The sequence below is a fragment of the Porites lutea genome, chromosome 4 (genome assembly GCF_958299795.1).
Source record: "Porites lutea chromosome 4, jaPorLute2.1, whole genome shotgun sequence".
Taxonomy (NCBI): Eukaryota; Metazoa; Cnidaria; class Anthozoa; order Scleractinia; family Poritidae; genus Porites; species Porites lutea.
In genome coordinates, this window is record NC_133204.1 from 13,932,240 (window position 1) to 14,004,328 (window position 72,089).

General features: G+C 39.8%; 4 protein-coding genes and 1 pseudogene across 5 annotated transcripts; 3 read left to right on the plus strand and 2 right to left on the minus strand.

Annotated features, from left to right (window-relative positions):
• Nucleotides 1-16,373: 16,373 nt before the first annotated feature.
• LOC140934246 (uncharacterized) lies at nucleotides 16,374-17,780 on the minus strand. The gene has a single exon (XM_073383906.1). The coding sequence runs from the start codon at nucleotides 17,778-17,780 to the stop codon at nucleotides 16,374-16,376; it is 1,407 nt and encodes a 468-aa protein (XP_073240007.1).
• A 3,017-nt stretch (nucleotides 17,781-20,797) lies between these two features.
• Nucleotides 20,798-21,967, plus strand: LOC140934247 (adenosine receptor A3-like; annotated as a pseudogene).
• Nucleotides 21,968-30,129: 8,162 nt separating this feature from the next.
• LOC140935711 (adenosine receptor A3-like) lies at nucleotides 30,130-31,420 on the plus strand. Its single transcript, XM_073385284.1, has one exon. The coding sequence runs from the start codon at nucleotides 30,178-30,180 to the stop codon at nucleotides 31,138-31,140; it is 963 nt and encodes a 320-aa protein (XP_073241385.1). The 5' UTR covers nucleotides 30,130-30,177; the 3' UTR covers nucleotides 31,141-31,420.
• Nucleotides 31,421-55,382: 23,962 nt separating this feature from the next.
• On the plus strand, nucleotides 55,383-56,462 carry LOC140934249 (adenosine receptor A3-like). Its single transcript, XM_073383908.1, has one exon. The coding sequence runs from the start codon at nucleotides 55,383-55,385 to the stop codon at nucleotides 56,460-56,462; it is 1,080 nt and encodes a 359-aa protein (XP_073240009.1).
• A 4,566-nt stretch (nucleotides 56,463-61,028) lies between these two features.
• On the minus strand, nucleotides 61,029-67,720 carry LOC140936061 (uncharacterized). Of its 2 annotated transcripts, XM_073385643.1 has the most exons (4): nucleotides 67,534-67,720; nucleotides 65,171-65,450; nucleotides 64,252-64,334; nucleotides 61,029-62,508 (listed from the first exon to the last, which is right to left on the minus strand). In XM_073385643.1, the coding sequence occupies exons 1-4, from the start codon at nucleotides 67,555-67,557 to the stop codon at nucleotides 62,320-62,322; spliced, it is 576 nt and encodes a 191-aa protein (XP_073241744.1). In that variant the 5' UTR covers nucleotides 67,558-67,720; the 3' UTR covers nucleotides 61,029-62,319. The 2 variants fall into 2 exon arrangements, with proteins under 2 accessions (XP_073241744.1, XP_073241743.1); XM_073385642.1 differs by lacking the exon at nucleotides 67,534-67,720 and having other exon boundaries at nucleotides 65,171-65,893.
• Nucleotides 67,721-72,089: the final 4,369 nt, after the last annotated feature.

Consider the following 72,089-nt stretch of genomic DNA (forward strand, 5'->3'; position numbering starts at 1 on the left):
ACCGTGGGAAATAAGTTCAGCTTAAAGATGCTTTGTGAAGATCATGCACTTGTTTATTAGCGAATAGGCAAATTTTAAGTGATATGCGTTGAGTGAAAAACAGAATTGATTCTGAAAGGATTTGGCTGATTCAACATACATGTAGATCAGATGTCTCATATGACATTTGAACAGTATAGCTGCTAAATCCTAGAACAAATAGTTGTCGAGTTTCGGAACTTTGCTGTCGATCAGTGTCTGGAAACCTAACGCGTCCTTTATATACGAAAAAGAGGCGAATAAAACGAATGCAAATAGTAGGGGCTGAAGGGATCTATAAGGTCCCATTATTTCAAGCAATATTCCCTCATCACGTAGACTGTAAATTAATAGATGGAAAAGAAATGTAGTTGAATAGTCATAGTCTTATTAGCAAGAGGTAAAATTTGTTGCAGTATAACTGATTAATTTAGGCCTAGTGCAAAGGTCGGTCTTTTCATGTACCGAATTTAATTCCCTTTTTTAGACCCAGATAATATGACAAGTTCGACGGTTGATTCAGACGTCAAACTTGACTAGTCGGGCTCAATTCATTTTCACGATGTTCAATGGTTTAAAATGCTTACAAGTGAAAATAAATTTTAGTAATTTATGCATTAGTTGTTCTGCATATGAGAGGTTCGACGTTTTTTGCACTTTGAAAGGAAGTCACTCCACAGACGCCATGTTGGCCACTCAATCTTAATTCATGGGTTGACCCAAATTAGACATGTCGCACTTTAAGTTGATTCAAACTTCGATCTCTTCATCTACTTGATTGAAGAGATTAGGTTCAGTACATGAAAAGATCAACTTTTAAACTGGGCCTTAGAGTTATAAACATAACGAGGACAATGACAGGTGGTCTTTAATTGTTCGTCAGGCGAAACAGCTAGGATTAAGATACGTCTGACGGAAACAAAACATTTATTTTAAAATCATAGATACTTGTGGGTTTTGGCCATCTTAGCTTAAGAAGAAACAAAAAGCACACTGCTGTGATAAACATAAGGAAATATAAAAGCTTTTCTGGAAAGAAATAAAATCTGAACTTGACATTTCGTATGTTCCCTATGTTCCAACAAACATATTCCAATCAGGAGTATAAACCGTCGAAAAATTGTTTTATCATTCGATTTCCAAGTTTGTTTTTTAATGAATATATATCTTTGGGAAGCGAAGCTATCTGCCATTTTTCAAGCAAGGGCGATCGCAAGAAGGAGAAAAGCGTGGTTTCGTGTACGCATGAGCAGAATATTATTTGCAGCAGCTCCTTCAGCGGCGAAAAATGTCTGATTGGTCGACGCGCGACCACGTGACATTGCCAAATTCAAAATGGCGGCAATACCCCTATCGTTTGTTTATTCCAGTGGAAAGATTAATTGCGGCTTAATATGAGTTGCAAATGCATATACAGATATTTTTAGAATAGCCTAGACTTTTTATTATCCTTTTTCACCTATTCCTATGGGATTCGTTCCCTGCGATGCTCGCGTTTTGGCCGGTTTCCTGGATTCAACTTTGGACTCTTCACGATCACCGTCAAAGGACAACAATATTTTTGACGAAAGCCGGGTCACTAGAAAGAACGGCCTTTATTCACAGCTCAATGCAGCGGAGAAATAAGACACTATGGGTCCTTTGAAATTGTTTAGACACCTGGAAGTTATTTTATTTTTTTTTTACCGAAAAGATAAAGCAAAATTATGTTTTCTCCAGCAAGACTTTCTAATTTATAAAAATTTCTTCAACATGAGTTAAATGAACTGTAGTGTCTGCATTCATGTTCTTTTCATTGCAATTTTAATATCAATATGACCGAGCAGGATTTTTTTTCTTTTTTCTTTTCAATGGTTACTGTGGTTGATCTGAATAAGATAATGAAATTTTTAAAATTAGGGGAATATATATAAAAGAAGAGAACTTTGATTGCAAATATGTTAGTTGGAAAAAATAGTGATTATACTATATGATCTTTTTACTATATAGGTTAGAAAAGTGATGCGTGGTCAAAAGTGCTACAAAGGAGTAAAAACCCAGATCTTTCCATTAATAAATTTTATTGACACTATCAGGGACATATACTTTGCTTGAGTACATATTTGTTCGTCAAAAATCTTGTTTGTGAAGCTGCACTTTGTTTGATTCAGGATCAATCAATCTTTTCTGAAGAGAAATGAACAATAAAGTATGTTAACATGTCACTACTTCAACACTGCCTTAGCCAACATAACTAAGAAGAAACTCAACTTCATATAAAAAAAAAACAAACTGAAAAATACTTCACTGTGAAACAACAACCGTGTCTTCAAATATATATCCATTAAATTCATGCAAAATGTAGACCTGATGAGAAGTTTATAAGAAAAGAAACAAACGATAATTACAATGAAACTATAATGTTATAATATATAATTATCTATAATGAATGAGATCTGTATTTGAGTGTTCTCTCATAATTCTGACAGAAGATCAAAATTGGAAACTGCATATCCTAAACAACTGCATTTATCAACATGATCCAACTAAAATAAGACTCAAAGTTTACTCCAAACTTTAAACTCCTGTAAGGTTAATTTGTGAGGATTATTTTTTTTCTTGGGAAGAACTTCTGAATACTTAATAGCATGTTAACTCTATCATTCATTTATAACTTTGCGCCAAAAAAAATTAAGCCGAAAACGATGGACAGAAAAACAAAAGCATCCACAGGAATATTATCCTGTTCATTTCCTTCCAGGATCCAATTTTCAAGCAAAGAAGCACCCCCACAGAAAGCCTTGCGTGCAACAATTTAGTACTAAAAAATTGTACACGGAAGAAATCATGTCCGAAAGTGCGGTTCCTAACGAAGTAACTCGTTGTGTGGATAATCCCAAGCCAAATTTATGAGCAAAATAATCTAAAATCGATCCTTCAATTATAAAATTGCAAGCCTAAATGTACAGCAGCTGTGCACATTGTAAACAGAATTTTTTTTCACAAATCAGAATCTGTAGCTCCAAGACGGTCTAAGTGTTTTAATGAAAACACTCTCACATTTTCTCATTCGACAGTTCGCATAAAACTCAAATTTCTATGTGGTAACATACAAAGCTGTAATAACGTCGACAACATTTTTTATGAAATTTGCATCGATCGACAAAATCACGTTTCGAACTACGCACTTTAGAAAACTGCCGCAACCCGGCCGCTTTCGATCCACTAGCCACAAGACAATTTACACAGCAAGACAATCGCTAAGAATATTTCTTTACCTCCTTTATAATTTCTTTTTGTACCGAGTGACACGAGATTAATTTGAACCAAGCGTAAGCGTATTTTTGTGTCATAACAGTGTAAACATGCGGAGATTAAGCATCTAAATATAGTTTTTCCAGCAACAAAGTACACGCTAAGTCATATTAACAAAACAAAGCCCAAAAATGTCTGTCCCTCTACATTTTTTTGTTGAATCCATGATAAGAAACTTGATATAAACAACAAAAACATTTTGGATAGCATTGTACTACGCTCTTCGATCAACAGTCGAATGTTATCGACTGTTAGATTCACAATCAAAGTCGAATTTTGACACAAAAACGGGATACACATTTAACAAAACTGTCGCTTCCGTGCAGCTCGGTACAAGCTAATTTATATACCAAAACAAAGCCCAATAATTTTTCTTCCACTACCTTATAATTTCTTTTTGTACCGAGTTGCACGGAACATGCAGTAAACAAAAAGAGCAAAAATTACCCACCTTTTCGGCATGTCTTCCACATGCAAACCAGCGATCTCAACGTCAATAACACTGAATCAGACCATGCCAATGCGATTTTTCGCCAGTTTCAGGACGCTATATTCTCTTGAAAACACACTTACGTCAAAACTTTGACCAAAATAATTTTTGATCTATTACAGTGGCAAGAAATTGCAACGCTGTCACTGCCAGAAACAGCTGCCATCGCTCCTTTCATCTCAACAACATTTCCCGGGCATTTTTCGCTCGGAGCCAATGACATTGCCCGAAGTAGATCACGTGTCATTTTTAGTACAGCATGCGCAGACATTTTTCGCCGGTGAAAGCGGCTCCTATTGCAGCCAAAGACAATTGGACGATGACATTGCGCATGAGCAGACCATTATTTATAGGCAGTTATTTGCAGGTTACGTGGTGGGCTTTGGGCTATGAAAAGAAAGAAAAATTTGTATCAAATGGTAAAAGCAGAAATTTAAACGTAGTATAAGTAACTAATTAATGAAACAATAAATGACACATATAGAAAAGAAATATTGAAAAGAATAAAAATGTTATAGAAAGAAACAATTTAGATGACATACAAATTTCCTACCATATGTCATGTAATATCTCTTTAATTAGTTACTTATTCTACATTTAAATTTCTGTTATTATTCAACGGTTTATACTTCTGAAGATGTATGTTGGAACAATGATACGAAACCGCGTCAAGTTCAAGTTTTATTTCTTTTCAGAGATGCATTTAATCTACCTTTAATATTATCACTTAATTTCGCGAGTATTAAATTTTGCGAGTTTCGCGTTTTGGGAAGAATCGCGAAATTTGATTCTTGCGAAATCTAAAAATGCCTAAACATTCACTAAAAATCCCTATAAATCCCTAAAAATACCGAAATTAAATACTCGCCAAATATGTATGGCTCATGATTTTTCGCAAGATTTAATACTCGCGAAATTAAGTGAGAATAACTGGTATAATCTCCTTTGTTTATCAGGGCAGTGTGCTTTTTGTTTCTTTCTAAAATCATTCTCAGGAAAACGTAGGTGCGATAGAAAAATAAAATAAAGGAAACAGCTGTCATTGCATGTGTTACTAGTGACTGCAACAGGCCTGCAGTTTCTGATAGGCTCCTGGTGAGAGAGTTTGGGATATCATTACATTTTGCAGTGCTGTCTTGTGTACAGGAGGGTGTTTCTGTTTTATTCAACCAATCCGCATCGTTTTACTTTTACAACGCAAACATTGGATACCATGCTCTGCTCGACGCCGAAAATTAGGGGCGATCTATCCAATATAATGTCCTCATTGGTAAAACTTTTTAGAAATATGATGGCTGTTCAGTTCAGTGCTCTTCATATCTCTATTGCGGTATTAATTGGGTCTAGGCAAAGACTGTCAACGCTAGAAAGGAATCCCATAATTGAAATTAACAAGTCTCCGATTAAACACGTTTCGTGTCATATTAACGAAACCTCTAAGAAGATTGCTTCTGGCATAAGTGCGATTAAGCGTATTAGGTATTTTCTCCCTTTTGAGATTCACTGGTACAGCCACAGTTTGATTACTGTAATGTAGTATGGGGAAACTGTTCTAAGAACCTATCTTCTAAATTGCAGAAATTGCAGAATCGCGCCGCTCGCGTTCGGACTTTCTCTAATTATGACTGCAGTACTAGTGAATTATTTCAAAATTTAAAGTGGTCGAAACTTTGCCATCAGCGCGCAGTTAATAAAGCGATAATGATGCATAGCATTGTAAATAACACTGCTCCAGAATATCTGACTTCGCGTTTTGTTCGTCGCTGCGATTTAACTAGTTATAACCTAAGAGAGAATGAATACAAGCTCGCTGTTCCGCAACCCCGTACTGAATTTTATAAAAGAAGTGTTTCTTACAGCGGAAGTGTGTTATGGAACGGCTTGCCTCTGGAGGTGCGGCAATTGACATCTCCCAGTATATTTAAGGGAAAATTAACAGACATAAATTTCGATTGACAAATAATTTAATTAGCGATATTCTGTTTTTACACACGGCCTCCTTGAAAAGCAGGTGTTTTCTTTTCATCTTTATTATTTTAGTTTTTATCTTAGATTTTAGATTAGTTATGAAGTTAGTTTTTCTATACTTCAATGTAAATGTGTACCTGAAGGAAATACCGGGTTTAAATAAAGTTACCTTACCTTACCTTACCTTACCTTACTCGTGACAAATTTACAAGAACGCTGCCAAGAAGAGCTTAGCGGTGAATACAGCGAGCCAGGGTTTTTGCTTACTAAAGCCTTCTCCGTACCGCTGTTGTATGTTAGCTGTGCTTTGAACCCGTTTCTCTACGCTTGGAGAATACCACAGTACAGGCAAGTTTTACGTTTAATTGGGGGATGGATTTGTCAGAGATTTCGCCTTAGGAGCCACACTGTTAACACATAAGCGTTAAATATTCCGTCGGTACTAGCATCTGCCAGTTTAGTCGAACTAAACACTCCAGCTGTTGGCTATCTTGACAAAAGACCATCAGAATTCGCGAAGAGATGGTAAACGGCGATTGTGACTTGAGAAATTTAAACTTCACGATCAGTAATTCATGATGTGCAAACTGACGCAACAACCCCCAACATTGTTGCGCCAACAATGTTGGGAGTTGTTGCGTGCGTGTTGGCAGTGTTGTGCAAACGGATGCAACAACTCCGAACAATGTTGGGACCTGCAGTGCATCTTGGGAAGGATACAACCCATAAGTCGTTGTAAACCATGCGTAATGAGCGTGCGTTGCCCCAACAATGTTGGAAGAGCTGTGCAAACGGATCTAACATTGTTGCCCTACGCTTCGGCGATCACGGAACAAAAGAAATGTTGGTAGTTGTTGGCTGAAAAGTTTGACCGGTTTCAAACTTTGTGCAACAACACGCAAACGACATCCAACAACATGCAACAGGATGTGCAAACGGACGCAACATGTAACATCCAACAATGTTTGGAGTTGTTGGTCAACAATGTTGCGTCCGTTTGCACGCAGCCTAAGCTAGGATAAAAACAAAATTGGCTAACGTGCCCCATGCTGCGAGTCAACTCAAAACATCCTTTAAATATTTACTATGACTGCTTTTATTTTAAAGCTAGGCTGCGATCATTGGCGAACATTTTTTCCGTAAATCAGAAAAAAAGGAATACAGCCCTTGATCGCAGGCTATCTAACTTAGGCTGCGTGCAAACGGACGCAACAACTCCCAACATTGTTACGTCCGTTTGCACGGGGCTTTAGCGCCATAAATATCATCAGGTTAAATAACTGAGCATTGAACGTAGTGACCAATCATGATCTATTACTTTACTCACTGCAAGGCATGAAAACTGTTAGCTTTATTTAAAAGCCTGGTCTTCACTGGTGACGCAAGCATTGCATGCGTTAAGGAGGATCACCCCCGATAAGCAGCGATAAGTTTCAACACAAGAATATCAAAACTTTGCGTTCTTCGTACTCCTATGCTTATTTAGTATATACACACTCAGTGATCTTGGTAATTCATGCAATCTGATTGGTTAGCTATCTCGGACTATGACGTTATATTCACCGCGCTTGGAAAGCAGTACAAAATCGCTGTCGTGAAATGGGTGTTTTTCCCAAAGTTTCGTCGTAAAGCCTTTTTGAAAATACGCGAGTATTCAAGTTCTGATTACTTTCAAGGCAAGAAAAGACTTCCTGGTGTTTGGACAGCGTGATTTATTGTGAAGCCGTTTACTGTAGCTGTCTTTTTGTACGCTCGAAGCTATGTTTACCACGACAGAGGAAAACGAGGTCGCTTTGTCACTGTTTTGTGATTTCGGGATTTTCTCGCAAGACCAATTTTGCCTACAAATAGAGGTTAATTTATGGAGAAAAGAGGAAGGCAAATATTTTGGAAAATTGTACGTACCAGCAAGTTAACAAAGCAAAGAACATTGGAGATAAACAACGCTCACCTTGATCGTAGCCGCTGTTGACAGCATTTGCAAGAAGCGACAAAGAAAACTTTCTCATTCACGGAGAGTTGACCGAAACAAATAAAGCTCTACTTTTCTTCTCGAATTGGGTAGTAATTTAGATTTTCGGCGTTTTCTTTTAAACCGATGATGCTAAAGTTTACAAAACTCGATACAAAAAGATTAAAACTATCATTTGCCATGTTTGAAGATACTGTAAAGATCTAACTTTCGCGCATCCACTGTTTACGGCTTCGTGTTCACGCATAAATTCAACCGTCAATCAAACTAGTCGTTTTTTAATGGTTTCTTTCTGATTCGGTTGAAATTACTTCGTGTGAATATACTAAAACAATTATTCACCTCAGGCTCAGTTAATATTGACGAATAATCCCCTCGACTTCGTCTCGGGGATTATTCTACAATATTAACTTCGCCTTCGGCGAATAATTGTTAAATATATCACGGCGTTTTTCACCTAGCTTCGCATAAAGCTTGTTATGCTCATGCTTACACAGTCGAACCCCGTGTTACGGACACTCGCTTAATACGGAGAGACACCTCTTTATTACGGAACGTATTCCTTGTCCCTCCCTGGTGAAAGTAAGCCCTCACATTTTCTCTAAATTCAACCCGCTTTATACGGACACTTTCTTTGGCCTTCTCAGTGTCCATTAGGATCAGCTTAAGCAACGACGACGGCGACGGCAACGAGAACGGCAAAAAAGCAATAGGTTTAGATTAGCAAAACAACAACTTTGCGCGTGCATCACGTTTTATTTGTAAATTTCTTAGCCGTCGTTACGGGAACACAAAACAACAACTTTATTTTTCTTTTCCTGAACTTTGATCCAGTCCTTTAGAATTCAACTCCAAAAACATTTGCCAACATTTGACGAAGTAAACGAGATGTAGTGAGCGCGATAAAGTTTGAAGCAGCGCGAATTCACTTTTTAAGTGACGTTTTCGTACTCGTCGCCGTCCTTGTTGCCTTAAGCTCCTTATTGACTGGCTTAAACTGTACTGTACGCAAATGTTGGTCCATAGTCGGACCTAATTCAATTAGGTTCGGTACATGAGTGGAGCGGCGTCTGAACCGGGCCTTAATTATGTTTGAATTATGCTTATGCTTAAGCTTGTGCTTCTGTCGTTAGTGAGGAGCTGGTTTTAGACGTTGATAAAATTAAAGGGGCACCCAACGACTGTTTTCTGTAAAACAGCTGTTCGGAGAAGCAACTATTGCCTAAAATTTTCTTTTGTCACGGGACGACTTAAAATTTCCCAGTAGAGGAACGTTCCATTCAAGTACAATTTACGAAGCTTATCAGTCTAATAAATTCCCTACGATTTTCTGCAGTTTAATTTTTCATATTTTACCACCCAGGTTACACTATCGTCGAAAAGGGAAACCTAAAATTTTCGGATTCTAAAATGTGATAGAGAGATGGATCAGTGTCTGGAAACCTAACGCGTCCTTTATATACGAAAAAGAGGCTAATAAAAAGAATGCAAATAGTAGGGATTGAAGGGATCTATAAGGTTCCATTATTTCAAGCAATATTCCTTCATCACGTAGACTGTAAATTAATAGATGGAAAAGAAATATATTTGAAGTTAAATAGTCATCATTAGTAGTCTTATTAGCAAGTGGTAAAATTTGTTGCAGTATAGCTGATTAATTAAGGCCCAGTGCAAAGGTCGATCTTTTCATGTACCGAATGTAATTACCCTTTTTAGACCTAAATAACACAAGTTGGACGGTTGATTCAGACTTCAAACTTGACTAGTCGGGCTCAATTCATTTTCACGATGTTCAATGGTTTAAAATGCTTACAAGTGAAAATAAATTTTAGTAAGTTATGCATTAGGTTCGGCACATGAGAAGTTCGACGTTTTTTCACTTTGAAACGAAGTCGCTCACGAAATCCCGTGTTGGCCACGCGATCTTAATTCATTGGTCGACCCAGCCTAGTCCCTAGGCGTTCTCGGCTTGGTCAATCCTGGACTCTACCATGAGCTGTGACGTCACCGAGAGATACGGACAACGAGGCAAGAGAGAACGCCTAGGGACTAGGCTTGGGTCGACCCAAATTAGACATGTCGCACTTTATTGATTCAAACTCCGATCTCTTCATCTACTTCACTGAAGAGACTAGGTCCAGTACATGAAAATATCAACTTTTGAACTGGACGTTAGAGTTATAAACATAACGAGGACAATGACAGGTGGTCTTTAATTGTTCCGAGGCGAAACAGCTAGGATTAGGATACGTCTGACGTAAACAAACCATTTTAAAATCATAGATACATTTGGTTTTTGGCCATCTCAGCTTAAGAAGAAACAAAAAGCACACTGTGGTGATAAACATAACGAAATATAAACGCTTTTCTGGAAAGAAATAGAACTTTAAGCTACTTTAACTTTGCCTCTCCAAGGAAGCTTGCAGAGTATCTGCAGTATCTTTCGGGCATCGACACCGCATACGTAGAATATTTTTGTTGAAAGAAACAGTATCAACGCATTCGAACCCAGTGTGCTTGTGAATTTTGCAAACAACTTTATAACCAAAACCTTTATACACCGTCGAGAGTATACACAAACATGACAAAATTCTGGAATAGAAAGCAGTGTAAAAATCGTATGCACTAGTCACTTTCCCCTTTGGCACGGTTCGGATACTGTGCTAGATATTAACTTCTTCGAGAAGTTTTTAGGCCATATTTGTTACCGGAAATGAATGGTTCTCAACAATAGCCAAAGTTCGATCTGTTAGACTAAAATTCTAACATGACTCTGAGGCTTTATTAGTCTCCCACGAGCTCCCCTAAGAAGGCCTGCGTGGGAGGCTAAGGCTTTAGGGACAAAATTGCAAATTTTTTACGACGGCATTGTCAAACCAAACCAACTATAGAAATATTACCAGAGAGCCTTGGAGACATGTTAGAATTTTAATATACCGAACGTGGGCTATTTCGTAACACATTTTGGCGAACACCTCTTCGGCCAAGAACACTAGATATTTTATTAAGCACCATATCTCCTCTATTTAGTCCCTGGCTGCCGATTCTTCGTTCACAAGGACCGTTCAATATTTTCGCTTTGTTCACACGAAACAGAGAAACCAAATAAATATTATCTTTTGTCAGTGGTTTTAATATCTGTCTTTGCGCAGTGCGCTCACTAAGCAAATTCTTGACCACGCCTTTGCTGTACAATAATTTAGACTGTTATGGTGTTCACACCACGCCGGTCAAATTGTTGACCGTATTAAACAGTTGAATTAAATTGAATTGAATTAACGTAAAAACTAAAAGTTTGACCTCTATTTTGGCGTTCATATTCTTTTGAACGGCTGAGGCGTCTAAATTTTCGTTCGTTTAAGGTGGTTCCGTGTGGACCGAACACCTAAATTTTCAACTAGTCGACAATTCGTCTAGTGCGGTGTGAACGTTGCTTTAGTTCAACCTTCAGAACTTTATCCCCAGGGGCCTTTATCCAAAAGACACAAGTCCTGCAATGGAAATGCCATCACGCAAGACGTAATTACGTAATACTGAGGGACTGTAGGATGTTTTTTTGTAACAAAACTAACACAGCTAGCGTTCGAATCACTTTACTAAAACTAGCATAACAGTTACAGGTCACCTAAACTGCGCATGTCCGACCCAACTCGGGCTCAGGCCCCACGCTACACTACCCCCTCCCACATAAGGTCCGAAGTACAAGAGAGAATTTTTTACTTAAGCATGCAAATGTTCCTACAAAGTTCAAGGGCCTGGTTGGGTAAACAACAACTGTTCTAACATAGTCTCGTAGCCAGACAGGCTCCCTTCGCTCACGTCTCGGCCTCGCAGCATGACACGGTTCACGACGCGGTTCATCACTCACTTGAGAAACCTCAGACTGACACGGCAGGTCAGCAGTTCGAGGGGATGTACTTAATGTACCACTAGATTCACCACTAGATTCACCCTCCTGGAAGGGATGAGAAACCTCTGTGACTGTAGCAACTGGATTTTCCAGCCATTCCAATTCGACATCTCCAGAGTCCACTAAGGTTCCTCGAGACGGTTGCTGCCCGTCCCTCGGGTTCTCCGCTTGTGGCGTATCTTCCGCATGGCTGGAAGAGGTTAACTGTGAGGGCTTCTCGTGGATTTCCGGTGGTGAAAAGCATGGCTTCAGATAATTGAAGTGGACCACCTTCCTCTGACGACGTTTTCCCGGTTTCCGCCTCTCCTCTTCAATGCGATAGGTAACATCAGATAGAGCTTTCACCACCTTCCAAGGACCACACCAGGGTTTGAGGAATTTCTTCCTTCTCGTCCTGGTTCGGTTTCTATACCAAACCCGGTCTCCTACACGGAACCGCTGACCATGGCACTTGGTGTCATAATAAGCTTTCTGGGACCTCTGCGCTCGCTTGAGGTTCTCTCTCACTATCTGCTCCGTCTCTTCCAATTGCTGCTTCTGCTCAACAACATAATCGGGGTATGTCCGTGCCGACCCTTGGGAAGGTGTTGTCTCGAGCCTAAGGAGAGCATCCAATGGCAGGATAGCTTCCCTGCCGAACATTAAGCGGTAAGGGGTAAATCCCGTCGACTCATGCACACTAGTGTTGTAAGCAAGAACTGCTTTCGGCACAAAGTCCGCCCAGTCCCGGCGATGGTCAGAAATCAGCTTACTAAGGATCTTCACCAGAGATTTGTTCAGTCTCTCTACCTGCCCATCCCCTTGGGGATGGTAGGGCGTTGTCCTTGTTTTCGCTGCGTCAATTAAATCGCACAGACCTTTGAATACAGCTCCATCCACATTGGCTCCCTGATCAGAATGCAAACCCTCGAAACACCCGAAACGGCATATGTATTCATCCATCACCTTCTTCGCCAGCGTGACTGCTGAGGTGTTTCTCACTGGGAAGGCTTGAGCAAACTTAGTAAAATGATCGGAGACCACCAGCAACCACTCATGGCCAGAGGTAGATCTTGGTGTGGGACCTACGATGTCTATTGCAACCCTTTGTAGGGGGTGCCCTGCCTTAATGTTTATAAGGGGTGCCTTTGGAAGCTTGCAAGGGTCGTTGACTTCAGCACATGGGACACACCTTCTCACGTGCATCTCGACAACTTCCCGCATGCCATGCCAATAAAATCTGCTCCGCACTTTTTCTAGAGTCTTCGAGACGCCAAGGTGGCCTGCTGAAGGATTGTTGTGCAAGGCGCACAACACTTGTGACACGACGCTCTCGGGCAAGCAGATTTGATGATAAATTTCTTCGCCTGTCACTTCGTATTCCCAACGTCTAAACACCAGACCGTCCCTGAGAAACAGCCTTCCCCATTGTGACCAGTATGACAAAAGTTTTCGCCCCCCTCCTTCCACATCGCCTCTAGCGGGTCTGACACCAGTTTTAAGCCACCTCATAACTTGCGACAGAACAGGATCTTGGTTTTGGGCTGCACGTATACTTTCTCTCGACAAGGGTTCCATATTCACAGACTGAATCAGGGTGGCGTCCCTCTCTACCTTAACCGATGCACTTAACCTGAAGATAAATTGAACGCGTTTAACCTATTATTCAACAATGTATTAGACGAACATGCACCCATCAAAACAGTCAAAATTCGTGGACGTCCCAACCCTTTTGTAACATGCGAAATTCGGGACCTTATGAGACTTAGAGATCATTGGAAGAAGGTAGCCCAAAAAAACAAAGATCCACATGCTTGGTCTGAATACAAAAACCTTTGTCGCGAAGTCAAACATGAAATAAGGACGGCTGAGAAAATATTCATCGCGGAGCAAGTTGTAAACAACAAAAACAACTCTAATTGCCTCTGGAGAGCAATCCGCTTGTGCATACCCAAGAAGTCCGCTTCTCAAAGGAATTATTCCAAAGATGACAAAATTGTTGCTGATGAATTTAATAATTTCTTTTCCTCTGTAGGAAAGAGTACCATCAATAGAATTACTAAATTGGCAGAGGAATCGAATTATACTCTTAATCAATGTTCATTTATTCCGAGAATCTACCCATTGTCAGAGCAGTTCACCTTCAACGCAGTGAAGTGCGAACAGGTACAAAAAATTGTCACATCAATGGCCAGTGGTAAGGCCCCTGGGATTGATAAAATCCCAATCCATGTGATCAAAGATTGTTTGCCTGCTATCTTGCCATCGTTAACGTCTATTATTAATGCTACCTTTGAGTTTGACACCTTCCCTTTGGCCTGGAAAACAGCTGAAGTGACACCGATACTCAAGGCTGGAGACCACGATATTCCAAACAATAATAGACCAATTTCATTACTCCCTGTCCTTTCTAAAGTCTGTGAACGTGTCGCTCACAATCAACTTACGTCATATCTACTTTCGAGAGGCCGTTTATCATCCAAACAAAGCGGAAATAAACAGTGGCATTCAACGGAAACATCTATCATTCAAACAACTGACGAAATCCTAAATGCCATTGACAAAAAGAAACTGACTGCAGTTGTCCTCCTTGATCTAAGCAAAGCTTTCGACAGTATTGACCATCAAATACTCCTCGCTAAGTTACAGGACATTGGTGCGTCCAGACCTGCGATAAAATGGCTCGGAAGCTATTTAACCTCGCGATACCAATTTGTGCGAATAAATACAACTCTGTCGACCAAACTACCTGTTAGTTCTGGCGTTCCACAAGGGAGCATCCTTGGCCCATTACTCTTTAACATCTACGTTAATGATCTCCCTTCTGTGCCAGAAAATTGTACATCGCAGTGTTACGTCGACGATACCAAACTTCTCATGTCATTTCAACTCCGCGATCAGCACGAAACGATAGAAAAAATGAACAAGGACTTGTTAGGCATTAGGAATTGGTGCTTTGATAATCAGCTTTTACTCAACCCAGATAAAACAAAACTAGTGATATTCGGCAGCCGGCAAATGACTGCTAAGGTTAGCGACTTTAGGCTATTTCTATTGGGGAAGGAACTCGAGCCCGTTAAGGCTGCAAGAGACCTTGGTGTCACACTGGACTCTAACTTAACATATAATGAGCATATTGTTTCTACTGTATCCTCATGCATGTCACGTTTGGGTCAAATTAACCGCGTTAAGCATATTTTTAATAAACACGCGCTAATTATTATTATAAATGCCTTAGTTTTTAGTAAATTATTCTATTGCTCTTCTGTTTGGAGCAATACTACTCAAACTAATCTGGACAAGCTCCAAGCAGTACAGAATTTCGCTTGTCGTATTTTGAGCGGCGCTAAAAAATTCGATCACATAACTCCTTTGCTAAAAGACTTGCGCTGGCTACCAATCAGGCAACAACTTTATTTTCGTTTTGCTGTTCTGGTTTTTAAGTGCATGACGAGTTGTGCTCCGGAGTATTTGACATCAAAGCTCGTTGGAAGATCCGCCGTCTCGACAAGGAATACGAGAAATTCTCAACTTTTGAACATACCACTCTTCCGCACTGCCAGCGGCCAAAGGACCTTTCAATATAGAGCAACCTCTCTCTGGAATGAGTTGCAGCATGCGCTCAAACTTAGCCCATCCGTGACGGAATTCAAGTGTTTACTCAGGCAAAAGCTTCTTAATGACTGCTTTATTTAATTAATTTAATTAATTTTATTGACCTTTGTCTTCTTTTATCATTGTTATATTCTTATTGTCATGTACTTGGTTTATAATTTTGTAATGTAAAATTGACTCTGAAAAGCCCCGTGGGGACGAGCCAATAAAGTATGTATGTATGTATGTATGTATGCACCCTCGTCCCAGGGAAGGCGGGACAGTCCATCCGCATTGCCGTGCAACTGACCCGGACGATGTTCCACCTCGAAATCAAAGTCACTAAGCCTTTCAAGCCACCAAGCCACCTGGCCTCTAGGGTTTTTAAAGTTCCGTAGCCACTGCAGAGCACTATGGTCAGTCCTGACCAGAAAACGTCGCCCTTAAAGGAATGTCTCGAAGTGCTCCGTTCCCCACACGAGGGCCAACAGTTCCTTCCGGGTGGTACTATAGTTTCTTTCAGCCTTTGATAGAGCACGCGCTGCGTATGCTATTACACGTTCTTTCCCACATTGAACCTGCGACAACACCGCCCCCAGCCCACTGTCACTGGCATCACTGTCCAGGATGAACGGTACGTCTAGCTGGGGAAAAGCCAGGATGGGAGCACTCGACAATCTGTGCTTGATGTCCTGGAAAGCTTTCTTGCACTCAACTGTCCATCTGAAACGGTCCCCCTTTTGACAAGCGCGGTGCAAAGGGGATGCAATTTGGGCGTAGTTTGGCACAAATTGTCTATAGTAACCAGCCGTCCCCAAGAACGCTCTCAGCTGACTCATCAGCTGGCTCCGGCCACTCCTTTATGACTCTTATTTTCTCTGGATCAGTAGATATGCCCTCCCGTGACACGACGTGACCTAACACAACCACCTGTTCACACAAAAGCTTGCATTTCTTGGGGTTAATCTTCAAGCCTGCTTCTGTCAAGCGTGACAACACAAGTGACAGTCTCTCCCTATGCTCCTGTAGTGTTCGACCAAAGACAATGATATCATCTAGATACACTAGACAGTCTGACCAGCATAAACCCTTCAAGATAAGGTGCATAGCCCTCATAAAACATGCAGGTGCATTCGTAAGGCCAAAACTTAGTTTGCGGAATTGGTAAAGACCATCCGGAGTTGCGAACGCTGTCTTTTCCCGATCTTCCTCTGCCACATCAATTTGCCAATATCCCCTAAGGAGGTCGAGATGAGAAAACCACTGTGCCCCCGATAAACTCTCCAATATGTCATCACACCGAGGAAGCGGTACAAGTCTCGCTTGGTTACCGAGTTAAGAGCGCGGTAGTCCACACAGAAACGTTGACTGCCATCAGGTTTCGCTACTAAAACCACCGGAGAGGACCAAGGGGAATCGGACAGTTCTATAATCTCTGCTTCGAGCATTTCATCCACTTGGTTGCGCATTTCTTGCCTTTTGTGAAAGGGAACTCTTCGTAGCGGTACCTGGATTGGCTTGGAAGAGCCTGTGTCGATGGTATGTTGTACGCCCTTTGCAGTACCTAAATCACACGGCCCCTTTGAAAGGTAGTCAGCGTAAGTGGACAACACCTCATAATGCCTAAGTTTTTCCTCTTCCGGGACCAAATCGCTGCTGATCGGGAACATCTCTTCTACCAATGAACTGTGAACGTCAGCGTCCCTCACAAAAACCGCACCACATTGTTTAGCTTCCAATCCAACCTCAACATCTTCCTTTGAGGCCGTAGGGGGTACCACCTTGTAGCCCACACCCACATTGGTTTCCTCCTGTGATTCCTCCTCGTCAGCTAATGGGTAGAGGTCCCCCATACTGCTACACCTGTAAATCTTGAGGGGCTTGGTAAGGTAATTGAACACACGAACTGGGATTCGACCTCCTTTCACAGTCACGGCCGTCCGAAAGGCCCCAGCTGAATATCTTTCTGAAAACTTGTCCGCCGGTTCCAGTACACCCATACATTCGTCTAAGTCATCTACCCCTTGGACCTCACAAGGTATGTCTGCGACCATATTTGGAGATAATGTGACGGTTTCGGCCACAGTGATCCTGTAAACTCTATCAAGGCATCCAAAAACCATTCTGTTGGGTCCCTCCTTACTATAGACAGTGTTAGTGTCAAAGTTAATGATACATTTGTGAGCTGTTAGAAAATCTATACCAATCAACACTTGCTGTGCCAAGCCTCGGCACACCAGCACTTTATGCTTAGCCCTGATTGCGCCCAGCTGAATTGTTACTTCTGTTTCTCCAACCACATCAAGGGGTATATTGTTGGCCCCCAGGACAGGCTTCAGTGCGGCCTCAAGTTTGTTTATATGTGTCTTAGAGCGACTGTATAAATCTTCACTGATAATTGTTGCTTCTGCACCTGTGTCTAATAAGGCTTGGGACTTAACACCATTGACATCACAAGGCAAAAATGCTCCCTTTGGATTCTCGGGCGGGGTCACTTTCGGCTGCGCCCCGCCCATCTCCCGTTTCCCTGGTCGGGACGGACTTGATGTGGACATTCACGAATAAAATGAGACAGGCTACCGCACTTAAAACATGCTCTGGGGCCTTGTCCAGGTTCTACGCCTTCATTCCTACCTTGCCTCCCTTGAGGAATATTCTTTAGCTTCTCTAAGATTTCAGCTTGCTGCTGAAAAAGCTCCTTAGCCCACGCTGGGGGTTCTTGGGTGCCCTGTTGGGAGCCAAACTTTTCCAGCTCCTCAGATGTTGAAGACAGTACTCGTGCACTTCCCTTGTTTAGCACTTTTTGATTTGATTCATATCGCTGAGCTGCCGCTAGGGCCTCATCCAAAGTATTGGGCCCCAAATCCAACACCTTCTCTCGCAATATAATAGGGATCAAAGCACCCACGAAAAAAATCTCCGGCCGTGCGATTGAGTTTATCCGGGGGGTCATCCGGAGAGGCCAGCTCCACAAGACAAGAAATGTCGCACCTCAGTTGATGTAGATCTTCGTCAGGACGTCTTAATTTGGCTCGTAGAGCGGAAATGTGTACCTGACGAGATTCCTTGGGATGAAATCGATCTGTCAGAGCGCGTTCAACGGCTGTCCACGTAGCTGTTTGTTCGGCAGTCAGGCTGTAATAAGTCTGTTCGGCAAGGCCTTTCAGGTACGCGGGTAATATTTGACATTGAAGTTCAGGACTCCACTTGTTAAGGGCTGCAATACTTTTAAATTTCCGTATCCAAACCACCCAGCTTTCGCTGGACGTCGCAGAGAAGCTCTCCGGTTTGATGCGAAGCGGGTTTTCTTGCGACGTGGTCGGTGAACTGCCGCTTGCACCAGCCTTACTTTCACTTTTCTTTCCAAGTTTCGCCTCGAGGAGCGCTACTTTCTCTTCTAAAGCTTTCACAGTATCTTCCATGGCAAGAATCCCACCGCTGCCACCAAATGTAACAAAACTAACACAGCTAGCGTTCGAATCACTTTACTAAAACTAGCATAACAGTTACACGAGTCGTAGGTCTCCTAAACTGCGCATGTCCGACCCAACTCTGGCTCAGGCCCCACGCTACATTTTCACCCGTGTTTCCACCACATGCACGCATATTGAAGAGTTTTCAACTCAAATGCAGTGTGTAGACTACGAGCAGTCTCTCCTTCGTAGTCTGTGGAGCGAAACACGCGAGACACGAAAGTGCCTTTATCCGCCCTGTTGACCACAGAGCACGTTCGCCGCTCGGCGCTCTGGTGCGAGTGCACGCTCCTCACTAAAACTGAAGAAAAAGGGAGGCTGCCCGCAGTCTATGCACAGTGTGTTTTACGATTTTCCTCCGAAAATAAATTCTTATGATTCATATTAGCGATGAAATAACGTTGCTGATCCACTTGTGGAAACAAACTGAAAAATCCCGTGCGGGCAAGAGAGACCCATCCTGACCGCTCGGTAGCCAATCAGAACAGGGCAGGATTCGCTTCATCTTTGCCGCTTGTGGAATGATTTATTTGTTCGGTTTTCGATACTCTTTCTGATGACAGTGATCAGAAACAATTTTACTATCTCAGCTCTTTGCATGCGTAGTTTTATCGTACTTCTCTTTTAATTAATGCCTCTTATGATAACCCTACTCATATGTCAGCTGTAGTTAGCTACAATAATAGCGAAACAGCTGTCTATGGCTACAATCCCGCTCTGTTTTGAGTTCTTTCGGTGTCGTGTTGATGTCTCTGCATTAATATAATTTGCACGTAGTACGATTAGCATTACAGTATTCTGCTTGCAGAATTTAAAATGTCTATCAGAAATGATGATTACTTACTGCTATACAGTCGCTTACCAAAAAGTCATTAACAATTCTCCAGTTTACGAAAATTCAATCAAGCGTCACGCTGCTTAATCATTATTGGTTGCGATAGATTAGGATACCAGAACTTTTTCCTCATTTTACGAGTAGGTCTCGAAAGTCTCCGGCTTACAGCATAAATTTTTAGAATTTGCCAGATAAAGGGTGTTTTGGATAGGTAACTCTTTACTTGTAATGTCAAAGCGCTCGATGTAACAGTTTCCGTGACTTTGTGAACCGATAGTTGCTTATTCTTTTTAGCAACAAACGAAGAAACTGACATTAACACTGGTGCTTAATTAATGCTCTAATTTAAAGCAGTTCCTTTTTAGATGTTTTAATCGCTGCATTGGTGATGAAACTTCAAACAAAACTCGGCGCTTGTTAAATTTCTCTTCAAAATAAGAAATCATCAGGAGAAATGCTCTCTTAATTTGCATCAAAACTGCCTCTGAAGTGGCCACTGTAGCAGTACAATAAGAGTTTCTAAAATTGCAGAGAATATTGTCTGTCAGTCAGAATATCCAGACGATCTATGAGTATTTATTGGTCACAGCTGTGTCAGATGGTATTAAATCACAGGAAGGTGAAAATGATATATGGTCAAATATTTGTTAAGGCAGTATTGTTAATGAATAGAGTCGGCGAAAACTCGTTGACAATTTTCATGCACATTTTCTTATTTGATTCCCAATCTCATTTCTAGTCTTAATCCTACTTAAAACTTTGTCATATTTTTAAAAGCTCCGGATTTTATTTTTCCGACATGAAGGCCTGTTTATTGACCTTTTTAATCCATTAGTTACGAGTTAAGTGGTACAGAGCTTTTTCATTTTATACAGAAATATTTCTTAAGTATCTTATTTCATCACATCATACCCTAAAACAAAAGAGATTCTCTCGTTTTGTTGCGTCGATTTTAAGCGTTAGTTTGCTCTTCAACCATCGAAGATTAACAATGATAACTGCAAACAAGAATACATGGTTTCCGCTGAAATATTCAAATTTCTTACACTGCACCGATGTTGCTGTATCAAATCCTATGTTTTGAACAAACAAAAACAAATTTTCTTTGTTGTTTAACGATTCGTCTGCTTGTTAATTTCGTGGCGGTAGAGTTTGATTATTTCTCTGTCACGTGGACGTAACTTTTGTCATTAAGACATAAGTACTGCAAAATAACAACTTTCATCATCAGCGTTATTTTCCCCTAGTACTCATTAACTATTCATGCATCCAAGGCAATTCAATAGTCTTAAGCAGTAATCTGTGAGTTAAACAGTGTCTCCGGTAAGCATAGAGTGCTTCACTTTGTTATAATTATGAGCGAAGAAGTCGATGAACATGGCCATGTTGAGGGTTTACCGACTGCGAAATTTGCACTGGTAGCAGGAATTTGTAGCTCACTATTTGGTTTATTTGCAGCCTTAACAAACGGCCTTCTTCTATTTACAGTATTCAAAGATCCGTACAATTATTTTCGAGCGCGTGCGACAACGTACTTTATCCTTAGTCTTTCTTTAAGCGATCTTCTAGGAGGCTGTCTTGTGCAGTCAATGTATGCTGCGTCTATGTTTACCATCTCTACCGGAGGCCAACCGCAGAAACTCTATAAAATCACTCTTATTTTCAGCCATGTAACCACAAAGATATCAATTTTTACAGTAGTTGCGCTATCGCTGGATAGATTTTTAGCTGTCAAGCTTTCAGTGAGGTATAAAAGACTTATAACAGTGCGAAAAGTAATTGTTTGTAACGCTTTCATCTGGATTTTCTGCATTACCTTTGAAACTTCTCACTCTTTGGATGAAAATAAGGAAGTATTCCACGTAATTGATCTTCATCTTCAGACGACTATTCCATTGACTATCATGTGTGCCCTATACACCGCGACTTACATCGAATTTCGCCGTTATTCAAGAAACGTTGTTTTTGTGCGAGCAAACACGGGTGGACGGTCACGCTTTTTCTTCGAAACATTAGGTTGGAGAAAAAGATTGTTTCTACTGTTGTTTTAATCATCATTGTGCTCTTCATATCTCTATTACCGTATCTAATTGTGACAAATTTACAAGAACGCTGCCAAGAAGGACTTAGCGGTGAATGCAGCGAGCCAGGGTTTTTGCTTACTCAAGCCCTCTCCGTACCGCTGTTGTGTGTTAGCTGTGCTTTGAATCCGTTTCTCTACGCTTGGAGAATACCACAGTACAGGCAAGTTTTACGTTTAATTGGGGGATGGATTTGTCAGAGATTTCGCCTTAGGAGCCACACTGTTAACACATTAGCGTTAAATATTCTAGCATCTGCCAGTTTAGTCGAACAAAGAATCCCAGCAGTTGGCCATCTTGAGAGAAGACGATCAGAAGAGATTGTAAACGGCGATTGTGACTTGAGAAATTAAATTACAACTTCACGATCATTAATCCAAAGTTGTGGCAACAATCAAAGTCACAATTTAAGAATTTTGCTTCTCTCTGTTTTTTTTTTTAACAGTGGTTACACTACTTTTCACCTCTAAGGTAGGATGAAAGCAAAATTGGCTAACGTGCCCCATGCTGCGAGTCAACTCAAAACATCCTTTTTAAATATTTACCATGACTGCTTTTATTTTAAAGCTAGACTGCGATCATCGGCGAAAATTTTTTTCTGTAAATCAGAAAAATAGGAATACAGCCCTTGATCGCAGGTTATTTAACTTAGCGCCATGAATATCATTAAGTTAAAAAACTGAGTACTGAACGTAGTGAGCAATCATGATCTACACTTTTTTTTTATAAGAATGTTGTTTTTCCGGCCCAGGCTGAATATTCTTATTTTTCTGCCGATTTTAGACTGAAAATATTCTTCTTCATCGAACTGTCATTAGCGTTGAACAATTTTGCTATAGCTAGCGCAGGTTTTTTCGTTTTGTTGGCTAGTTTCGCCGTTCAGAGAAAGGAATAATTTTATACGGTTAAGTTAAAAACATAAAATTGTATTGTATTTACAAATGTTTCAACACACAAAATTATATCTATCCTTTTCAAAATCTCAGCCTCGGCTTTATTCTTAAAATATTCTTAAAATTTCGCAAGTTTCAGCCTCGATATTCTTATAAAGTATATTCTTATAAAAAAAAGAGTGCATTACTTTACTCACTGAAGGCATGAAAACTTTTAGCTTTATTTAAAAGCCTGGTCTTCACTGAGACGCAAGCATTGCATGCGTTATTAAGGAGGATGGACTTGATATAAGCACTGATAAGTTTCAACACAGGAATATAAAAACCTTGCGTTCTTCCTACTCTTATGCTTATATATATCACGGCCTTTATTCTCACCTCGCTCTGCATAAAGCTTGTTATGCTCATGCTTATATAGTCGAACCTCGTGTTACGGACACCCGCTCAATACGGAGAGACAACACGTTATTACGAACCGTATTCCTTGTCCCTGGTGAAAGTAAGGCCTCAAATTTTCTCTAAATTTAACCCGGTTTATACGGACACTTTCTTTGGCCCTCTCAGGGAGCTTAAGCAACGAGGACGGCAAAAAAGCAATAGGTTTAGATTAGCAAAACAACAACTTTGCGCATCCATCACGTTTTTTTTGTACATTTCTTAGCCGTTGTTGCACGACTGCAACGTGAAAGTGCCTAAATTCACGGTTTGTCGAGGACGGGAACACAAGGCAACAACTTTGTTTTTCTTTTCCTGAACTTTGATACAGTCCTCTAGAATTCAACTCCAAAAACATTTGCCAATATTTGACGAAGTAAACGAGATGTAGTAAGCGCGATAAAGTTTGAAGCAACGCGAATTCACTTTTGAAGTGACGTTTTTGTAGCCGTCGCCGTGGTTGTTGCTTAAGCTCCCTATTAACGGGCTTAAACTTTACTGTGCGCCAATGTTGCTCCAAAGTCGGACCTGATTCAATTTAGGTTCGGTACATGAGTGGAGCGGCGTCTGAACCGGGCCTAACTTATGTTTGGATTATGCTTTTGCTTAAGCTTGTGCTTTCTTCCTTAGTGAGGAGGTGGTTTTAGACGTTGATACAATTAAAGGGGCGCGCAACGACTGTTTTCTGTAAAACAGCTATTTGGAGAAACAAATATTGTCTAGAATTTTCTTTTGCTCCCGGACGGCTAAAAATTTCTAGATGAACGTTCGATTCATGTACAATTTTCGAAGCTTATCAGTCTAATAAATTCCCTACGATTTACTGCAGTAAAATTTTTTATATTTTAATACCCAGGTCACACTATCTTAGAAAAGGGAAACCTAAAATTTTCGGATTCTAAAATGTGATAGAAGGAGGAATCAGAAAAATTTTCACTTTCGTAAAATGTTGAATTGCACCTAAAATTTCCGGCAAAATATCACTGAAGTCCTTGTAATTTCGAAAAGACTTAAGTTCCCCTGGGATGACCGAACAGAGATCTAAAAGTACTTTGGATAGCCTAAAAAGTGTTTTCAAAGTATTTTGGAAGAAACCGCCGTTGGGTGCCCCTGAAATTAGTATACTAAGAGATGTTGGGAGAATTAGACTGATTGCAGAAGTCGTTTTATCTCCTAAACTAGGTAATCTTTAAGAAATTATGCTGTTGTTTTTACCGTGGGAAATAAGTTCAGCTTAAAGATGCTTTGTGAAAATCATGCACTTGTTTATTAGCGAATAGGCAAATTTTAAGTGACATGCGTTGAGTGAAAAACAGAATTGATTCTGAAAGGATTTGGCTGATTCAACATACATGTAGATCAGATGTCTCATATGACATTTGAACAGTATAGCTGCTAAATCCTAGAGCAAATGGTTCGCGAGTTTCGGAACTTTGCTGTCGATCAGTGTCTGGAAACCTAACGAGTCCTTTATATACGAAAAAGAGGCGAATAAAACGAATGCAAATAGTAGGGGCTGAAGGGATCTATAAGGTCCCATCATTATTTCAAGCAATATTCCCTCATCACGTAGACTGTAAATTAATAGATGGAAAAGAAATGTAGTTGAATAGTTATAGTCTTATTAGCAAGTGGTAAAATTGTTGAGGTAGTACTGATTAATTTAGGCCCAGTGCAAAGGTCGGTCTTTTCATGTACCGAATTTAATTCCCTTTTTTAGACCAAAATAACATGACAAGTTCGACGGTTCATTCACACGTCAAAGTTCACTAGTCGGGCTCAATTCATTTTCATGATGTTCAATGATTTAAAATGCTTACAAGGGAAAATAAATTTTAGTAATTTATGCATTAGTTGTTCGGCGTATGATAGGTTCGACGTTTTTTGCACTTTGAAACGTAGTCGCTCCACAGACGCCGTGTTGGCTACTCGATGTTAATTCATGGGTCGACCCAAATTAGACATGTCGCACTTTTGTATTGATTCAAACTTCGATCTCTTCATCTACTTGATTGAAGAGATTAGGTTCAGTACATGAAAGATCAACTTTTGAACTGGGCCTTAGAGTTATAAACATAACGAGGACAATGACAGCTGGTCTTTAATTGTTCGTTAGGCGAAACAGCTGGGATACGTCTGACGGAAACAAAACATTTTAAAATCATGGACACTTTTAGTTTTTGGCCATCTTAGCTTAAGAAGAAACAAAAAGCACACTGCTGTGATAAACATAAGGAAATATAAACGCTTTTCTGTAAAGAAATAAAACTTTAACTTGACCTTTCGTATGTTCCCTATGTTCCAAGAAACATCTTCCAATCAGAAGTACAAACCGTCGAATAATTGTTCTATCATTCGATCTCCAAGTTTGTTTTTTAATGAATAAATATCTGTGGGAAGCGAAGCAATCGGTTATTTTTCAAGCAAGAGCGATCGCAAGAAGGAGAAAAGCGTGGTTTCGTGTACGCATGAGCAGAATAATATTTGCAGCGGCTCCTATTGCAGCCAAACACAGTTGAACGACGACATTGCGCATGAGCAGACCATTATTTATAGGCAGTTATTTGCAGGTCACGTGGTGGGCGTTGGCCTATGAAAAAAAAGAAAAATTTGCATCGAATGATAAAAGCAGAAATTTAAACGTAGTCTAAGTAACTAATTAATGAAACAATAAATGACATATAGAAAAGAAATATTGAAAAGAATAAAAATGTTATAGAAAGAAACAATTTAGATGACATACAAATTTCCTACCATTTGTCATATATTGTTTCTTTAATTAGTTACTTATTCTACATTTAAATTTCTTTTATTAGTCAACGGTTCATTCTTCTGAAGATGTATGTTGGAACAATCACACGAAACCGCGTCAAGTTCAAGTTTTATTTCTTTTCAGCGATGCGTTTAATCTACCTTATTCTCACTTAATTTCGCGAGTATTAAATTTTGCGAGTTTCGCGATTTGGAACGAATCGCGAAATTTGATTCTCGCGAAATCTAAAAATCCCCCAAAATTTACTAAAAACGCATTATAAATCCCTAAAAATCCCGAAATTAAATACTCGCTTTATATGGCTCATGATTTTTCGCAAGATTTAATACTCGCGAAATTAAGTGAGAATAACTGGTAAAATCTTTTTAGTTTATCAGGGCAGTGTGTTTTTTGTTTCTTTCTAAAATAATTCTCTGGAAAACGTAGGTGCGATAAAAAATAAAATAAGGGAAACAGGTGTCATTGCATGTGTCATTAGTGACTACAGGAGCCCTGCAGTTTTTGATAGGCTCCTGGTGACTGCTAGAGTTTGGGATATCATTACATTTTGTAAAATAGAGTTTGCAGTGCCGTCTTGTGTACTGGAGGGTTTTTCTGTTTTATTCAACAAATCCGCAACGTTTTATTTTTACAACGCAAACATTGGATACCATGCTCTGCTTGACGCCGAAAATTAGGGGCGATCTATCCAATATAATACCTTCATTGGTAAAACTTTGTAGAAATATGATGGCAGTTCAGTTCAGTGCTCTTCATACCTCTATTGCGGTATTTAATTTCTATTTCCGTATTTTAATGTCTAGTTCAATGAGTTCTTTAATCTTTTCTTCCAACTTTGATCTTATGCTGGACGGAGTCCTCCGCATCGGCTGTGCTACTGGCGTCACATTGGGGTCGATGTGGAGTTGTACTGCTCGGTCTTTCAACTTTCCAACGCCGCTGAAGACATTTGGGTACTTCTGTTGTAGCATCCCACCAATGGTCTTTGGGTCTGCACTTACTGCAGCGATGCCAATCCCTATTTTCAGTACGCCTGGACTAGTTGCAGTGTCCTTTCCCAGAAGGGGGTCTGCTTCACCATTGATCACACAAAACTTGGCACTAGCAGTGTTGCGTCCTGCAGAGACTTCACAGGAGAGAGTTCCTATCACATCAAGTGGTGTCTGGGATGCGTAGGCATAGAGTTTCCTACTCGAGCGAGCTGATTCACACTTCACTTTGTTTTTCTTCAACCACTCCCCTGTCTCTTTGTCAATGATGTTAGTGCTTGCTCTAGAATCTATGATCACTTCAATTTTTTCCTCATTCCTTCCTCCTACCGTATAGTAAAAGCATACACTGGTTCCTCTTCTTTGTCGTGGCAACCAACCATATTTGCAGCACCTCCCTTGAGGTTCCTGTGGCCTTTGGTTTGTTTTTGCTTTTCTCCACCTTTCTGCTTTGTCCTGCACTGCTCTTGAAAATGTCCTTCCAGCCCACATCGATGACAGAATTGACATCTTGCTGGACAGTTGGAATCTCGACCGAAATTTCCGGTTCTACCACATCGGTGACAAGTTTTCTCACGGCCGGTTTTGGTACCTCGTGACTGATTTCTCTTGCCATGGCCTGTCTTTGTTCCCTCTATGCGGTTTACACTGGCTGAATTCTCTCCCGTTTCTTCTATGGTCAATGTAGCAAGCTGTGCGTCGACTTTTTCGCAGTTCTCGGCGATTTCAAGCGGTCTAGATAAAGTGAGGCCTTGATGTTCTTCCAGGAGTTTTCGTTTTATGTACGTGCTGGTGCACTTGCCGAGGATTTCATCACTAATTTGGTTGTCTGTATCTTCGCCATAGTCACAATCTTTCGATGCTCGTCTGAGTCTGGTTGCAAACTGTCGGATTGTTTCCCCTGGTACTTGAGCTAGCTGTCTGAAACAGTGTCTAGCATACGTACTGTCCACTATGGGAGCAAAGTATGCGTTTAGTGCATCGACTGCTTTCCGGTAATCTTTCACACCTCCCGTCTTCGGTAGGGTAAGAAAAAGATCTTGAACATCGGGTCGGTTCGGTTCAGTTTAGTTTGCAAGCTACCCGTCCTTTAAAAGATTACCCGCGTAAGACTCTGGAGGGTTCTAAGTTTTGATTTAACAATTGTGATTTTTCCCGCTTGTTTCACACTGAGAGGTCATGACACGCATATTGATTTTCTGTGGGTTTTGTTTCTGGTCTGCAGGATTGGCCCTCTGATCCAAAATTACCGCTCTTTGTTGCTGCTAAATAAGTTTTTAGGTTTTTTAATTTTCTCCAAAGTGCCTCCTGGATTGAATAACTAAAAGCGATTTTCTTTTGTCCGCGAATGTGATGATTTCCTGCAATGTTTTGACACGCTGGGCCCACAACCTCGAATGTCAAATGAACTTGACGGGTTTTGTTTGTGTCCTCTACCACTGAAGAAACAAGTTTTAGATACAATGTTCTACGCGTCGAATATTTCTTCGATTAGGCATTAGCTTTCGATTGGTTTCCAAATTTTTCATGACTTATTGTTAGAGCTGTTCTGATACGAAGTTCTTACACGTGGGACGAAGTTTACTTTCTAGTTCGGCTTTTTTTGTGAGCACCTGTGCTGCTTTCCAGTTTTGATTTCTGCCGTGATTTGCTTGCATTTTAGCGTTTTCGTTCGAATTGCGCGTCGACGTCGCTTCACTGGAATTGACCTTTGGCTGCTTGGATTGTTTTGTGCGACGATTATTCGCACTCCTCTATTTGCCTTTTGCTGTTGTTTCTCTCTTCCTGCCGAGGTTCCAGTACCGAAATTGAAATTTCATAGGATCGCTGTCCGCGGACTTCAATTCCTCCTAATAAACTGATATATCATCTAGAAAATCAGTCATTTCCGACGATATCGTGGAACGTAGCTCCCAATCGGGACAACCTTCCAAGAAAAAACCATTTCCTTTGTTTACACCTCCACGCGGGACGCCACTATTTCTTGACAGCGCTGAATACAAGTTTGCAGACCTCTCAGGAAACCAATTTCCGATTGATTCAAGCGTTTAATTAGTCTAAAAATAACTTTGGTAAAATTCACATATCCCAAGGGCTAGACTGGGCGTTTCCGTCTCTGTCCCATTAAATGGCTCTTCCCATTATGGCTCCTGATAGAAAACTCTTTCCTTGTAATGTCAAAGCGCTCGATGTAACAGTTTCCGTGACTTTGTGAACCGATAGTTGCTTAACTCTTTTTAGCAATAAACGAAGAAACTGAAATTAACAGTAGTGCTTATTTAATGCTCTAATTTAAAGCAATTCCTTTTAAGATGTTTTAATCACTGCATTGGTGATGAAACTTCAAACAAAACCCGGCGCTTGTTAAATTTCTCTTCAAAATAAGAAATCATCAGGAGAAATGCTCTCTTAATTTGCATCAAAACTGCCTCTGAAGTGGCCACTGTAGTAGTACAATAAGAGTTTCTAAGATTGCAAAGAATATTGTCTGTCAATCAAAATATCCAGACGATCTATCAGTATTTATTGGTCACAGCTGTGTCGGATGTTAATGTAATCACAGGAAGGTGAAAATGATATATGGTCAAATATTTGTTAAGGCAGTATTGTTAATGAAAAGAGTCGGCGAAAACTCACCGACAATCTTTATGCACATTTTCTTATTTGATTTCCAATCTCATTTCTAGTCTTAACCTGATATAAAACTTTGTCATATTTTTAAAAGCTCCGGATTTTATTTTTCCGACATGAAGGCCTATTTAACGACCTTTTTAATCCATTAGTTACGAGTTAAGTGGCAAAGAGCTTTTTCATTTTATACAGAAATATTTCGTAAGTATCACATTTCATCACCCCAAAGCAAAAGAGATTCTCTCGTTTTGTTGCGTCGATTTTAAGCGTTAGTTTGCTCTTCAACCATCGAAGATTAACAATGATAACTACAAACAAGAATACATGGTTTCTGCTGAAATATTCAAATTTCTCACACTGCACCCGGTGTTGCTTTGCAAATCCTATGTTTTGAACAAACAAAAGCCAATTTTCTTTGTTGTTTAACGATTCATCTGCTTTCGAATTAGTGAACATTTTCTAATCAATCTTTTCGGAGTAGTATTTCTGAGTCTTCAGTAATAACGTCATTAACCGTTTGCGAGATGGCCAAATGATTAGAGCAATTTTAAACTGAAATTTTGTTATGAAATTTTTGCCTTGACAAGTCAGTTTATTGACATTATCTGACAATGCTTGTTATTTTCGTGGCGGTAGAGTTTGATTATTTCTCTGTCACGTGGACGCAACTTTTGTCATTAAGACACAAGTACTGCAAAATAACAGCTTCCATCATAGGCGTTATTTTCCCCTAGGACGAATTAACTATTCATGCATCCAAGGCGATTCATTAGTCTTAAGCAGTAACGTGTGAGTTAAAGAGTGTCTCCGGTAAGCAAAGAGTGCTTCACTTTGTTATAATTATGAACGAAGATGACGATGAACAAGACCATGTTGAAGGTTTACCGACTGCGACATTTGCAATGGTAGCAGGAATTTGTAGCTCACTATTTGGTTTATTTGCAGCCTTAACAAACGGCCTTCTTCTATTTACAGTATTCAAAGATCCGTACAATTATTTTCGAGCTCGCGCGACCACGTACTTTATCCTTAGTCTTTCTTTAAGTGATCTTCTAGGAGGCTGTCTTGTGCAGCCAATGTATGCTGCGTCTATGTTCACCGTCTCTACCGGAGGCCAACCGCAGAAACTTTATGAAATCGTTCTTATTTTCAGCCATGTAACCACAAAGATATCAATTCTTACAGTAGTTGCGCTATCGATGGATAGATTTTTAGCTGTCAAGCTGCCATTGAGGTATAAAAGACTTATAACAGTGCGAAAAGTAATTGTTTGTAACGCTTTCATCTGGATTTTCTGCATTATGTTTGAAACTTCTCATTCTTTGGATAAATATGAGGAAGTATTCCACGTAATTGATCTTCATCTTCAAACAACTATTCCATTGACTATCATGTGTGCCCTATACACCGCGACTTACATCGAATTTCGCCGTTATTCAAGAAACGTTGTTTTTGTGCGAGAAAACACAGGCAGACGGTCACGCATTTTTCTTCGAAACATTAGGTTGGAGAAAAAGATTGTTTCTACTGTTGTTTCAATTATCATTGTGCTCTTCATATCTCTATTGCCGTATTTAATCGTGACAAATTTACAAGAACGCTGCCAAGAAGAGCTTGGTGGTGAATGCAGCGAGCCAGGGTTTTTGCTTACTAAAGCCCTCTCCGTACCGCTGTTGTGTGTTAGCTGTGCTTTGAACCCGCTGCTCTACCCTTGGAGAATACCACAGTACAGGCAAGTTTTACGTTTAATTGGGGGATGGATTTGTCAGAGATTTCGCCTTAGGAGCCACACTTTTAACACATAAGCGTTAAATATTCCGTCGGTACTAACATCTGCCAGTTTAGTCGAACAAAACACTCCAGCTGTTGGCCATCTTGAGAAAAGACGATCAGAAGAGATTGTAAACGGCGATTGTAACTTGAGAAATTGAAACTTCACGATCATTAATTCAAAGGTGTGGCAACAATCAAAGTTACAATTTAAGAATTTTTTTCTCTCTATTTTTTTTTAAACCGTGGTTACATTATTTTTCACCTGTAAGGTAGGATGAAAGCAAAATTGGCTAACGTGCCCCATGCTGCGAGTCAACTCAAAACATCCTTTAAATATTTACCATGATTGCTTTCATTTTAAAGGTAGGCTGCGATCATCTGAAACATTTCTTTCTGTAAATCAGAAAAATAGGAATGCAGCCCTTGATCGCAGGTTATTTAACTTAGCGCCATGAATATCATTAGGTTAAAAAACTGAGTATTGAACGTATAGTGACCAATCATGATCTATCACTTTACTCACTGCAAGGCATCAAAACTTTTAGCTTTATATAAAAGTCTGGTCTTCACTGGCGACGCAAGCATTGCATTCGATATTAAGGAGGATGGCCTTGATATAAGCACTGATAAGTTTCAACACAAGAATATCAAAACCTTGCGTTATGCTTACTGTTATGCTTATATATATCACAGCCTTTCTCACCTAGCTTAAAGCTTGTTATGCCAATACTTATATAGTCGAACCCTGTTTTAGGGACACCCGCTTAATACGGAGAGGCACCTCTTTATTACGGACCGTATTCCTTGTCCATGGTGAAAGTAAGCCCTCACATTTTCTCTAAATTCAACCCGCTTAATACGGACACTTTCTTTAGCCCCCTCAGTGTCCATTAGGGAGCTTAAGCAACGACGACGGCGACGGCAACGAGGACGGCAAAAAAGCAATAAGTTTAGATTAGCAAAACAACAACTTTGCGCGTACATCACGTTTTCTTAGCCGTCGTTGCACGACTACAACGTGAAAGCGCCTAAATTCACGGTTTGCCGAGGACGGGAACACAAGGCAACAACTTTGTTTTTCTTTTCCTGAACTTTGATACAGTCCTTTAGAATTCAACTCCAAAAACATTTGCCAACATTTGACGAAGTAAACGAGATGTAGTAAGCGCGATAAAGTTTGAAGCAGCGCGAATTCACTTTTTAAGTGACGTTTTCGTAGACGTCGCCGTCGTTGTTGCTTAAGCTCTCTATTAACGGGCTCAGACTTTACTGTGCGCCAATGTTGCTCCAAAGTCGGACCTGATTCAATATAGGTTCGGTACATGAGTGGAGCGGCGTCTGAACCGGGCCTAACTTATGTTTGGATTAGGCTTTTGCTTAAGCTTGTGCTTTAGTCGTTAGTGAGGAGCTGGTTTTAGACGTTGATAAAATTAAAGGGGCACGCAACGACGGTTTTCTGTAAAACAGCTGTTTGGAGAAACAAATATTGTCTAGAATTTTCTTTTACTCCCGGACGGCTAAAAATTTCTAGATGAACGTTCGATTTATGTACAATTTTTGAAGCTTAATCTAATTAATTCCCTACGATTTTCTGCAGTTAAATTTTTCATATTTTAATACCCAGGTCACACTATCTTAGAAAAGGGAAACCTAAAATTTTCGGATTCTAAAATGTGAGAGAGGAATCAGAAAAATTTTCACTTTCTTAAAATGTTAAATTGTACCTAAAATTTCCGGAAAAATAACACTGAAGTCCTTGTGATTTCGAAAAGACTTACGTTCCTCTAGGATGACCGAACAGAGATCTAAAATTACTCTGGATAGCCTAAAAAGTGTTTTCAACGTATTTTGGAAGAAACCGCCGTTGGGTGTCCCTAAAATTAGTATACTAAGAGATGTTGGGAGAATTAGACTGATTGCAGAAGTCGTTTTATCTCCTAAACTAGGTAATCTTTAAGAAATTATGCTAGCTGTTGTTTTTACCGTGGGAAATAAGTTCAGCTTAAAGTTGCTTTGTGAAAATCATGCACTTGTTTATTAGCGAATAGGCAAATTTTAAGTGACATGCGTTGAGTGAAAAACAGAATTGATTCTGAAAGGATTTGGCTGATTCAACATGCATGTAGATCAGATGTCTCATATGACATTTGAACAGTATAGCTGCTAAATCCTAGAGCAAATAGTTCTCGAGTTTCCGAACTTTGCTGTCGATCAGTGTCTGGAAACCTAATGCATCCTTTATATACGAAAAAGAGGCGAATAAAAAGAAATGCAAATAGTAGGGATTGAAGGGATCTATAAGTTCCTATTATTTCAAGCAATATTCCCTCATCACGTAGACTGTAAATTAATAGATGGAAAAGAAATATATTTGAAGTTAAATAGTCATCATTAGTAGTCTTATTAGCAAGTGGTAAAATTTGTTGCAGTATAGTTGATTAATTTAGGCCCAGTGCAAAAGTCGATTTTTTCATGTACCGAATGTAATTACCCTTTTTAGACCCAAATAACATCAGACGTCAAACTTGACTAGTCAGGCTCAATTAATTTTCACGATGTTCAATGTTTTAAAATGCTTACAAGTGAAAATAAATTTTGGTAATTTATGCATTAGGTTCGTCACATGAGAAGTTCGAGGTTTTTTCACTTTGAAACGAAGTCGCTCACGAAATCCCGTGTTGGCCACTCGATCTTAATTCGTGGGTCGACCCAAATTAGACACGTCGCACTTTATTGATTCAAACGTCGATCTCTTCATCTACTTGATTGAAGAGATTAGGTTTAGTACATGAAAAGATCAACTTTTGAACTGGGCCGTAGAGTTATAAAAATTAAAGAGGACAATGACAGGTGGTCTTTAATTGTTTGTTAGGCGAAACAGCTAGGATTAAGATACGTCTGACGGAAACAAAACATTTTAAAATTATGGATACTTTTGGTTTTGACCATCTTAGCTTAAGAAAGAACAAAAAGCACACTGCGGCAAGAGCCATAATAGGACAGAGAGGGACACTCCCAGTCACGCCTTTGGGATATGTTAATCCCAAAAAAGTTATTTTTAGAACTATGCGGACCATGCGGAAACAGTTTCCGGTAAACTGGTTGACTTCCGGAAGATTCAGCGGGCCAAAGCGAGGCGGGGTCAATAAATGAAAAAAATGGCTGCTAAAGTGGAGGGACAATGTGGAGGGTGTGTACTTGATAAATTGTCCTTCTTCAACGAAGAACCTACTATAGAAAATAGTTAAAACTTCTACACAAACGGATCCTTTACAAGAAACGGTAGAAATACAATTAAAGCGACCGCGTGGACCATCGTTTTTGTTGGAACAGCTGGAAAGAGGACAAGTAGCATTGCGTTTTACACAAAATGCGCGGGTCCTACAAAGACGACCGTACAAGCGACCGTGTGGACGTATTTTCTGTTGAAAGAGGAAGGAAAAAACGTATAAAGGCTTCCAGTATTTTTCTCAAGGACATGACCAGGAATCATGTGGAAAACACCTTTCCCTGCTTTGACTGATATTTTTTACCGTACTTCACTTGGGACAATTAACAATTATTCTTGAACACGAGGTGAATAGAAGCGGAATATTCGCGGCGAGGTTAATATTCCTAAAGCCACTATTCAGCAAGATTAAAAATCAGTAAGGAGACCATTTAAGTTCAATGTGATTGACGGTTTTGACGGATCAATTCATGTGTGAAAATCGGTATGTGCAAAAGTTTGATCTTTACAGAATTTTCAAACATTGCAAATCAAATCGCAGTTAAAAATCCTTCCGCAAACAATGGCCTAATAATGGGTTATATGGAATAGCCAGAACTTTAAATTCTGCTTCCCAGCCTGTGAAGAAAAGAAGAGCTTTGTTTTCATCTGTCGACTCGCCAAGTTAGGGAAAAAGGGTTCTTGTGCAGCAAATTTGTGTTGTTCTTTAATAAGTGCAGACAATGGTGGCCCGGTTGCTCGAGGTAAGGCGCCGTTTCTCTGTAGTTTTCTTGACATTGAAATCTCGAAATTTCGGAAAGATTTGCTTTTAATTTTTTCTGTCACAAGTTGAATTTGATTTCTGGGGAAAATTCGCCTTTGAAGGAAATGTTGAGTTTACACAGAAACCACCTCTTCTATTCAATTTGTAATTGTCAACATTCCATCGAGCGAAAAATACTGCTCAGTAAAGGTAATCGGAAAACGTTCTTGAATACTTTGAAGTCTTCCTTACCTTCAAAAAAATGGACCCTAGCGAATTCTGAAAGGTTCTTACTCTAAAAAAGATTGGCAAAACACCGAGCTATCTCATTTTTTACTCGAGAGGCTAAAACACCACAAAGATCACTGAATTCTGAAAACGATTTTTGCTTGTAAAAGCTTTATTTGTGTAAGGCAGAAGCATATAACCCCGAAGCGTATAACTCTGTCGCAATGCTTCTGTGTAAGGTTATTTGTGTTTTTTCATGTTGAAATAAATACTACAGTATGATAATCTCATGTGGCGTTTATTTGCTTTATGTGGTTTTACCAAGCCTAATATTTTCCTCATACACCTGTAATAATGAACTTTTACAGATCCTGCACCACAATGTGTAGGTAAGATTTCCATACAACCCCAAGCATTCATTATGTGTGTTAAATAATGTAAGCTTGCTGTATGTATAATAAATGTAGGGGTTTGAATGCAAATCGTACCACAGCATAATTCAAACTTCAGGCATTCGTGGATGCACAGGACCTTTTGATGTTGTGTTTGCCACTTAGTGATCCAGCAAGTTTTCTCTATTTTAGTAAGCACTCATGTTTTTAGGTGTCAGCTGCTGAATGTAGTCTTTTCTTTTTTTCATTATAGAAAGCACTCAAAAGTATTAAGAATAAAAACTACTGCAATAAGTTCAAGCTGTTTATAGCTTCTTACTGAGTTGTGTCTTATTTTTTTTTACCCCCTCCCACACAGAAAAAAATACAAACTTATAATAGTGTATGGCAAAACCTGTATATTTAAGCGGACCCCATATTAAAAGTTACATCCTATGTTAAGCAGATGAATAGCTCAGTATGTTTGAAAAGTTTCTAACCATATTTTCAGAAAAAACAATGTTTTCAAAAATAAATGTATCCATACCCATTTTAAGGGGTATTTTCTTTGTGTTAAAAGGTTTCAACCAATCATTAGAGCTGCAAACATTATAGCCAACTGAAGAAAACTTTACATTAATTTTATGTTCCAGACATGCATGGGATATCTGTTTTATTCAGACTCATAAGATTTTGTTATAAGGATTCATATACATGCTGCTTTGCAAATTTTTCTTGAATTTTGCTGCCTATAAACCAGTCAGAAGTATAATACAGACAATAGTAAAGTGAGCACCTTTTTGCATTTCAACATGTTGAAACATTGACTTTATTGATATTAATGTTGCATTTCTGATGCTCTTAAAGCCGAGTCTGCAGGCAGAGCAAGTTTGTGTGATCTTTTGCTTTTAAGGCATCCACCATGACAACCCAATCTTTCCCTTTAAATAATCTAATAAATTCACATGTTGCTGGCCTGCACATTATGATTGATCAGGCCTCATGCAACCATTAAGACACCACAGGAAAGTTAAGCTGATCAGTATTTGAGAATATGACCTTCATTGAGGAAGGGTTTAAGTTAAAAATGGCAGTATCACATTAAAATAAAACCTTTGGTCACACCTTGACCTCTTAATTAAGTCAACTGAGTTTCTTTCATTGGTGAGACAATCAATTTATGCACTTGCATGCCAGGGTTGCATTGAGAGAAACATTCTGGAGCAATAAAACATAGTGTGTGACTGAATCAATTGCATCTATTCATGCCATGGCTTGAAAGAGGCAATGTAGGGGAAAGCATCTAGAAGGAGACAAATTAATAGTAATGTAGTGTGTACAATAACATGTGTAGGTTGAGTTTGATCATCCGGGTGAACGTAGTCCTGAATAGGACTGTTGTTGTTGACAGTGACTACGTTCACCCGGACGATCAAACTCAACGTACTTTTGAAATGACTCCTGGGTTCAAACCTTTCACAATAATGTGTGTGTCACTCAGTAATGGTCACACTCTTCCCAGTATTCCTCAAATTTCAAATCCCAAATGCATTGGCAGCCATATAGTTTAACAGAAGTATAAAAAATAATAAATAAATAAATAAGTGCTCCCTTGCCCCAAAATATAGAACTTGCACTGTTTGTCAAACTTGTACATTATTTTCCCCAGTACCAATTCCGTGGCGAGGTCATGCAGAGATCTTAAAAGAGAATTCATGATTGCTAGTATTATTGTTCCTTCAATTCAACCTGTCAGAAAACAACAGAAAAGTTTGCAGACACTGAAAGACATATAGACTGCAAGCAGTCTCTCTTTTGCTTGAAAATGTGTAAGCAAGAGTATTTTGAGCAGCGTATTCGAATTTGCGCCCTCGCAACTCACACAACTTCACTGCTCAAATACTCTTGCTTACAGATTTTCAAGCTGAAGAGAGACTGCTCACAGTCTAAAAGACACACAACATAAAATGATGTACCAGTTTTATGAAACCTTTACATATCGTATTTTATATTATATCTTCAGGGAGGGAGCCAGCCTGGCATAAGGACTCAGTTGTTCTCTCTTTGCACCCTCACTCATCCTTCTTTTTACCACCTATTTTTATGCATACAAGGTTGTTATAAATAAAAAAAAACCCTGTATAATTTTTAGAATTAGGGGGACATCCACACAAACTTTGCTGCTTTCTGCTTATTAGAGATATCCACTAAATACTGGTTTGTTTTTCTTAAATTGTGGAAAGAAACGTTTTGCCACATTTTGAGCTATTCGACTGCTGAATACAGGGTGTCTGCTTAATATGGAGTCTGCATACCATACAATGTAGAAGATGAGTTAATTAGGCTTTCACTGAGGAGGAGAGGTACAAGAAATAAGACATAATTATAAACAAGAAGCTATACACAGCTTGAACTTATTGCAGTAGTTTATATTCTTATCACTTTTGAGTGCTTTCTATAGAGAAAAAAAGAAAAGACTACATTCAGCAGCCGACACCTAACACCACGAGTGCTTACTAAAGTAGACAAAACTTGCTGCATCCAAACCCCTATATTTATTTTGCATGCAGCAAGCTTATATTATTTAACACACATAACAAATGTTTGGGGTTGTATGGAAATCTTACCTATACATTGTGGTGCAGGATCTGTAAAGGTTAATTATTACAGGTGTATGAGGAAAATATGAGGCTTGGTAAAACAAACTCCAGATGAGATTATCATACTGTCGTATTTATTTCAACACCGTTTGCAACATGAAAAACACAAATTACCTTACACAAATAAAGTTTTTACAAGCAAAAATCGGTTTCAGGATACACACTCAGTGATAGTGTTTTAACCTCGCGAGTAAATAATTCGTGAGCTCGTTGTTTTGCTAATTTTTTTAGAGTAAGAACCTTTCAGAATTCGGCAAAATCCTAGGGTCCACTCTTTTGAAGGTATGAAAATACTTCAAAGTTTCAATATTTTTTGCTCGATGGAATGTTGACAATTACAGTTTAATCGAGTAGAAGGGGTGGGTGAACTCAACATTTCCGTTAAAGACAAATTTTCCCCCGAAATCAAATTCAACTGACTTATGAGAAAAAAAACTGAAAGCAAATGTTAACGAAAGCTCGAGATTTCAATTAAACAGGGCAGAGAAAACTACAGAGAAACGGCTCCTTACCTCAAGCAACCGGGCCACCATTGTCTGCACTTACAAAGAACAGCACAAAGTAGCTGCACAAAAAACCTTTTTCCTCTAACTTGGCGCGTCGACAGATGAAAACAAAGCTCTACTTTTCTTCTTAGGTTTGGAAGTACAATTTACACTTCTGGCGATTCCATATAAACCATATTGGCTATTGTTTCCGATTTGATTTGCAATGTTTGAAAATTCTGTAAAGATGAAACCTATTGTTTACCGATTTTCACGCATGATTTGATCCGTCAATCAAATTGAGCTTTTTGGTTTCTTTACTGATTTAGGAACATTAACCTCCGCTTCTATTAACCTCGTGTTCAATAAAGAATTGCTAATTGTCCAATGTGAAGTGCAGAACAAAACATCAGTCAAGCAGGAAAAGGTGTGTTCCACAAGATTCCCAGTCATGTCCGTGACAAAAATACTGGAAACCTTTATACGTTCTTTTCCTTCCTCTTTCAATAGAAAATACGTCCACATGGTTGCTTGTACGGTCGTCTTTGTAGGACCCGCGCATTTTGTCTTCAACGCTTATCCGGGTCGCAGTGCTACTTGTCCTCTTTCCAGCTGTTCAAACAAAAACGATGGTCACGCGGTCGCTTTTACCGATTTCTACCGTTGCTTGTAAAGGACCCTTTTGTGAGGAAGTTTTAAGCAGTTTCTATGGTAGGTTCTTTGTTGAAGAAGGCCAATTTATCAACTTCACATGGTCCCTCCACTTGTGCCGCCATTTTTTTTATTTGTTGACGACGCCTCGCTTTGGCGCCCTGAAATCGTGAAAGCGAGTCTTCCGGAAGTCAACCAGTTTACCGGAAACTGTTTTCGCATGGTCCGCATAGTTCTAAAAATAACTTTTTTGGGATTAAGATATCCCGGCCAACGCCCTGAGTGTCCCTCTCTGTCCTATTATGGCTCTTGACTGCGGTGATAAACATAAGGGAATATAAACGCTTTTCTGGAAGGAAATAAAACTTTAACTTTTGCCTCTCCAAGGAAGCTTGCAGAGTATCTGCAGTAGGGAGCCTTAGCAACGACGACGGCGACGGCAACCACGACGTCAAAAAAGCAATAGGTTTATTATGCAAAACAACAACTTTGCACGTGCATCACGCATTTTTGTACATTTCTTTACCGTCCTTGCGCGACTACGACGTGAAAATACCTAATTGCAAGTTTAATGGAGGACGTAAACAAGCGACGACGAATCTCTTTTTCTCCCTCTAAACTTGAGAGCGGTCCTCAAGAAGTCAACTCCAGGGAAATTCGTCTACACTTGCAATTTTCAGCAGATTGGAATTAACGCGACAAAGATTGAAAAAACACGAATTCATTTTAAAAGTGACGTTTTCGCTGCCGTTGGCGTCGTCGATGCTAAAGCTCCCTAGTATCTTGCGGGCAACGACACCGCATACGAAGAATATTTTTGTTGGAAGAAACAGTATCAACGCATTCGAACCCGGTGTGCTTGTGAATTGTGCAAACAACTTCATAACCGAAGCCTTTATACACCAACGAGAGTATACACAAACATGACAAAATTCTGGAATAGAAAGCAGTGTAAAAATCGTATGCACCAGTTACTTTCCCGTTTGGCACGGTTCGGATACGGTGCTAGATATTAAATTCTTTGAGAAGTTTTTTGGCCGTATTTGTTATCGGAAATGAATTGTTCTGAACAATAGCCAAAGTTCGATCTGTTAGACTAAAATTCTAATATGACTCTGAGGCTTTAGTAGCCTCCCACGAGCTCCCCCAAAAACGCCTGCGTGGGACGCGGTACATGTACGATGCTGTGCGTGGGGATTTTGCATTATCAGCAAGTTTTGTGTTAGAGTGTTTTGATGGCAGCGAGGTGACGACAAGAGAAGGTAATGAGCTAGTTTTACAGAAGGAAAATTGTGTTGTGGAGGAAATAAAAGAAGTTGAATTGAGATCTCGTAGTGGGAAATTAATTTATAACAAAACTTACAGCTCCACTGGTTTAAATCAGGTTAGTCATTTCTCTCAACGCAGTCATGCACCTAGCAGACTACCGACGAACAAATTAAAATCTTTGTTACAGAAAACAGGGAAAGTGACACTTTCTGTATGGAAGAGTATTCGGAAAAATACATCATTGTCGTCTGCAATTCATTGTTACGTTAAAAATAGAAAAGATTTGCACTTAAACAGGTACAGAAGTAACTGTAACAGTGTGAGATTTTTACTTAAAGGGCAACTCCAAAACTAGTTCGTAAACGAGGAAAGGTGTATCTGTCGTTTAAGCATCAAAGCAAAGGCGATTGAGGTGGAATGAGATATCCAAATAGGCTTTTAAGTAAGAATTTGCCCCTCTGTACATGCAATTATCCAATTTATAGTTCTTACAACAGTTTGAATCACCGGGTTAATTTTGGCCAATTTAAGCTTTGTACTGATATCGAGAAGAATTCAGGACCTTGAGTTTATGTAGATGCTACAAATAAAACAATTCATGCTCCATACTGTCAAGGAAACGTTACAGTATTTGGGGAAACTGCTGGACAACAATGTGTCGCAATGAGTCTGTGCGCTTTAATTTATAGTAAGATAACAAAGATGACTTCAGTTGATGATATGACTCAAATAATGATTGTTGGTTTTCAATTATATTCTAGTCTGTCACTGCCTGCAAGACGATCTATGTTCATGTTAATAGAATTGCCAGGAATTGTTACAGTGTTTGAGCAATTTTTCCACCTTGAATACAGTGACAGTTATACTTGTAACATCCATGGTGATCCCAGAACTGAGGGGTGTCACTACTGTATATGCCACTCACAGGGTGCAGCATTTGAAACACAGTCTTGGCACTGAACTACAACTCATTCATTTTAACGGTGGCAATTATCGGTGTTGGTATCTACAGCATTGAGGCTGGGGGATATATCATGCTAGAGATATGTATCATAACAGTCATAGTGAAGGGACGTGTATTGTTGGAAATACCATCCATGCATAAATTAGTACAATATTTTCAGACTCTGCATAGGAATGAGGATATATATGAACTTAAAGGTGTACATATTGCCACCTTTGAACCTCATCTTTTCTCAAGCAATGTTGAACATTGTAGTATATCAAATGTTAATAGTTACCAATGTTCCTGTAAACAGTGCTGCCCTATAGCAGTTTATGCAATGTGTTATATTACTCTCTTATTTAAATCCTTGTGGATACCGGACTTAACTGTCATAGTCTTAGAAAGTGTTCCAGGGGCGAAAAGTTGTGGTCAACCGATTTGGCTGAAACTTGGCACAGAAGTTGGGTGTGATGAGATATTTCAAAAGCCACTTTGGCTCACTTCGCTGACTTTTAGTTTTGGAGTTACAATGGGGTCTCATATTTTGCCCTTTGAGCATCAAAAATCCAGCCTTCCAGCGGGCATTTTGAAAGTGTGATAAGACCCCACCGGTATATTGTGCTGCCAGATAAATTTGACCATGAACTCTACTATAATAGAGCTTTCACTTCATGCATGTAGCTTTGTCCTCAAGGTATTGCACAGAGAGGAACCTGGGGCCAGAGTTTGGTTAAAATTAATGTTAGAATTACAACCCAAAATAGCCAATTTTCAAAATTTCACTATATTCACCTGCCTTCTTGCGTAACGTCCATACCTATACCACTGTTTACTTTAGTCACCCAATTATCAAAATCAGTTGAGAAAAATTTGGCTTATTATGGTTTATTGAATTTTTGGAACAAACACTTCATGCCCCTCTAAGGCGATGCAAAATGAAATTTTGAGGATAATTCAGGCCATAAACAAACCAAATTGTTGACAAGAAGCCCTTATTATGTATTCGGTAAGTGAAAATGAATTGTCAAAGCCAAATCAGTTTCTTTGTTTAGAAATACACTAATTCTTACCTGTAGATTGATCTAAAACGGGCCTCTGATTAGCACAAAAAACACATGATTTTGCAAAACAAAGGTGAGTTTATTGTTTGAAAACCTAGTAACTGTTGTAACCGATCTAGTCGGCAAATAACGAAGGATTACAACGGATTCTACCTTAGAAGATGGCTTTATTACGGCTACACGACTCGTGGTCCTTAATTCTATAGTCAGGCGTTCCAATGCCCTACTGAGGGGGAGTCTGGGTCCAATACACAACATCCCTCCCCATTTAGATAGAAAACAATAACATTTAGCAGAAGTAGAAACAAAATAATAATTGGTCCAATAAACATAAACATGGACTAGCAACAATGTCAACAATGTCTCTGAGATTTCAGTGTCTCTAAAGTCTAAGTACAATAGTCTTTGAGATAACTTAGGGCCACTCTGTGTCTCTGGGACCTCCTAAGTGGAACCTCAGACTCAACAACATTTGGTTCCGGTATCACCACACTCTGCTGCGGGGTCGGTTTATCCTGCTTGTGGGGCTCTCCGGTGATCACCACTTCCGGTATACTTGGTGTGTCATCATGTGCATCACCATTCTCTAGCAGTGTCTTTACATGAGATGTATTGCCAGAGTATTGGGCTCCTCCTGCAGATTGCACGATCAAGCTTTTCCCATGCTTGTTTACCACAGTGTACGGACTTGGTTCAAAACGAGTTGTGAGCTTGTTTTTCCTCATCTACATCTACATCTACATCTACATTTATTAAGTGGATAAAATCTTGTAAGACATCACATCAACTGTAATAAAAGCTGAAATAAAAAATATATATACATATATGTACATATGAATAAAAGTCAGTACATATGAATAAAAGTCAATATGTCAAATAACAAAATAAATAGATGATGGGGAGGCAGCGTGGGCGAGTGGTCAGGGCGTCGGACTCGCAATCCGGCGGTCCCGGGTTCGAGTCCCGCTCTGGAAACTTGCTGGATTTGTGCTCGGTCGTCCCGAGTTCAAATTCTCGGCCACGCTTGTAAATAGCCAACTGGTTGCCTTCTGCCAGTTTGGGGCTTTTAATCCTGTTATGTTGTATTTGAATTATTTGTTTCTAATATTTGAGTGGAGTGCCTGTAAATTAGCTGGACAAGCTAAGTGCTCTTTCCACTATAAACAAGCCTTTAACCTTTAACCTTTTTTTATGATAATTCAAAATTATAATTTACTTCACTTATTTCACGTGCTTTCCTAAATTTAACTTAAAATCAGATAATGACTTGCAATTTACTAAGTCAGCGGGCAGTGAGTTCCACTCAGTGTTATTGATCTAGGAAAAAACGAAAACTTAAAGACGCCCTTAGAAACTTTTGGCATTCTTTACCTAAAAGCATGGCTGTTGCGTGTTCTTAACTCACTGTTTGGTATTAATTGTTCTTCTGTGTTTATGTCTACTAGATTATGACTAAGTTTGTACATCAAAGTCAATCTGTTTTTCTTTCGTCTTGTTTCTAATGTGTCCCATTTCAGATCAGATAACATGTCTGTCACACTTGCTGTTTTATTGAAGTTTTGAAGGCAAAAACAAGCAGCTTTTCTTTGAACTCTCTCCAAGGCTGAAATATCTTTTTTGTAGTGCGGGTCCCACGAGGCTCTTGCGTACTCCAGTTTGGGTCGGACGATGCTGGTATAGGCCGTTTCACGTACTTTCCTTGGGCAGTTCCTGAGATTGCTCTTGATCAACCCAAAGGATCGACTCGCCTTGTTTGAGATAGATGAGATGTGTTCAGACCACTTTAATTTAATGTTAACAGTAATTCCTAGGTACGATGCAGAGTCTACTTGTTCGAGTTTGGACCCACAGAAAAAAATATTACCGTTGAGGAGGTCTTTGAATATTTGAAATGCAGATGATATTGCATTTAAAAGGGTTAAATTGCATCTGCCACTCATTTTGCCAGATTTCTAGTTTGTTGAGATCGTCTTGGAGATTGTCGCAATCTGAGTCTTCAACCACCACTCCGTACAAGAGAATGTCATCGGCAAACAGCTTAACTGTAGGGGTTAGACCGTTTGGCAGGTCATGAATGTCCTCTCTTGTTGTACTAGCACTTGATCTCCAGGAAGTACCTCTGAGTACCTCGCATTCCTTTGCACGTCAGCATATGGTTTGCTTTTACTCTTCTGTTCATTGTCCCTATCACGCACTTCTTGTTCGACATGTACCTCGCTCAGCTCAGGAAGCTTGGTACGTATTTTCCGTCCGAAGAGCAACTCGGCAGGGGTTACACCAGTCGTTGAGTGAGGTAGGCTTCTATACGCTGCAAGATAAACATTCAGCTCTTTCTTCCAGTCCTTCTTTTCAGCATGTGCCATTTGGAGCCTTTTCAGAAGCGAGCTATTTTGGCGCTCAACTTCTCCATTTGCCTTGGGGCCATTTTGCTGTTACCCTGTGGTGTCTGATTTCCTGCTGCTCCATGTACTCTGTAAACTCTGTTGCGACGAACTGTGGTCCATTGTCAGATGTCAAGCTCTCAGGTAGACCATGTCTTTCAAATATCTCTTGTAGACTCGAGATGACTTTAGAGGCAACTGTGGATCTCATGATGTCTATCTCGTAGTAGCTACTATAGTAGTCAACGACAACCAGAATCGACTCACCAGTGGGGAGTGGTCCAAGCAAATCAATTGCCAAATCTCTCCATGGTCCAGTCGGCAATGCTGTGCTCCTGATAGGCTCTGGTGGGCTGGAACGACTGACTAACTGACATCCATAGCAGGTTTTGCAGTGTTTTTCAGCATCCTTTTCCATCCCGGGCCACCACACTTTACTGCGCAACTTCTTTTTAGTTCCAACGATGCCCAGATGACCTTCGTGAGCGAGAGACAACACCCTGGGTCTGAGTTTCTCCGGGATAACGATTCTTGTCCCTCTTAGTATCAATTGTCCGATGCTGCACAGTTCACTACTACATGGGAGGTATTTCTTGTAAGCTAGCTGATCCCACGGTTTTCCGTTTCCGCATTCCTTGACTGCACAGAGTTCTTCATCGATTCCTGAGGCGTCTTCCACTTCTCGTGTACTCATAGCACAGGGGGGTCGCATTTATGGATACAAATCTGACATATTCTTTGGCTTCAGCTGAATGACTGCTGCTGGTTTTTAGATTTCCCACCAGCCTTGAGAGGGGGTCAGCAATGTTGCTCGGCCCAGGCTCATACTTGACCTTGAATTTGTATGGTTGCATTCGTAACACCCATCTTTCAATGTGTGCGCAGGGTTTTGACCTTGGGCCGTAAATAACTTCCAGCGGCTTGTGATCTGTAACAAGATCAAATGGCACACCATACACATAGGGATGGAACTTTTCGCAAGCCCATACGAGTGCCTGCGCCTCTTTCTCTGTCTGCGAATATCTTCTCTCGGTGTCTGTCAGACTACGACTTGCATAGCAGAGGACTCTCGGTCCATTCTTCTGCTTTTGGGTCAGTACCGCTCCTAGTCCAACTGGACTGGCATAGGCAATTACTTGGGTTGGGGAATCTTTGTCGTAATACCCCAAAGTCTCAGCACAGGCCAATCGCTCTTTTAGCCCCTGAAAGGCCTTCTTCCGTTCACCTCCAAAAACGAAAGGGGTTCCTGACTTTGTAAGGCGACGTAAAGGCTCAGAGACCGTTGCCAGGTCGGGTATGAGGCGGCCACAGTAGTTTACAAGCCCAAGAAAACTTCGGGTTTCTGATACCGTCCGAGGTTCTCGTGCCTCTTTTACGGCTTTCACCTTTTCTTCTTCTTTTCTTTTCTTCCCGGACAATACCATGCCAAAGAATGTGAGCTTATCCATGCTAAACTGGCACTTTTCTGCATTGAGGGTCAGTCCACGTTCCTTTCATCTCACGATGGCTTTCTTCAACCGCAAATCGAGCTCTTTCTGGTTTTTACCATGTACGATGATGTCATCTGAAATGTTCTCTTGCCCTTCTTTTCCCTCAAGTGCCGTCTGGATCTCGTACTGGTACTGTTCGGAAGTAGAGTTAACCCCAAACAATAGTCTCTTGTATCTGAACAGACTGCAGTGGGTAGAAGACGTAGTATTCTCTCGGGATTCTGGGGAAAGTTCAAGCTGGTTCAAGTTGGTATCCCCACTTAAGGTCAATTTTGGAAAATACCTTGCTGGCTCTTATGCTCTGAGTAATCTCATCAACAGTAGGGATCGGGTGTCTGGCTCTCCGTATTGCCTCGTTAGCCCTTCGCGTGTCAATGCAAAGAAGGATGTCACCCCCAGACGTTGGGACAACAACAATTGGGTTAACCCATGGTGTGGGCCCTTGTGCAGGTTCAATAATGTCTAGTTCAATGAGTTCTTTAATCTTTTCTTCCAACTTTGATCTCATGCTGAACGGAGTCCTCCGCATCGGCTGTGCTACTGGCGTCAGATTGGGGTCGATGTGGAGTTGTACTGCTCCGTCTTTCAACTTTCCAACGCCGCTGAAGACATTTGGGTACTTCTGTTGCAGGATCCCACCAATGGTCTTTGGGTCTGCACTTACTGCAGCGATGCCAATCCCTATTTTCAGTTCGCCTAAACTATTTCAGTGCCCTTCCCCAGAAGCGGGTCTCCTTCACCATTGATCACACAAAACTTGGCACTATCAGTGTTGCTTCCTGCAGAGACTTCACAGGAGAGTGTTCCTATCACATCAAGTGGTGTCTGGGATGCGTAGGCATAGAGTTTCCTACTCGAGCGAGCTGATTCACACTTCACTTTGTTTTTCTTCAACCACTCCCCTGTCTCTTTGTCAATGATGTTAGTGCTTGCTCCAGAATCTATGATCATGTTCAACTTACAACCTCCAACGGTTACTTCAATTTTCTCCTCATTCGTGCCTCCTACCGTAAAGGCATACACTGGTTCCTCTTCTTTGTCGTGGGAACCAACCATATTTGCAGCACCTCCCTTGGGGTTCCTGTGGCCTTTGGTTTGTTTTTGCTTTTCTTCATCTTTCTGCTTTGTCCTACACTGCTCTTGAAAATGTCCTTCCAGCCCACATCGATGACAGAATTGACATCTTGCTGGACAGTTGGAATCTCGACCGAAATGTCCGGTTCTACCACATCGGTGACAAGTTTTCTCAAGGCCGGTTTTGGTACCTCGTGACTGACTTCTCTTGCCATGGTCTCTCTTTGTTCCCTTTATGCGGTTTACACTAGCTGAATTCTCTCTCTTTTCTTCTATGGTCATTGTAGCAAGCTGTGCGTCGACTTTTTCGCAGTTCTCGGCGATTTCAAGGGCTCTAGATAAAGTGAGGCCTTGACGTTCTTCCAGGAGTTTTCGTTTTATGCACGTGCTGGTGCACTTGCAGAGGATTTCATCACGAATTTGGTTGCCTGTGTCTTCGCCATAGTCACAATCCTTCGATGCTCGTCTGAGTCTGGTTGCAAACTGTCGGATTGTTTCCCCTGGTGCTTGAACTAGCTGTCTGAAACAGTGTCTAGCATACGTAGAGTCCACTTTGGGAGCAAAGTATGCTTTCCGGTAATCTTTCACATCTCCCGTGTTCGGTAGGGTAAGGAAAAGATCTTGAACATCGGGTCCCGCGAGAGGGAGCATTAATGCACGTCTCCTCTGCCTGTTGTTCGCGTTGTTTTCATTTAGAATTAAGCCTTTGCCGACTGCAAATAGTTCGAACGCTGTCAGCCACCGCTTCCATCGCAAGCCAAGCGTGTTTTGGTCCCCATGACAGTCGAATGTTTTCATATGGTTTCGTTCATTATCGTCCATGTTTCTCGCAAACTTTTCGTCTCGCTGACTTCTTGGGGTCTTGTTTTACCCTCGTCGCCAATGTTGTGACCGATCTAGTCGGCAAATAAGGAAGGATTACAACGGATTCAACCTTAGACGATGGCTTTATTCCGCCTACACGACTCGTGGTCCTTAATCGTATAGTCAGGCGTTCCAATACCCTACTGAGGGCGAGTCTGGGTCCTGATACACAACAGTAACCACCACAGAACACAAATGATGACGTTCTGACGTAGATATAACGATCTTTTTAAAGGATGCTTAAATTTTTCTTTGATTTATATTCAGTTTCACGTCATATTTCTAAGCATTACTCCAAGCTTGGAAAGTCTCCATATTTTGTCAGGCCCATTTTATCTTTACCAGATAAATTTAGCCTACCAAAAGGTTCGTTAACATATAATATTCGTATGACCTTGTAATAGCCTGAATAGTTGTTGTAAATACCCATCAGCAAAGGAGCATGACCATACATACATAGATTATACAAACATATACGAGCTTCGGTGAGCAGTATCGAGGTGAATTGTGATTTTCCAAGTCCTTTAGAGCTGAATAAATGAAACCATCCATTTACAGTTAGGAGAGCTAGACAACAGAAAGCTTTTTTTGCTTTTTTTAAAGAAAATAACCCAAACGAAGCCTTGCATTGAGATGATACAATCGTTATTATATTGAATTTACTGGCCCGCCATTGTGGACTTGGAGAGTGGGGGACTGGACCCAGTTCCCTTCTAATCCTTCTCCCGTTCTGCGGGAATTTTTTTGACTGTATTTGATCCTGAGCCTATGCCAACTGCTGAACACTTGTTCCAGAAGCTTAGCGGAGACAAATTCTTTTCAAAAATTGACCTTAGCAAGGGATATTGGCAGATAAGTATACCAGAGGAGGACATACCGAAAACCGCGTTTGTAACAACTGACGGGTAGCACGAGTTCTTGAAGATGCCGTTTGGAATGATTAACTCGGCGGCAACACTGAAGCGTGCAATGAAGAAATTGATAGAAGATCTAAATAATGTCGACTTTTACTGGAATGATATATTGGTTCACACCCGTACGTGGGAAGAACATATTGGAATCCTTAGAGAGCTGTTTTCGCGCCTTGTACAAGCTGGGTTGACTATTAGACCTACGAAGTGCCTATTCGAAGTAAACAGTGTGGATTTCCTGGGCCATCGACTGGAGCAAGGAATGATTGGTCTACATCAGGATAACGTGGAGAAATTAAAGATGCCTTAAGGCCAAGCACAAAGAAACAGTGCGGTCATTTATGGGTCTAGCAGGATACTACAGAGATTTCATTCCCAACTTCGTAAAGACCGCAGCGTCCTTATCTGATGTCACACGGAAAGGTCAACCCCATAAAGTTGAGTGGGGTGAAGCACAAGAGAAAGCCTACCAAACAATCAAGTCCTACCTAACAAGTGAACCTATTTTACGACTCCCCGATCCAGCTAAAACCTATTTCTTACGAACGGACGCTTCTAACAATGGAATTGGTGCAGTATTGATGCAAAGGCAAGATGAGAAATTATTCCCGGTTTGTTATGCAAGCAGGAAATTGTTAAGTGCGGAGCGCAACTACTCTACAATCGAGAAAGAGTGCCTAGCCACTGTATGGGGAATCAAGAGATTTCATCTATATTTGTACGGTGTACCTTTTGTGCTGCAGACAGACCACGAGCCGCTGAAGTACATGGACAGCGCAAAATATACCAACGCACGACTCATGCGATGGGCGATGTTACTACAAAGTTACAATTTCAAGGTGGAAGCCATTGAAGGATCAGAGAATGTTGGAGCGGATTATCTTAGTGGAGTAGAGGAGTAACCTGAGAGACACCGGACTACCCCTGTTGTACATTAGCTAACAATTAGGAAAGTTCATCGAGTTAGGTTCTGTTGTGGAGTCTTACTTCATGGAAACTACGTTCATTTTTGGAATAAATCTTCTTGTTGCTGTTCCAACAATCCTGCGTTCAGTTTAGTTTGCAAGCTACCCGTCCTCCAAAAGATTACCCGCGTAAGACTCTGGAGGGTTCTAAGTTTTGATTTCACAATTGTGATTTTTCCCGCTTGTTTGACACTGAGAGGTCATGACACGCATTTTGATTTTCTGTGGGTTTTGTTTCTGGTTGGCAGGATTGGCCCCCTGATCCAAAATTAACGCTCTTTGTTGCGGCTAAATAAGCTTTTAGGTTGTTTAATTTTCTCCAAAGTGCCTCCTGGATTGAATAACTAAAAGCGACTTTCTTTTGTCCGCGAATGTGATGGTTTCCTGAAATGTTTTGACACGCTGGGCCCACAACCTCGAATGTCAAATGAACTTAACGGGTTTTGTTTGCGCCCTCTGCCACTGAAGAAACAAGTTTTAGATACAATGTTCTGGGCGTCTAGTATTTCTTCGATTAGCCATTAGCTTTCGATTGGTTTCCAAATTTTCATGACTTATTGTTAGAGCTGTTCTGATACGAAGTTCATAGACGTAAGTTTACTTTCTAGTCCGGCTTTTTTTGTTAGCACCTCTGCTGCTTTCCAGTTTTGATTTCTGCCGTGATTTGCTTGCATTTTAGCGTTTTCGTTCGAATTGCGCGTCGACGTCGCTTCACTGGAATTGACCTTTGGCTGCTTAGATTGTTTTGTGCGACGATTATTCGCACTCCTCTGTTTGCCTTTTGCTGTTGTTTCTCTCTTCCTGCCGAGGTTCCAGTACCGAAATTGAAATTTCATGGGATCGCTGTCCGCGGACTTCAATTCCTCCTAATAAACTGGTATATCATCTAGCAAATCAATCATTTCCAACGAAATCGTGCAAAGTAGCTCCCAATCAGGACAACCTTCCCAGAGAAAACCATTTCCTTTGTTTACACCTCCACGCGGGACGCCACTATTTCTTGAAAGCCCTGAATAAAAGTTTGCAGACCTCTAAGGAAACCTATTTCCGATTGATTCAAGCGTTTAATTAGTCTAAAAATTATCATTGTGCTCTTCATATCTCTATTGCCGTATTTAATCGTGACAAATTTACAAGAACGCTGCCAAGAAGAGTTTGGTGGTGAATGCAGCGAGCCAGGGTTTTTGCTTACTAAAGCCCTCTCCGTACCGCTGTTGTGTGTGAGCTGTGCTTTGAACGCGTTCCTCTACCCTTGGAGAATACCACAGTACAGGCAAGTTTTACGTTTAATCGGGGGATGAATTTGTCAGAGATTTCGCCTTAGGAGCCACACTGTTAACACATAAACGTTAAATATTCCGTCGGTACTAGCATCTGCCAGTTTAGTCGAACAAAACACTCCAGCCGTTGGCCATCTTGAGAAAAGACGATCAGAAGAGATTGTAAACGGCGATTGTGACTTGACTTTCTCTCTCTCTATTTTTTTTTTAAAACCGTGGTTACATTATTTTTCACCTGTAAGGTAGGATGAAAGCAAAATTGGCTAACGTGCCCCATGCTGCGAGTCAACTCAAAACATCCTTTAAATATTTACCATGACTGCTTTCATTTTAAAGGTAGGCTGCGATCATCTGCAAACATTTCTTTCTGTAAATCAGAAAAATAGGAATACAACCCTTGATCGCAGGTTATTTAACTTAGCGCCATGAATATCATTAGGTTAAAAAACTGAGTATTGAAAGTATAGTGACCAATCATGATCTATTACTTTACTCACTGCGAGGCATCAAAACTTTTAGCTTTATATAAAAGTCTGGTCTTCACTGCGACACAAGCATTGCATTCGGTATTAAGGAGGATGGACTTGATATAAGCACTGATAAGTTTCAACACAAAAATATCAAAACCTTGCGTTCTTCCTACTCTTATGCTTATATATATCACGGCCTTTATTTTCACCTCGCTCTGCAGAAAGCTTGTTATGCTCATGCTTATATAGTCGAACCTCGTGTTACGGACACCCGCTCAATACGGAGTGACAACACATTATTACGGACCTTATTTCTTGTCCCTGGTGAAAGTAAGCCCTCACATTTTCTCTAAAATCAACCCGCTTTATGCGGACACTTTCTTTGGCCCTCTCAGGGAGCGTAAGCAACGACGACGGCGACGGCAACGAGGACGGCAAAAAAGCAGTAGGTTTAGATTAGCAAAACAACAACTTAGCGCGTGAATCACGTTTTTTTTTTTTTGTACATTTCGTAGCCGTTGTTGCACGGCTACAATGTGAAAGTGCCTAAATTCACGGTTTGTCGAGGACGGGAACACAAGGCAACAACTTTGATTTTCTTTTCCTAAACTTTGATACAGTCCTTTAGAATTCAACTCCAAAAACATATGCCAACATTTGACGAAGTAAACGAGAATTCCACTGCTAAAAGAAAGTGGAACACCAAAACAGCGCTAGCTCGCCGAAAACACTTCAAAACGGCCTGAGACGCGGGCAAACAACAAAGAATACAACCAGGCAATAAGGTACGTGGATTTTATTTAAAAACATAACATTTTTTCTCTCTTTTAAGAAAAACCATTTACATCCCATACAAGCCTTTGTAAATAACCGTTTGTAACACAACACCGCTCGCAAGCAAGAGTCACGTCCGCGTTCATGTAATGAGTTTGGGCCGCCTGTGGTAGAGTGAAACGCGCGAGACACGAAAGTGACAACAGAGCGCGTTCGCCGCTCGACGTTCGGGCGCGAGTGCACGCTCCTCACTAAAACTGAAGAAAAAGAGAGGCTGCTCGCAGTCTATGCACAGTGTGTTTTACGATTTTCCTCCGAAAATAAATTCTTATGATTCATATTAGCAATGAAATAACGTTGCTGATCCACTTGTGGAAACAAACTGAAAAATCCCGAGCGGGCAGGAGAGACCCATCCTGACCGCCGTTTGTGGAATGATTTATTTGCTCGGTTTTCGATACTCTTTCTGATGACAGTGATCAGAAACAATTTTACTATCTTAGCTCTTTGCATGCGCAGTTTTATTGTACTTCTCTTTAAATTAATGCCTCTTATGATAACCCTACTCATATGTCAGCTGTAGTCAGCTACAATAATAGCGAAACAGCTGTCTATGGCTACAATCCCGCTCTGTTTTGAGTTCTTTCGGTGTCGTGTTGATGTCTCTGCATTAATATAATTTGCACGCAGTACGATCAGCATTACAGTATTCTGCTTGCAGAATTTAAAATGTCTATCAGATATGATGATTACTTACTGCTATACAGTCGCTTAGCAAAAAGTCTAGACTTGCTACAAGTCGACCTCTTGGCGAGCGGAGCGAGCCCTTTTTTGGCCGCGAAGCGACGAAGGACTCTTTTGAAAGTCTACAAAAAGTCATTAACAATTCTCCAGTTTACGAATATTCAATCAAGCGTCACGCTGCTTAATCATTATTGGTTGCGATAGATTAGGATACCAGAACTTTTTCCTCATTTTACGAGTACGTCTCGAAAGTCCCCGGCTTACAGCATAAATTTTTAGAATTTGCCAGATAAAGCGTGCTTTGGATAGGCAACTCTTTACTTGTAATGTCAAAGCGCTCGATGTAACAGTTTCCGTGACTTTGTGAACCGATGGTTGCTTAACTCTTTTTAGCAACAAGCGAAGAAACTGACATTAACAGTAGTGCTTAATTAAGGCTCTAATTTAAAGCAGTTCCTTTTTAGATGTTTTAATCGCTGCATTGGTGATGAAACTTCAAACAAAACCCGGCGCTTGTTAAATTTCTCTTCAAAATAAGAAATCATCAGGAGAAATGCTCTCTTAATTTGCATCAAAACTGCCGCTGAAGTGGCCACTGTAGCAGTACAATAAGAGTTTCTAAAATTGCAAAATATTGTCTGTCAGTCAAAATATCCAGACGATCTATGAGTATTTATTGGTCACAGCTGCGTCGGATGGTATTAAATCACAGCGGAAAAATCTGAAATCACAGGAAAGAGAAAATGATATATGGTCAAATATTTGTTAAGGCAGTATTGTTAATGAAAGGAGTCGGCGAAAACTCAATGACATATGCCCACGAAAGACGGTTATAATTGACAATTTTCAGGAACATTTTCTTAATTGATTTCCAATCTCATTTCCAGTCTTAATCTGATTTAAAACTTTGTCATATTTTTAAAAGCTCCGGATTTTATTTTTCCGACATGAAGGCCTATAAACGACCTTTTTAATCCATTAGTTACTATTTATGTGGCAGAGAGCTTCTTCATTTTATACAGAAATATTTCGTAAGTATCTTATTTCATCAGCTCATTCCGTAAAACAAAAGAGATTCTCTCGTTTTTTTGCGTCGATTTTAAGCGTAAGTTTGCTCTTCAAACATCGAAGATCAACAATGCTAACTGCAAACAAGAATACATGGTTTCCGCTGAAATATTCAAATTTCTCACACTGCACCCGATGTTGCTGTATCAAATCCTATGTTTTGAACAAACAAAAGCCAATTTTCTTTGCTGTTTAACGATTCGTCTGCTTTCGAATTAGTGAACATTTTCTAATGAATCTTTTCGGAATAGCATTTCTGAGTCTTCAGTAATAACGTCAATAAACGTTTGTGAAATGGCCAAATGATTAGAGCAATTTTAAACTGAGATTTTGTTATGAAATTTTGCCTTCACCAATTAGTTTATTGACATTATCTGACAATGCTTGTTAATTTCGTGGCGGTAGAGTTTGATTATTTATTTGTCACGTGAACGTAACTTTTGTCATTAAGACATAAGTACTGCAAAATAACAACTTCCATCATCGGCGTTATTTTCCCCTAGGACGAATTAACTATTTATGCATCCAAGGCGATTCATTAGTCTTAAGCAGTGATCTGTGAGTTAAAGAGTGTCTCCGGTAAGCATAGAGTGCTTCACTTTGTTATGATCATGAGCGAAAAAGTCGATGAACATGACCATGTTGAGGGTTTACTGACTGCGACATTTGCACTGGTAGCAGGAATTTTTAGCTCACTATTTGGTTTATTTGCAGCTTTAACAAACGGCCTTCTTCTATTTACAGTATTCAAAGATCCGTACAATTATTTTCGAGCTCGCGCGACCACGTACTTTATCACCAGTCTTTCTTTAAGCGATCTTCTAGGAGGCTGTCTTGTGCAGACAATGTATGCTGCGTCTATGTTTACCATCTCTACCGGAGGCCAAGCGCAGAAACTCTATGAAATCGCTCTTATTTTCAGCCATGTAACCACAAAGATATCAATTTTTACAGTAGTTGCGCTATCGCTGGATAGATTTTTAGCTGTCAAGCTTTCAGTGAGGTATAAAAGACTTATAACAGTGCGAAAAGCAATTGTTTGTAACGCTTTAATCTGGATTTTCTGCATTACCTTTGAAACTTCTCATTCTTTGGATGAAAATAAGGAAGTATTTCACGTAATCGATCTTCATCTTCAAACGACTATTCCATTGACTATCATGTGTGCCCTATATACCGCGACTTACATCGAATTTCGCCATTATTCAAGAAACATTGTTTTTGTGCAAGCAAACACAGGCGGACGGTCACGCATTTTTCTTCGAAACATTAGGTTGGAGAAAAAGATTGTTTCTACAGTTGTTTTAATTATCATTGTGCTCTTCATAGCTCTATTGCCGTATCAAATCGTGACAAATTTACAAGAACGCTGCCAAGAAGGGCTTAGCGGTGAATGCAGCGAGCCAGGGTTTTTGCTTACTCAAGCCCTCTCCGTACCGCTGTTGTGTGTTAGCTGTGCATTGAACCCGTTTCTCTACGCTTGGAGAATACCACAGTACAGGCAAGTTTTACGTTTAATTGGGGGATGGATTTGTCAGAGATTTCACCTTAGGAGCCACGCTGTTAACACATTAGCGTTAAATATTCTAGCATCTGCCAGTTTAGTCGAACAAAGAATCCCGGCTGTTGGCCATCTTGAGAGAAGACGATCAGAAGAGATTGTAAACGGCGATTGTGACTTGGGAAATTAAAAATTTACGATCAAAGGTGTGGCAACAATCAGTCACAATTTAATAATTTTTTTTCTCTCTATTTTTTTAAATAGTGGTTACATTATTTTTCACCTCTAAGGTAGGATGAAAGCAAAATTGGCCAACGTGCCCCATGCTGCGAGTCAACTCAAAACATCTTTTAAATATTTACCATGACTGATTTTATTTTAAAGCTAGGCTGCGTTCAACTGCGAACATTATTTTCTGTAAATCAGAAAAAAGAGAATACCGCCCTTCATCGCACGTTATCTAACTTAGGCCCATGAATATCATTAGGTTAAAAAACTGAGTATTGAACGTATAGTGACCAATCACGATCTATTACGTTACTCACTGCAAGCCATGAAAAGTTTTAGCTTTGTTTAAAAGTCTTGTCTTCCCTGGCGACGCAAGCATTGCATGCGTTAGTAAGGAGGATGGACTTGATATAAGCACTGATAAGTTTCAACACAAGAATATCAAAACCTTGCGTTCTTCCTACTCTTATGCTTATATATATCACGGCCTTTATTCTCACCTCGCTCTGCATAAAGCTTGTTATGCTCATGCTTATATAGTCGAACCGCCGTGTTACGGACACCCTCTTAAAATGGAGTGACATCTCTTTATTACGGACCTTATTCCTTGTCCCTGGTCAAATTAAGCCCTCACATTTTTTCTAAATTCAACCCGCTTTATACGGACACTATTTCTGGCCCCCTCAGTGTCCTTATATTAGGGAGCTTAAGCAACGACGACGGCGACGGCAACGAGAACGGCAAAAAAAGCAATAGGTTCAGATTAGCGAAACTTTGCGCGTTTTTTTGTACATTTCTTAGCCGTCGTTGCACGACTGCAACATGAAAGTGCCTAAATTCACGTTTTGTCGAGGACGGGAGAGCAAGGCAACAACTTTGTTTTTCTTTTCCTGAACTTTGATACAGTCCTTTAGAATTCAACTCCAAAAACATTTGCCAATATTTGACGAAGTAAACGAGATGTAGTAAGCGCGATAAAGTTTGATGCAGCGCGAATTCACTTTTTAAGTGACGTTTTTGTACCCGTCGCCGTCGTTGTTGCTTAAGCTCCCTATTAACGGGCTCAGACTTTACTGTGCGCCGATGTTGGTCTAAAGTCGGACGTAATTCAATTTAGGTTCGGTACATGAGTGGAGCGGCGTCTGAACCGGGCCTAACTTATGTTTGGATTATGTTTATGCTTAAGGTTGTGCTTTCGTCGATAGTAAGAAGCTGGGTTTAGACTTTGATAAAATTAAAGGGGCACCCAACGACTGTTTTCTGTAAAACATCTGTTCGGTGAAGCAAATATTGTCTAGAATTTTCTTCTGCTTCCGGACGGCTGGAAACTTCTAGATGAACGTTCCATTCATGTACAATTTCCGAAGCTTAATCTAATAAATTCCCTACGATTTTCTGCTGTTAAATTTTTCATATTTTACAGTACCAAGGTCACATTATCTTAGAAAAGGGAAACCTAAAATTTTCGGATTCTAAAATGTGATAGAGGAATCACAAAAATTTTTAAAAAAACGTGAAACGTTAACTTTCACCTAAAATGTTCGGGAAAATAATACTGAAGTCCTTGTAATTTCGAAAAGACTTACGTTTTCCTAGGATGACCAAGCAGATAAAAATTTTGTAGCGCCGCTTAGAATGCATTTCTAGAGATCTGAATGTACTCTGGATAGCCTAAAAAGTGTTTTCAGCGTATTTTTTCGGAAACCGCCGTTTGGTGCCCCTGAAATTAGTATAAAGATATCGGGAGAATTAAAACCCGGGTCGGTCTAATAAGACTGTCGTTGAAGTCGTTTTATCTCCTAAACTAGGTAATCTTTAAGAAATTATGCTGTTGTTAGTACCGTGGGAAATTAGTTCAGCTCAAAGATGCTTTGTAAAAATCATGATGCATTTGTTTATTAGTGAATGGGCAAATTTTAAGTGACATGCGTTGAGTGAAAAACAGAATTGATTCTGAAAGGACTTGGCTGATTCAACATACATGTACATCAGATGTCTCATATGACAATAAAAGCTGCCAAATCTTAGAGCAAATGGTTCGTCAGTTTAGGAACTTTGCTGTCGATCAGTGTCTGGAAACTTAATGCGTCCTTTATATACGAAAAAGAGGAATGCAAATAGCAATAAAAAGAATGCAAATAGTAGGGATTGAAGGGATCTATAAGGTCCCATTATTTCAAGCAATATTCCCTCATCGCGTAGACTGTAAATTAATAGATGGAAAAGAAATGTAATTTAATAGTCATAGTCTTATTAGCAAGAGGTAAAATTTGTTGCAGTATAACTGATTAATTTAGGCGCAGTGCAAAGGTCGGTCTTTTCATGTACCGAATGTACCGACGGTTGATTCAGACGTCAAACTTGACTAGTCGGGGTCAATTCATTTTCACGATGTTCGATGGTTTAAAATGCTTACAAGTGAGAACAAATTTTAGTAATTTATGCATTAGTTGTTCGGCATATGAGAGGTTCGACGTTTTTTGCACTTTGAAACGTAGTCGCTCGACAGTCGCCGTGTTGGCCACTCGATTTTAATTCATGGGTCTACCCAACTTAGACATGTCGCACTTTATTGATTTAAACTTCGATCTCTTTATCTACTTGATTGAGGAGATTAGGTTCAGTACATGAAAAGATCAACTTTTGAACTGGGCCTTAGAGTCATAAACATAACGAGGACAATGACAGGTGGTCTTTCATTTTGTTCGTTAGGCGAAACAGCTAGGATTAAGATACGTCTGACGGAAACAAAACATTTTAAATCATAGATACTTTTGGTATTTTAGAAGAAACAAAAAGCACACTGCGGTGATAAACATAAGGAAATATAAACGCTTTTCTGGATAGAAATAAAACTTTAACTTGACGTTTCGTATGTTCCCTAGGTTCGGACAAAGATCTTCAGAAGTATAAACCGTCGAATAATTGTTTTATCATTCGATCACCAAGTTTGTTTCTAATGAATAAATATCTTCGGGAAGCGAAGCGATCCGCCATTTTTCACCCAATAGCGATCGCAAGAAGGAGAAAAGCGTGGTTTCGTTTACGCATGAGCAGAATATTATTTGCAGCCAAGCACTACGCCACACCGCCTGAGTTGGATGAGGTTGGTCGACGACATTGCGCATAAAGAGACCATTATTCAAAGGTTTGTAATTCTGAAGATGCATGTTGGAACATACGAAACGTCAAGTTCAAGTTTTATTTCTTTCCAGGAATACGTTCAATCTATATCTCCTTAGTTTATCACCGCAGTGTGCTTTTCGTTTCTTTGTAAAATCATTCTCAGGAAAACGTACGTTCGGTAGAAAAATAAAATAAAGGAAACAGCTGTCATTGCAAGTATCATTAGTTTGGGACATCATTATGTTTTGTAAAATATATCAGAAAATGACAGGAAGCTTTGGCAGTGCTGTCTTGTCTACAGGCGGGTTTCTGTTTCTGTTTTATTCAACCAATCTACATCGTTCCATTGTTAAAACGTAAACACCGGATAACATGCTCTGCTTGACGCCTAAAATTAGGGGCGATCTATCCAATATAATATACCCTTTGTTGGTAATACTTTTTAGAACTATGATGGCAATTTATCGGGACATGTTCATTTTGCTACTGCTGTAGAGCTCAGAGGTAGTTATTCAGTTGCTCCATGAACCAAACATAAGGATGATACAATACCTACTCGTAACTTAATTGATGTACACACTCGCCTAAGGGTTCCTATGTAAAAAAGAAAGTACAGTCTCTCTTTATGTACACTAAAAAGAACGTCGCTCGATCCGATCCTAGGATGTGCCATTTGACCCTGAAAACAATAAGCTCTTTGCAAGTTTTCTCCTTTCAACCAGCTTTTTGCAGTTACTATAAACCGGAGGCTGCGAACACAGACGTATTTCCGCTCGTCGCTTCTCTCCTTCCACTCTACTTTTCGGGTGGAGAGAAGCGACGACCGGAAATATGTCTACGTTCGTAGGCTACGTAAACCGCCGCTTAGAAGCCCTGGACTTAGACAACTTCGTAATGGATTTAAGGAGGACCTATAAAAGGAGCTTCTTATATCCGAAGGGGCTTATAACCGTAATAGAAAAAGCGCGCTTCAAAGTTCTGATCAAAATTAGTTTGACTTTACTGGCCATGATTTTTTATAATAAAGCTTTAAAACTGACTTCATGATAATATATGTGGGGGCTTTAAAATCGTTTTTGTTTTGTTTACCGGTTATTCGGCCATAATTGTGGGCCATAGGGTGGAGGTCGGGGTGGGGGGGGGTGTTGAACCTTATACAAGAAGCGGCAGTTTACGGTATGCGAACAAAAATTTCGCTCATTATCTTTTGGTTTAATTTCCTGTATTATCAAAAGAAGTCTTTCTTTGTTGTGGTCCCTGAAGATACGAAAAACTCTTTTACACAAAGAAGGGGTGAGTCGTCGAAATGGATCAACCTACTAACTTTCAAAGACAATTTGCATTTTACGAAATGATACATACAGCTATGTGATTGTTGTTCACAAACAAACGAGAACGGAAGTTTTTTTTTTTTTAAATATCAGTTTTTAATCATATTTAAGTTATTACATCGACAGTTTGTAAAGATTAAAGAAATCGTACTTAGGGATTAAAACAAATCAGAATAAATTTTCCTTGGGTGACACAAAAGGCTAAACTATTCCACTATAAACTATAATTTCTATCATAATTTCTACTCTTTTTTAACATTTGTCTTTTAGACAAAGTGTTGAAGCCACTGAGAATAAATTATTCTTTTTTTTACCAAGAGAAAGGCGAGTGGTCGAATTAAATTGCCAAGTCAACTTGACACTAGCGGCACTTGGCACATAATTTTTTGCTGTCTACAAACAAACGACGATAAAATTTTAAGAAGTCACCTTTCAATCATGTTTACGTTATTACACGCAGAATTTGTAATGATAAAAGAAAACTTATTTAAGGATAGAAAAAAAAATCAGAAAACATCATCCTTAACTTAACTGTATTTCACTATAAACAACTATTAGTTTCTGCTCTATTTTTACTACTTTTTATTTGTATTTGTCGCTTTGCATGCTCCCATACATCCTTTGCTTTGTTAAAAAGCATAAGAAGTGAGAACAGCTAGCTCTTTTATAATCTTGTTAACTATATTTATCGACCTTTACCATTTTACCAAACACTGAATTAATTTATCAGGGGCACCCAACGGCAATTTTCGGGAAAATATCTGTTCGGAAGACGATTTGAGATCTAGAATTTTCGGAGCATTTGTTGTAAAATTTCTTGCTTGCCTGCCTCTCCTAGGATTTTCGAACATCTACAAAATGGTATAATTACCCATTTTTAACGGATTTTGACCCTAAAAAAGGCCACCTAGAATTTTCGGGAGCCTTTTCCTGGCTGAAATTTTCGAGAAGGTAAGTTTTTATCCCTTTAATTTTCGGATCACTAGACTTTCAGCTAGGAAATCCGAACAGATGAAAAGTTTTTAGGGGATAAAAATATGCCTATATCTACCGTTTGAATACTAAAATACGTTCAACAATGCTGTGTTAAGTGGTTTTGAACTATATCCTCGCTGGGTGCCCCTGATTTATATTAACCATGTTTACAATTGAGAGAATAAAAGGTCCCTATCAAGGTTCATCCAATTAAGAACTTAATACTTCAAAATGTTATCGTAATTTCATAAAATCACTGCAACCTGCATTTATTTCTATTCTAAAATTTTTAAAAAAATGGCCTTAAAGAGATATTGAAACGATGAAACAGTCTCTCAGAAATCATACTATAACTCGCCTAAATGTTACACTCTTTTGAACAGCCCTTCAAGGAAAGAAAGGCAAAGAAAGACAGGGAAAAAAACTTAAGACTATTTCCATGTATCCTGGACGTCTCGGAACACAGAGTCGCGAGTCCTCGCTGGTTCCTGATTCTTGTACAGGATCACGTACTAATGTTTCGGATTGTTCCCCACGCTGTATCAAAGGTGCGTAGGACGATGAAGCCATATCATGCTTTTGAAACGAAAAAAGAAGAAAGTCAACCTCCTTTTAACAAAGAAATTACTATACAGAACAAATATTAAATTGTCACAAAAATCGTTCCTAAATAACTACATGAATAAATTAATAAAAACATTATAAACGTGTTTAAAAGACCTCCTCTTGTCCAAAGAATTACAGAAAATGAAGCTGCTATAGTCCCTTGCGTTTTTAATACAAGAATTATCTCGTTTATATATCAGATTCAAATATGTTCTCATGTTGTGTACTGTGTAAGACTAGTCAGAATTGAGTGCCTTAAAAAGAAACTAACATGAGCAAATTGCTGAGTTTCACTACGCGAGGCAGGAAAGATACCTAACCGTGTTAAAAAAGACAATTCTAACATAGTCACAACTTCTCTGCGTTTTTCTTTTAATCGTAATTCATTCATTTGATCCCTCAAAGACACCGTCAAACTACTCTTGTCGTCCCGGCATCATAACCTTGTGAATCCGTTAACTTTTTAATTGAAAAATGTGTGCGCATGTTGTTACAAACACCAAACTATATAACTAACTACCTCTATACATTTAATCACGAACCTTTCGCCTAAAATTAATAGTCTATCGCTAAGTATAATGATAGCTAAACTTTACTTTCACATTCTCCAATGATGTAATATTGGCAGACAAAAGTCAAATGCTTCGGCTTGTTCTCTGAAACGGGAACAAGCCGAAACATTTGACCCGCATCGCCAGTCTTCTTAGGCCATCCAGCGTTCTGCTACAATTACAGTAACTTATTACTTAAGTAACCATACTTCACTTTGAAATGACATTTATAATTTTCCACTGAGTGTTAAAAAGGCAACACTAAACAGGGACTTAGCTAGGATTTTCCACAGGGGCGGATCTAGGGGGAGGGTGCAGGGGGTGCGCACCCCCCCCCCCTGGGATGACCTGCGGTTTTCTAATACAACTGGTATTCTGCCAAAAAAAAAAGAAATTAACTATGTGGTTTATTGGTGTTGAATTAGAGCAAGAGACGAGTGCACCCCCTCCTGAAAAAAATCCTGGATCCGCCCCTGTTCCAGAGGTACGCGAAATTTTTCAAATCCCTGCCTTCGCTCTTTTAAAAACCCAATTCCCAAGTCAAGGTGAAAACTAAGCGTTCCTGCTTGTTAGCTCCATTGTAATTGCAATTGTCATGCCTTTCTCTGACTATATCATTTTATGAATCACGTCGCTTAGCTGGAAAGCAACATTCGGGTGTGGAAAAAAAGAATATTTTAAAGAAACAAGCAGAGTTAAATGAATTGAGACAAACTTTGCATTTTAAATAATACATTGTTTTTCATTTAGATGCTTTTTATTATTATCGATTTTATATTATTTTCATTTTTTTACCCTCGACTTTTTCAGGTAGGCACGTGCGTAAGTACCGGTAGCTACGCCCCCGCTGCAAACTATTTCTGAGTACTATGACTTATCAGTCTTATCACTATCCCCTGTTACTATCACTTACTATGACATATCACTTTGCGCATACAATATAATTACCGCGTTGTTTCAAGAAACACTCTGGGGCCTAGTTAACAAACTAACTAACACGCGAAGCAACTAATGAGTTTTCAAAATGTTAGTTACCCATAATATCTGTGGTATAGTAACTGTTCATTCATATTACAACTTATTCATAAACACAGTAACAGTTATTTGATGCTGTTGTTGGCTGTAAGGCCCAAGTGGCTAGACTAGTGGAGAAATACAATACCTCTTCTGGCTCGCGGCTGATGTACGGAGGAGGGGGAGGCCGTCCACCAGAGTCTTCCACGTAAAATCCTCTACCCATCAAGTCTAGAAATGTAAATCGAATCACAGTGTGCAATATCAGTGAATGGGCCTCATATGTTAAACAAATATTTGTTGAGGATTTTGTGATATCTGGCGGGAATAACCTGGCCTAGCCTGCAGGTGCAACCAGGCTTGCGGAGTAAGAACTATCAGTTGGCTTGAGGTATAAGATTCACCGCGATGCCACCGCGATTCTACGTTTTACATTGTAGTGTTTTTAAAAATATAAGGCACTGTCGCATTTCCAGGAAATAAAAGGATAGAAAGTGAATAGAAATTGCTCTTCGAAGTCACTCAACTTGTTGCACGTGAAACCTTGTCTGCCAGTTCTGCCAGTAGCAAAATAGCAGCGGCCACCATTGTTCTCGAACTGCATAATTCTTCTTCATTCAATAATTGTTAAATAACTGATTTGGCCACTCCTTTCTTTGCCCTGCTTTGTTCGGCGCTAAACAAGGCGTGTAAGCCACCTTGACCCTTCCCATGGTACTTTGCATTAACCTGAAAGCTTCCCATGTTTCTCTAGGCGCCTGGGCATGGCCTGGGTATTCGCCTCCGCTATTCGCGTGCAGCTAGTAGTGAAACCTGACCCAAGTAAGTGGTTGCCCTAAAAAAATCCACGAATCAACGCGGCCTCACACCAGTTTATTTTAGCTTAACATTATTTGTCTTAACTATAAAGTGTAATTCTGTCAAAACGCTGGCTCCCTATTCTTTATTTCGGAAAAAACAAAAAAAACAAAAACGCGATACCTTTTAAATTAAATTAACTGATGCTATCAATATCCTAAAACGATCAGTCCCATATTATTTCAACGCAGGCCATACGAGTAACGTACCTTTTTCGATGATTGAAATGGCCTTTCTGTTGCCAATTTTAAATAGACCTCTTAGCAAGACTTTTAGTGAAATTTTTCTGGAATCGAGGTCTTCAATTAAAGCCTTTGCTGGGTGGCAACCAGTCATTCGTATCTTCTTAATATCATTTTCTGAATAAATTGAAGCAAATGTGTCACTTCTCATAAGTTCCTCCCAGTTCAAGGTGGGTTTCTCCAGGGCGTGGGAAAGGTCTTCGTTTGCTTGTCTAGATAAGTGCTGGACTTCCCAAGTTTCCATTTCCTGTTGATATAAAATAAAGAGAACCATCCAATAGTAACAAAAAGTTAAAGATATGAGTTGTGTCACGAGATACCGCCACCAACTTGAGTTAATTATAGAAAGATTGAAAAGAATTTCACTTGTGGTTTTTGAAACTTGTTAGCCTTAAAGTTTTTCTATACCATAAAAACTGCTATAAAACTTTGCTTAAAAACATTTCAATAATTTTTCTTAAAAAAGTGAAAAACATGACGTCATTATCAAGTCAAAAGCAAAACGCGTCTGACTGAGGCCCTGCCAGGGTAAATTCCGACAAGCGACATGGCCCAAATAGTAGCGACAGCGCGTAAAATGAAATCGCGACGAGAGACAACCTCCCTCCGCCAAATTGCGACACTGACGGCAAAGCCGACAATACGCGACAAGCATTTATGAACACCGGCACGAGACGTTTTAAAATTCAGACGGGCGACATTGGAACTCCCCCCCGCCCCAACCCTAACCCTAACCCTAATCCCCCCCCCCCCCGCTGACAGGGCCTCATGACTGTCCGAGAGGGTCGAAACGTTAGCGTGTTTTACGTAATCTTTTCGAAAAAAATTTGAAATCTTTTTAAGCAAAGGTGTTATCGCAGTTACTGAACCAAACAAAAAAAAGTAGGGAAAAAACCCAAGGGAAAGTACCTTTCACTCTGTGCTGTTTGCATATATAAAATCAAGAGCCATAATAGCTCTTGATAAAATTGCATGAAGGGAATTTCCCGCGGAAATGTAGCAGGCTGCCAAAACGGTTTCTCCTCGCTCTTCGCCGAAACGGATGTTTTCGCAGGCTAGCGGAAATGCGTTTCCATTTAGTAAGAAGAACAAGTCAAGGCATTTGTTGTTGTTAAAGGAGCTGCGTTACGAAATTTAACAAGATTAAACCAGTGAAAACAGCCACCAATGCAAACATGAGAAAACTGCTCAATACATAAAAGACGGTAAAAATAATTCAGCAAATACAAAAGGAGGCGAGGATGGACAAACTTGAGGGATCTTGAAGAAGATTGAAACGGATTGTACAACGGATCCAGCCACCAACTTCGTCTTTCGATTACACACTATGGCTACTGATTGCACCTGAAAAAAATTATCTTTTAGCGGCATCAGAAGCCGAGCATATAATGCTTCTGGCCCCGGCATGAAGTTTGATGGTGAATTCATTTTACCCGATATACGTGAACGTTCAATTGTTAAACGGCCCTTTTCAGCATCTAGACTGAGAGCAGTCTCTTAATTTTCTTTTGAGATTCGCTCACCGCGCTTGCGGGTCTGATGAGGGAAGGTATATTTTCAGCATCCAAAACGAAAGGGAAACAGATATTGACGCGATAACTAATGAAAGCTTCGACCAATTTAGTCTTACATTTGTTTTACCTCGCTTTCCAAATATTTCAACAACAACAAAATAATAATAATAAAATAAAACGGACCGATACCTGAACAATTATCTGGTATGTTGTTAAAAACGACACAAATAAAAAATATGAGATGAAATGACATATAACAGTGATTGTAGTACGTTTTTGCATATTATTTTATAAACTTGAGGGAATTTCCCGGTTAACCCCTCTTTGTTTTTTAAGGAAGTTAAATTTAGTATCAAATTGTATGAATCATGAATGTTTTCAGCATGCCGCGTCAAGAATATAAATAAACTGTTTCAGAATGCTGTATTGATTTCATTAGGCATCTAAAACATTGCTTACCTTGCAAAAAGGAGAACAACGTTCTTTGGGAGTTTTACTAGCGGTCAAAAAGTTCTATAATCTGATAAACGAGTATATTTATGCGCCAAACTAGCTCGCCACTATCTATTTCTCGCTACAGTCATCAACAAACGCAAACACTTTCCCCCGACGTTTTGATATTCCCAGCAGAAAAAATGTCAAATGTTTAAAAGCGATCGGTAAACTACGTAAGAGTTAAAACATAAAAACATGATCAGTAATGCTGTGAAAGATGAAGTCAAAGTAAAATAATTTCGCTGAAACTGTTGCTGATGCTATTATATCACTCTAAACAAGTTGTACTATTTAATTTCAGCTATTAAAGGCAAAACTAACCTCCTGATATTTTTTGCTTGTCATGCAGTTTCGTACTTCGAGTAAACCTCGTCTGCAAATATAACATAGAATGTGAGTCGAATCTAGCGTTCCTAACTGATTTAGTATTCCGAAAGTGTACCTTTCGATTCCTCCTTAGGATCGCAACTGAAACTAACAATCAGACAAACTGAATCGCACATACCTGTTACTCCTCCAGATAGCTGTTTTCCCGTCGAAGACCACGCTCTTCTGCTGAGTTTTATTGCGTTGACGTGATTAAAGTTCATTCAACCTCAAGAAAGGGGTTTTCCCCAACTGTGACGTATGTTGTTTGTACACACAGAGGCCACGTGCATGGTACATGCAGTGAGGGGCATTAACCGCAGCTGGCCAAAGCGCGTTATGTAAATTTAACTATCAAAAACCGCGCAGTGTAACACAAGTCCATAAAAATACATACTACGTTTATCGCAGAAACTCGCGAAGCTCGGGCAGGGGGGGAGGTCCATAAAATGTCAGGGATGGAAGGGGGTAGGGAATTGGAGTAAATTGGGTAGCTTGGAAGGGCGGGTTTCAACACTGGCTCTAATATTGGAATGTCAGATGTACTTAATCTCCTTTTGGTTGGAGTAAATCTGAACCCAGTGGTCTGTCGTTAAAAAAGGATTTTCTGGGACTTTAAGTGGGGCTGGCGTTGTTAAGGAAGGGTAGGCAATGTTTCATAGGTCCCGTGTTTACCCCATCTGACCCCCCTACATCTGTAATTATAGTCAAAAGAAAATGGGTGTGATAGTGAATAACTGCACAAAAGAGAGAATATGCAGCTAACTCATGCCATCTTTAATAATAAGTGTAATAATAATTACTTGTGAAGCGTGTCATTAGTAGTGAAGTGTGTCATTAGTAGATCAGTGAAAATAACAAGTAAATGCTGGTAATTGACGAAAAATATTTATTGTTAAATGAACTACAGCAATGAGAGTGTTTGCACTTGTTGTAGTACATAATGCCAACCTCTGGAAATCTAAAATCTGGAGACTCTTTTTTTTGCCTTCCCCCTCCTCAAACATCAATGATCAACCCCCCCACCATAATCACAATTCGATCCAGTCCCTAATCGGCTTAGGACATCATATAAAGTCTTACATGAGGTAAAGAACCATCACAATTAGCGTTTATGATTGTAATGGGGAAATAATCTTTGTCACTGATGAAATACATGCGAAAATGCCCCAGAAACCGTACTTTGACTGAAAGAGAATTCGAATTTTGGGAGAAAATGGGATAAATTCCAAATTAAAGCACAGAAAAGCTCATAACTCTCGTATCCGAGAGAATAGTTGCCATGTATGATAATCAGACTTGACAATTAACTGTTTTTTAAAACAGTTAGGTGCAAACATAACCACTTACACTGAAATAGAAATTACATGTAGCAATGTCATTAAGGATGCAGTTGAGGAGAATTGTGTTTATGATGCTTATTGAATATGCAGTACCCTCATTAGCACTGAATTATCCCTTTAAAGAGTACCAAATCATTTGTGAAATTGTTCACAGAACTTTATTTGTGTACATGGATGAGAAACAAATACCCATGCAAGAGTGAATTTTTATGAAATGTCCACATACAAGTCATGTTGAAGTTGATCAGTTTCTCAATTCTCAACATGCATGACCTTGTTGAGGCATGGTTGCCAGAGGAATAGTTTTTGAAATTCCCAGACTGACAGTCAAATGTATCCTTTCCCTGACCAAATGAATTGACAATTTGTCCAGGTATTAATGAATTCCAAAATTCCACACAAAACTTCGTGTACTGGACACAGATGACGTAAAGCAAAGGACTTCTTTGTTTTCTGTTCAGAGAAAATCTGCTTGGTATTGTTTCAAGGCTGTTGTTCTTTTGTTTTACGTCATCTGTGTCCGGTACACAAAATAAATGCCCCAACTCCCATCACAACCATCCTCGCCACCCATTTAAATTATTACATGATTTTGTGCTGATACACTTAGTTTTTTTGTTTGCTGTGTGAAGTTTTTCTTTTATTTACATTTTTTTTCTGTGTAGCTGTGTGTCGTGTGTACCTGACCCTTCACAAAATCATTTATCAATAACTTAAATACGGCTGCCCAATCTCTTTAGCCCTCAATGGTTATTATGGGCAGCCTGTACTCTCTCTATTTTTAATACTATTTTATATATATATAATTCAATGTGGAGTACAAATAAAGTTGATGTTGTTGTTGTTGTGAATGTATTAAGCACAGAATGGACTGATCTTATAGGGAACGCTATACCAATCTGCTTGTCGTTTAATTTCTGGAAACAATATCGTTGTGATGGAATATGTTTAACTTCGGTGGATATGCAGAAACATGTCACCTCACCTCTGGAAGAGTTTAATTTTCCTTGACTTATACTGAAATTCCCTGACTTGATAAATTGTCCCTTACGGGTAAAATAATTAATTTTCCTGGCATTGTAATAGATGTCACACACTAATATTGTGAGGAGATCCGAAATACAGATGTTCTTTTCGAATATTTTAGGATCTAAAATAGGAGGCCAGCAATAATAAATGTTTGTAATGTTTGACTTAAAAGACACAGCTGTGTTTATGTATATGCTATACATAGATATATATTTGTACGTGGGTTGGTTTTGGAGAAGTAAATGTAATAAAAATTGTAAACGAAAATTGTGTTCAGTAAGGTCTTTGTTTACCAATGTAAACGCTTCCCTACAATTGTCACACATTCTCGGTGTCATATACTGTTCATTGTAAAATAAAGCTTACTGTAAAACCCAATGTTGCTCATGGTGTAAAGGCTGATAGGCTGACGTGCATTGTACAGATCGTGTAACTGTTGCTGCCTATCGTTGCATCGAAGAAGATAATTTTACTGTAAACTGTAAGCGTTGCCTGATCTCCCCATCGCTTTTTGAAGCGTTGGCAATCGGTGTTCTCTCTCTTCATCGGCTCCATTTGCAGTGTAATTGTAGTATTTTGTCGCTACCTCTGTACATGTTTCTGGTCGAAGCGATATTCTCTGTGCTTTGCGCACGGCTTCTTGTTAATTGTCGTCGTCTTCTTCTCCGCTCGCGATGAATTTTACTCGGCGTACTCCAGAGGAGTTTCGGTTGAAAATCGAGGATTTCCAGCGGTGTATAACATTTGCAGACTGCAGACCACAGACTGCAGACTGCAGACCGCAGACTGCAGACTGCAGACCACAGACTGCAAACTGCAGACTGCAGACTGCATGAGGCAGCAAGACTGTAAATTAAATGAAACCAAAAATATGGTAATAAAGGTGGCGTCATCATCAACATTACCTTGTTCCGAGAAGTACATGTAAGGCCTAGAAGCGAAGTTTATATTTTTCACGAAAAAATAACAGACATGATTCCTGAAGGAGTTGTTGGCTGTTCTTCTCGTATTGAATTAGAGCAGAATAATGTCTGCCGAGGTCACAAACTCGCTCATGAATCCATAGCAACAGGCTAGCAATTTAGCTTGCACCACAGACGAAACCAAACTCTGGTTATATATTAAGTCTGCCTGTGAAACAGCGCTGGAATCCTTATTCTACGGAGGCCCCACCTGTGTACTAGGATTTGAGTATGAGCAATGATTGGCCTGTTAAAAAAGCCATTCTCGATTTGCCTATTTAGAAATTCAAAATGCACTTCCAGTAATTTGTCGAGTCCAGGTAGGATCTGTTCGGTTTAGATTATTTGGCATATCCTTAAGTATTGCTAAGATGAAATACGTCATTTAAAAGGTGTTAAATGTCCGTGATCTATGCTAGTTGTTTTCGTCGACGTAACTGTTGTAAGCACGAAGTGCTCGCAATTTAAACACTTTTTTGTTTTACAGAAGACTACTATTGAGACAGGCATTAGAGGGCATTGCTACTTGTCATTATCAATTCACAATAATCAAAGAAGAATAAAGAATCAACGCAATTAGTGATATACCGGGTGAGTCAATAAAGAGTCGCGTCAGTGAAGAATAGCCAACAGCATCTTGGAAATGAGGCCAATGTAACTTTGCGCAATAATATCAACCTTGTTCCCTGGCTACTTTCTCACTTTCACACGATGTTATATTTTTGATGGTGTCACCTTTATTATTAATTTACAATCTGCAATCTGTGGTCTGCAGTCTGCGGTCTGCAGTCTGCAGTCTGCAAATGTCATACACCGAATGGACTTCTCCGACTACTGATCTGATGCAGTTTGAAGTATTGAAATGTCGAGTTTCTATTGTCTCGAAGATGTTTACATCATTTTCATTCAGCAAAAGCGATACAAAAACTCGCATAAACAAAGGTTACACAAGTAGAAAGACACACTAATCAGTTCGAACAAACATTGAAACTTTTCAAGTGTGAAGACAAAATTAAATTACCTGCATTTCTCTTCTCCTCGGCCGTCAATCTGAATTCTGCGTATAAACAGCTAAGCTTATTTAACTAGAAGTTCTCATTGAGAAGGGAAGTGCTGCCGTTAGTTGCGATGCGAATAGGACAAAGAAAGTTTGTAGAAAAGTTGAACATATGAATTC

What these genes read in the sequence shown, in the direction of transcription:
- LOC140934246 (XM_073383906.1), bottom strand. Translation starts at nt 17,780, where the DNA reads ATGTCCACATCAAGTCCGTCCCGACCAGGGAAACGGGAGATGGGCGGG.
- LOC140935711 (XM_073385284.1), top strand. Translation starts at nt 30,178, where the DNA reads ATGAACGAAGATGACGATGAACAAGACCATGTTGAAGGTTTACCGACT.
- LOC140934249 (XM_073383908.1), top strand. Translation starts at nt 55,383, where the DNA reads ATGAGCGAAAAAGTCGATGAACATGACCATGTTGAGGGTTTACTGACT.
- LOC140936061 (XM_073385642.1), bottom strand. Translation starts at nt 65,477, where the DNA reads ATGGTTCTCTTTATTTTATATCAACAGGAAATGGAAACTTGGGAAGTC. An exon ending in CATTTCAATCATCGAAAAAG is followed by an intron (nt 64,335 to 65,170) that starts GTACGTTACTCG and finishes TTACATTTCTAG; the next exon opens with ACTTGATGGGTAGAGGATTT. An exon ending in TCAGCCGCGAGCCAGAAGAG is followed by an intron (nt 62,509 to 64,251) that starts GTATTGTATTTC and finishes TCGTTTCAAAAG; the next exon opens with CATGATATGGCTTCATCGTC.